The sequence below is a fragment of the Microtus pennsylvanicus genome, chromosome X, assembly GCF_037038515.1.
Source record: "Microtus pennsylvanicus isolate mMicPen1 chromosome X, mMicPen1.hap1, whole genome shotgun sequence".
Taxonomy (NCBI): domain Eukaryota; kingdom Metazoa; phylum Chordata; class Mammalia; order Rodentia; family Cricetidae; genus Microtus; species Microtus pennsylvanicus.
This window is the reverse complement of record NC_134601.1, coordinates 135,315,545-135,387,633: the sequence shown is the minus strand read 5'-3', so window position 1 is coordinate 135,387,633 and position 72,089 is coordinate 135,315,545. Positions and strand designations below refer to the sequence as shown.

General features: G+C 40.3%; 1 pseudogene; it reads left to right on the top strand.

The window, feature by feature from the left end:
* The first annotated feature begins 40,951 nt into the window (after positions 1-40,951).
* Positions 40,952-48,615, top strand: LOC142840551 (preferentially expressed antigen in melanoma-like protein 7 pseudogene; annotated as a pseudogene).
* Positions 48,616-72,089: the final 23,474 nt, after the last annotated feature.

The following is a 72,089-nucleotide window of genomic DNA, read 5'->3' as shown; positions in this document are numbered from 1 at the left end:
ACGTTTGCACCCTGGGATTACAATTTCCCAGCTAATGTATGATAGAGGAAGGTCATTGGTTAAATAAAAAGAAACTGCTTGGCCCTCATTGGTTATAAGATAGGTGGGAGGAGTAAACAGAACAGAACGCTGGGAGGAAGAGGAAGTGAGCTCAGACTCCACAGCTCTCCTCTCGGGAGCAGGTGCCTCAGAGAGACGCCATGCTCCCCTCTCCCGGGAAGATGCACGCAATGAAGCTCTGACCCAGGATGGACGTAGGCTAGAATCTTCCCTGTAAGACCGGTGCTACACAGATGATAAGAAATGGGCTAGTCCACGTACGAGAGTTAGCCTAGAAGAGACTAGATAGAAATGGGCCAAGCAGTGTTTAAATGAATACAGTTTGTGTGTGGTTAGTTCGGCCATAAGCTAGCCAAGCAGGCGGCCGGGGTGCTGGGAATGCAGCCCCGCCGCTCTTATTTCAACAAATGTAAAGAAAGCAAAAACTTTTCTAAAATGCAGTGCAGCAAGACTTGACCTCCAGAGAGTTTCCAGCAATTGTGAGCTGAGAGTACTGTGTCTCTGTGTGCATGCATATGTGTGTGTATGTGTGGCGGGCGCTTCTTTGTGAGCCCCTCTCCAGCCTCAGGATACTCCAGCAATGAAAGGAGCTATGAAAATCAGAACAAAGATACTTTAATGAAGGGGCCCAAGAAGCTTTGGGAGCAGTGTCATCACAATGAATAGTGACTGGATGGGAAACAGGGGTCAGACCTTGTTGCCAGTCCAGGTAGTGCTGAGTACTGACCGTACAGGGACACAGCAAAGACCATGGCAGAAATGGTGACAGTGCTTGTAGTGGTAGAAGGAAGGTAGAGAAATAACTGGAACTGAGCAGCTTTAAGTCATTTTGGGCAAGATGAAGGGGTCTGAAGGCTTCAGAAATCCTGTCAGGTCCCAAAGGCCGAGCATCCAAGGTCCCTGAGTCACTGCAGTGATGGTTAGTCACACTCTCCTGTGTCCATGTCTCTGACTAGTGAAGGTGACCAAGTAAAGAATAACTGATAATGAATAAAATGTGAGATTCACATTTCAGACCAATTAACACAACTGTGGAGACTCAACTAAATCTTCATATTTATAAATTTATGCACACACACATATACATATACATACATATATATGTACACACATTATATATATATATATATTAGTGTTTTGTCTGCATGTATATATGTGTACCATCTGCATGCCCAGAGCCTGAGGTGGTCAGAAGAGGGTGTCAGATCCCCTGGGACCGGAGTTATTGATGGTTATGAGTTATCATGTGGGTGTTAGGTATCAAACCTGGGGCCTCTGCAACAGCCACAAGTGTCCTTAATCTTTAAGCCATCTCTCCAGTCCCTCAGCTATACTTTTGATTAGCCCCAGGAATGAACTCATGAGCTGTCCTTAGCCAGACAGGCACTTGCAAACAGACACAGAAGAGCCTTTCAAGACCCCCAGTCTATGACAGACCCATAGCTCTCTTGCTTCCAGTCCTCCTCTATTTGGTGACAAGTTTTCTTTTTTAATTTAAATACTTATATTATTTATAATACTTGTATTGCTTATATTACTTACATGTAGTACTTATATTATTTTCAAATAATTATATTATTTCCAAAGTCAAAATAATATAATGAGTCATGTTCAGACAAGTTTCACTTCAATTCCTGTTTCCTCCATCCACCTTCATCTCTTTTTCCTATTGTTTGAAATCAGGTTTTCATTTGTTCTCTTTAATTTAGGTTTAGTAAATACAAGGATGGTTGTGTGTCTGCATGCATACTTGATTTATTTAAAATGTTTATTTGTCTTACTATTTCACAGTCTCATACATACACACTAATGATGTACTTTGACCATATTCACCCTTCATTATGCTCTCTTATCCCTTTCCATTCTAGTCAAATCCCTCCTCAATAAGTCTCTCTTTTGTTTTTATGTGTCTTTTGAAGGGACATGCTGCCTTTAATTAGAATTGCCTATATGATAATGGTAGGGGGTAGAATTTACTTGTACAGGAACTAGGAGCCTCAACTTGGGACAACCCCTGCCTTCAAGAGCTGTGCAAATATTACTGCACCTTCAAGAGGAGTGGGATGCTCCAAGCCTTGGCCAGAGAAACTTCTTTTTGCAGTAGGTAGCAGTGAGTGTAAGCACTTGAAACTGATCAAAGGGCAGAGAATATGGAACTGGTGAGTGCTCAGTGCCAAGTGAGACACACAGATAACCCCTCCCGAGGCTCAGGAAACATCACAGAAGATGGTCGGAGACTTGGAAGAGGCAGAAGATGGGGCGGCACATAGTGAAATGCTCTTTTCTGGATATGACATGGCTGCTGCACCTACAAACTCACAGCAGCTGGGGTTATTTGCTCAAGACAGATGTGGGAGTCCCCTCTGTGTGTTGCTTGCATTGGTTAATGAATAAACAAACTGCCTTGGCCTAGTTGATAGGGCAGAAATTAGGTAGGCGGGGAAGACAGAATTGAATGCTGGGAGGATAAAAGGCGGAGTAGGAGAGGAACACCATGGATCTTCTGCCTGAGATGGACATGTTGAATTTTTCCCAGTAAGCCACTGCCACGTGGTGATACACAGATTAATAGAAATGGGTTAAATCAAGATGTGAAAGTTAGCCAATAAGAGACTAGAGCTAATGGGCCAGTGATTTAATTAGTACAATTTCTGTGTGGTTATTTTGGGGCTAGGCTAGCCGGGCTGCCAGGATGAACAAGCAGACCCCCCTCCCCCTTGCAACACAAGACCTGCACAAAACATTGCATAATGGTTGGGGGAAGAACCCGTGAGTTCCTTTTAAACGTGTAAGATACCCTGTTAAATACACAGCTTTGTATTTTTTGTTCTCAGTGATATATCTTCAAAATGTGTTTTGTGAGTGGAAATTATCCTTGTTCATTTTCATGGTGGCATAATGAATCATTATGGGAATATATTCCTTGTCCAAACAATCCTCTGTATTAGATATATGGCTTATTTAAATTGTTTTATTGAGTCCTAATGTGATTTAAAAATATAAGTTTTATAGAAATGTCACCCTCATGTTCCAAAAATCTGTATGTTTTTTAATTGCTTGGAAAAACCCAAGTGCCTTAGGAAGTCTTTTAAAGCCCATCAAGTTTACCTTTTCACACTTGTCCCCTGCTCCCACTACTTGATACCCTCTGTGGGATTCACAGAGGATCTCCTTTGAATGAAAAATAATACATTTATTACTTGTGTGGGGCTGTCGTATACATAAGTGGGTATACATGTGGCATAACATGTGTGTGGAGATTAGAAGATGATGTGGGAGTGTCATATATGAATCTGTTGATTTCATTGGTTAAGCAATAAAGAAACTGCTTGGCTGGCCCTCATAGGTTAAAAAATTAGGTAGGCGGAGTAAACAGAACAGAAGGCTGGGAGAAAGAAGCTGAGTCAGGAGTCGCCATGATTCTCCCACTCCAGGCAGATGCAGGTTAAGATCATTCCTGGTAAGCCAGCTCTTGGGCTACATAGATTATTAGAAATGGGCTAGTTCAGGTGCGAGAGTTGGCTGAGAAAAGGCTAGATATAATGGGCCAAGCGGTGTTTAAAAGAATACAGTTTCCGTGTAATTATTTCGGGTAAAGCTAGCCGTGCGGAGCTGGGTGGGAACGCAGCCCACCGCAGCTCCTTCAACAAGAAGACACTTTCCAAGAGTTAGTAGGTGCTCCTTTCTATTTTGTGGGTCCCAGGAATTGAAGTCCGGTCCTTAGTTTTGTTGGCAAGTGCTTTTACTGGCTGCGCCGTTATCACTGGCTCCACCATTTCTTTACTGAACCTGCCCCGCACATTCCTCATTCAATTACTCCAACAACAATCTTCCCACCTATTCTTGCCATTCTACCTTTAACATCCCTGTTGGTTAAAATCATTCCTCAATCACCACTACAAATACAATCTCTTCCAGGACTTCTTTCTGATTGCCATCTCTACCCATGCCTTCCTCTAAGTCAAACTAACCAGTTTCACCCCAATACTCCAAAAGCACCCTAGTATTTTCAGAGTTCATTTTTCCAATTTACAGCATGCAGGATTTTCTGGGTATTTGTGCATACACCTCCCCCAGCAGATTATGAAGAAGTAATTCCTGTTTAGGGCTTTTACATGACTAAGAGACCAATGCACACGCCTTCAGCTGTTTGTTTATATTAAATGTCTATAAAAATGGAGCACACACAATAACCAGGGCCAACACGCCCTAGGACTTAGGAAAAACAAACGCATGGCACTCAGCCTCAACTTGCTTTCTTTTGCTCTACTTGACAGGAGAAGGCCCAAAGCAATTCCTGAAGAAATAAGGATTCTCTGAACAATTGAAGGTTGTTGTTTTTGTTTCTAACAGCATATTTATGTAGTTTTAAAAATTACCACGCTTTAACATGTCAACCTTCTTCTTAAGAGCTTTCTGTCAACTGAAATAAATTCCAAATTAAGTTAGAATCACTGAGAAATACAGAGTTCAAATGGTTTCTTGATAAAACCAGATTAACAACTCTTTTTAAAAATTAATTAATCTATTTTGTGCATGTGTGTTTGTGTGTATGTGTGTGTTTGTATAAGTTTGTGTGAGTGTGTGTGCATGTGTGTTTTTTGTGTGTATGCTTGTGTGTATGTGTTTGTTCATGTGTGTGCACGTGCACATATGTGTGTGTGTGCACTTTATGTACCAGGGCACACATGTGGAGGTCAAAGGATAGCTTACAAGAATTGATTCTCTGCTTGGGTTCTGGGGATCAGACTTAATCAGGCTGGAGAACAAGCACCTTCACCTGCTGAGTCATCTCCCTGGCCCAAGGCCAATATTTAAGTTCATGACCCAATTCACCAAGATGTATATATATTAAATAGGTACATATTTTGTCTAACACTTACACCTTAAAAAATAAATCTTCTGGGCAGCAGTGGCACATGCCTTTAATCCTAGCCCTCAGAATGCAGAGGCAGGGAAATCTCTGAGTTAAAAGCTAACCTGGTCTACAGAGTGAGTTCCATGACAATCAAGGCTATACAGAAAAACCCTGTCTCAAGAAAACAAAACAGAAAAGAAAAAGAAAAATAGAATATCTACCCTATCAGAAGACCAAAAGAAAAACAGAAAGAGAGAGAGAGAGAGAGAGAGAGAGAGAGAGAGAGAGAGAGAGAGAGAAAGGAAGGAAGGGAGGAAGAAAGAAAAAGAAGAAAGAAAAAAAGAGTTTAAGAGTATGATTATTATTGCCAAATGAAAGTGATCTGGAAGATTCAAGCCATTTTAAGATCTCTGTAACAGATGTACAAATATATTCTGTTAAAATTAAGGCTAGCTGTGGTGGCACACACCTGTAATACAAACAATCAAGAGGCAAAAGCAGATGGATTTCTATGAGTTCCAAGCCAGCTAGGACTACATAGTGAGGCTGTGTCTCAAAAAAAGTAGAAAATCCTTAGAAATGTTTGTTTCTGCTCTAAGACTATAGCAACTTCTGTTAGTTACCTAAGAGAAAAGTGTAAAAGAGTGCTTTTTAGGAAATTTTTAGAGAATTTCTGGGGGCAGTGAGATGGCTCTGTGGGTAAAAGGTGCTTGCTGCTAAGCCTGTGACCTAAATTCAGTCCCTGGAGCCCACATGATAGAAGGAGAGAGTTGACCCCGGCAAGTTCTCCTCTGACCTCAGCACTGCGCATTTCACACATATGCACACACTAAAGAAATGTAAGAAGACTATTTTTGAAAATAATGTTTCTGAGTGTCATGATGTTTTTCCAGGCTTTTGAGACACTCCTCTGGGGTCATATCAATACTGGAAAGTTCTGTCAGGTTCTAATGGGAATAGACTCCTGTGGGTGAGCTAGCAACTGCTAATCACAGTGGCTTCATAGAAGGCTCATGTGCAGGGCATGAAGTTTACTCATTAAAATTAAAGAAAAAATTAAAAACATAAAACTTTTCTGTGGAAGAACTGTCCAAGAATTTGTGATCACCTCAGACTTGATTAAAGAAGAGCAGAGGCCAGGCTAGCCCAGACACAGACTCCTATTTGCAACGTTATTACTACCTCCTGACAAATATGTGTTGAATTTACAAGTAGGTATTAGGGATATTATAAAGGAACAAAGGATGTTGGATTTTGTGGCAACTTGTATTGGGGGCAAAGGAAAGGAGAGAAAGCAACATGCTGGTATTGTGAGCCTAGCCTGCTAATGGGCCTTCTAACAAGACTGCTGCAGGAATTTTAAGGTAGGAATCCCGTCTTTCTGTGGGTAATGAATCAACCTTCAAAACCACAAAGATATCCTCCAGAAACTGCATATTAAAACTGGGAAGTCATGTGTTAAGAGCAAGGAACAGAGGTGAGGATTTGTGGACCAGAATTCCAAGCAATGGTTAAAAAATGTGGTAAATGGCTCCACCCATGGAGGAAATTGTAGCGTTAACAGTTAGCTATTATAATTGTAGCGTTCAACAGTCCCCGAGCAGCACTGTTAATGAACACTATCACAGGGACATTTTTGTTGACCTTATTAGAGTTGTTCTCCCAACAACTCTAATAATAGTAGGAGATGCTCTATAGAGATCAGTTGTAAAGATACCTCAATTCTGGGAACCATTTTAACATCAGAATTCCCCAAGTCATCTGTTACATTTGTGATCAAATGAAATATGGTCAACGCATAATCTAGTCTACGTTTAAAGTTTACGTTTTCTGGAAACATTGATCTGGCTGTCTCTGAGGCAGTCGGAGCAGAAGCTTCTTGTGAATCAGAGCCGCTGTGGCTGAGTTTTATGGAGAGTCTCTTCCTGTCTTGCATTTAAATCCCTCCCTGCCATCCTGCAGCACAAGTTGTAAAGTGCTCTATAACCCTGTGACCGGGGAGAAATGAGAGGCTCTGCTGAGACGGGTCTCCAGCGAGGGCTGCTGAGTGGCGATACATCACACAGCTCTTACCTCTTGGGCTCCCCGTGTCACCTCCATGGTGCTCTCTGCTCCAGCTGCAAGATAGGGGAGCTTCCAACAAACACCAGACTGAGATCCCCCAGGAGGTAGCACACGCAAGTGCATCAGCTTCTGAGCAATAGGCCTAGCCTGCAGCCTAATTATTAACATCAGAGAATCGGCTGCTAGGCAAATTCAGGAATAGCTTCTATGACATTTAAAGATATGGATTTTTTTCTCCGGCTGCTTACTGGACAGACCTATTGCATATTCCTCTCTGGATGTACGGCAGTGTGACTGGAGAAGCCATCTCCACGGTGACTATCATGACTATCGATCACATCAAGGATGAGCATATTCTGCTGAGGATAATCTGTGAAATACATCTTAGGGAAGAAGTCCAAAAATATATTATTATATATAATACCGATAGTGTTAATAATTGCATTTATTTAAGCACTTAGATGTTAGAGTCCGAAAAGCCAAGCATGCATCACTAAAACCTCGTCTATGGATAGTTAGCCACAAGATATTTCGCATTCTGTTTAGATAAGGCACACAGACATATGAGAACTACCTCTCACACATGCAATCAATAGACCATAATGACTCATAAATATAGAGAGTTCACTTAAAAGCCCGATCTTCCAGCCCCTGAAAAATATTTTTGCAGTTCCACAGATCTGCTAGCGTGCATTTGAGAAAATAATTTAGGGTGGCCCTATCACTGAATGCTGAAGAATGTGGTTTACCTTTCCAAACAAGAATTTCTTCCACTCCCTGCCCAATAAATGAACCTCATCTGAACATGGCTCTGGGGAGATGGTGGGGGGAGGGTGACCCTAGCTCCAGATTTGACATTTTCCTGTAGTCCCTGACAGATTCTGAGCTAAGCTCCAGACTGCATGTGGTTGTCACTGTCATGTTCCTCCTTTCTCAAGGGAAGCCAACGAGCAGTGCCTCCACTGAGTGCTCAGCAGATCGTGGGAGGAAAGCGTCCGTTTCAGAGATGTGCCAGGGAACAAAACAGGCTGGAGTCTCTCTTGTGAGCTTGAGAGAGTCCCCTAATCAAGCCCAGGGCCTTGCCTGATCTCTCACTCATTCCTTTGGTACTGTGCTACAAAGGGAATAAGAAACACTGTTCAAAATTATTCACCCCATGACTTTATGTCCTAACCATGTACCTAAAAAAAGCACAATTAAAAAATACCTGAGACAAAATGCTTATAAAAATTAATGAGGACAAATAATTTAAAAAAGAGTGTTTGAACAACAACAACAACAATAATAGTTTATGTACAGAATATTTTAATCTATGAAATGTTCCATGAATTGCTTTTGATAACTACATAGGCTGTTGAAATCACAACACCAACCGACAAGTCATTCTCTTGGTAATTTAATATCGGCACCAACAACCCTCGCACACACGAGAATCGACACTCATAGCTCTCCACATTCGACCTCTCATCCTCTTGAAATAGGAGCGGCGGGGCTGTGTCCCTGGCACCCGGCCGCCCACATGGCTAGCTTAGCTTATGCCCCGAAATAATTACACGGAAACTGGATTCTTTTAAACACCGCTTAGCCTTTTCTCGGCTAACTCTTGCACCTGGACTAGCCCATTTCTAATAATCTATGTAGCCCACGAGCTGGCTTACCAGGAATGATCTTAACCTGTGTCTGCCTGGAATGGGAGAATCATGGCGACTCCTGACTCAGCTTCTTTCTCCCAGCCTTCTGTTCTGTTTACTCCGCCTACCTATGTTTTAACCTATGGGGGCCAAGCAGTTTCTTTATTGCTTAACCAATGAAATCAACAGATTGATATATGACACTCCCACATCATCATCCTACTTACTATTAACCCTAAACTAATCATGGGCCCCACACTATGTTAATATAGTTTTAAAAAAATACCAGACTGTGAATCTGAAGATAGGATATAAATATCCTTATTTACCAAGAAAGCATGCAAGAGCTGCTAACTCATGCCACCGATTTGACGATTAGACGATTTGACCCTAGTTTTAAAGTTGTCTTCATTGTTAATTTCCATAAAAAGCCTTAACATTGTCTAATTATAAGGTTCTACATTCATTGATTTCACTAATTCAACTGCTTTATCTGAGGGCCTCTCCTGAATTGATAAATCCAAACTGCAGTTTTCTAAACTGCTAAGCTCAGGAGAAATCTTGAAGGTGGCCCAGATGGGGATTGCATCTTTGGCACCAACATAGCACCATCTACTGTAGCTTTGCATTATTTAGTTTATTGTCTGTTCCCCTAGATGGTGATGCGATGCTCCGACTCCTTTCCTCTGTGCCTTGGCATGATTCAATGCACCAAAGACATGGATCGGATTCCTGGAAAACCGTGAAAATCAAGCAATTTTGGTGGTAGACTAGAAGGAAGGAGTGCAAACCGCAGGTCACTGATCCGTTTTGCCATCAGGAACTTCCTCAGATCGCTGCTATTGCTGAAGCTCTGCTCTTTACAGAAACCTTTCTAACAGGAATAAAGAATCATGTATAGAAAACCTGGGAAACCTTCACAACTGTTTTGTTCAGGAAGAGTGTGTGTGCACATGATCCTCACAACACAACATTTTATCAAATATCTGCCTTCCTGAAGTAATAGGACATAAAGGGAATAAAATCCATCTTTTTTTTCTACTTGCTTAGCATAGATAGATACTTACCTGGGCTCAGTAGACTTTTTTGAGAGTTCCATGCAATGTTCAAAAATACCTTGACTATGGAAAGGTAAAAACCAAAAGACGGAATGATGGGATAAACATGTAATCACTGTAGCCATTACTAAGGCCCTGACTTTTGTTTGGGGCTATGACTTCTTTGCAGGTGTTCAGGATGTTACTACAACTAACCAAATAAACAGAATGAGGATTTAAAGTAGGTCGTCAGAGCGCCAGTGATAGAGTTCATCGCTGGCTAATTCCTTGCTGCTGTGGTCTAATACTAAACATCAAAGAGGGAAAGAAAACTATTATGTTCACTTGACTGTTGTAAATTGAAGGATTTTCATCTAGGGAGCTTTTGCCAAACGAGGCAACAAAAACCATACACTGAAGACTAGATAAACACTATTTGCTAGTTTTCTGTCACCAAATATATTAATTATTTTTCCTATTATTGTATCAAAATATATGATGAGAAACAACTTCAAGGAGGAAGAATGATTTTGAATCTCAGTTTGAAGGCACAGCCCATCATGGTAGGTAGGATGGGGTGTTGGTAGGAATTTGAGGCAGCTGATCACATGGCTGACAGCAAGCAGAGAGAAATATGAGTGTTGGTACTCATGTCACCTTTTCCTTTCTTCTCTTTTTCATTCATTATAACACCTCAGTCCATGGGATCCTATCTAGGTGTTACAGGGAGCAGCAGCCCCTTGTTTGTCCCAGCCGCTCGGCTAGCTTACACCCGAAATAATCACAGAAACTGTATTCATTTAAATTACTGCTTGGCCATTAGCTCTAGCCTCCTATTGGCAAACTCTCACATCTTGATTTAACCCATTTCTATTAATCTGTATCGCCGCGAGGTCATGGCTTACTGGGAAAGATTTAGCATGTCTCTATGTTATCTCTCCCTGACTGTGCTTTCTTCCTCCCAGAATTCAGTTCTGTCTTCTCTGCCTACCCAAGTTCTGCCCTATCAGGCCAAGCAGTTCCTTTATTGATTAACCAATGAAAGTAACATATAAACAGAAGAACCTCCTACACCATCTAGGTGTGTGTTCCTGGAGGTGATTGCTTTCTTTCTTTCTTTCTTTCTTTCTTTCTTTCTTTCTTTCTTTCTTTCTTTCCTTCTTTCTTTCTTTCTTTCTCTTATATTTATTTGTCTGTGTGTGAGCATGTGTGAGTTTATGTGTCTGTCTATCTGTCTGTCTGTCTGTCTGTGTCTATGCCTATGCCTGTGTGACCTATGCCATGTCTCCAGTCATCTGCGAGAGCAGCAAGCACTCTTAACTGCTGGTGCCATTTCTCCAGCTGTCCACCCCAGGTGATTTTAAATCTAGTTAAGCTGACAATGAAATTTAACTATCACACTGATGAACTTTCTCTGTCCCGAGCCTGGAAGCTCTGCTATCCTTATGTGCAAGTGTGGTTCCGATGACACAAAATTGTAGCAGTCCTCCCAACAAGAGGCCGACAAAAGAAGCTTCAGTTCCTGGGAGGACTATTCACCATAGCCCCAAACTAGAAACACTCCAAACACCTATCCATGCCGGCATGGATCAGTATGATTTATTTGTGTAAAGGAACACTCTATAGCAATGGAAACGGGTCGAGTACAGCTTCCACAACATCATGGACAAAGCTCACAAAACAACATACACAAAATACATACACAATTGTACTTCTACAAAATTTAAAAATCAACAAAACTAAATGATGTTTGAGAAATTCATGTTTCATTATCATAAAGGTCACTGGTGACCTTTGAGAGTATAATACAGGGATTGGGAGAGCACACAAGGAGGGGCTTCTCAGGAGCTGGCAATATTCTCATTTCTAAATGTATTTATGATAATTCCCTTAGCTGAACATTATGATTGGTGCAATTTCCTGAATTTTTGTTCTGTTTCACCATTATAAACCATTATAAAAATAGATTAAAAACAAATAATAAAAACCTCCATTGCTCCCCTGCTTCTCCAGCCTCTGAGTTTGAGATCCCTATATTGACTCTGAGCTATTGATCCTGCCTGGCTCCATCATGTATACTCTGCTCTAAACATACTATAGTCTTCAATAATTTTGCAATTGCAGTTTTGCTTTTGTTCCCAAATGCCCATTTCCTGCTCCCAACGTATTTATACTCATCGTTTAAGGTATAACCAAGCCGGAAAAATGTCCAGAGTCATCTGTGAGCTCTTTGGCCAAACATAAGGCATCTGCTGACTCCGAATTCTCATTTCCATTTGGGCCGCTCTGATACTGTGTTCTTTTTGATCTTGCTATTGTAGTTGTTGTGTGTTGTCCTCTTTCCTCATAAATTATACAGCTTTAAGCATATAGATGCTTTGTAAGAGTAGAGAAAATTTACTCTTCATTGCAAAAATGAGAACTATTCATTTGGCTGTTTGGAATCCAAAGCATATTTGCAAAGGCCTTTCCCCTGGAAGTGGGCTACTATTTGTTACGAGAATCTTGAGAAATATCACAACTAACAAGCACAATTTCATAATACAGTTGGTGATACCATTCTGGGAACTGTCTTATAGCTATCAATTAGATTATACAGATACACACTACTAAGTACATACTATGTACTATAAGTAATGCATTACTGTTTCTGGGATTGAAACCTGATTCAGTTTTGTGGTACATATCTGGAAGGCTTTATAATCTACTACTGACTGATCTGCAGTGCAATTAAAAATACTGTACCTTACCCTGTATGAGCACTTATAGAGAGCAAATTTGAAACCATGACTGGTGGACCTGCATGGGAGATATTCATGTAGTTACGTTGTAAACTTTTCTGCAAATCCACACCTTATGAATGGAAATGTCAATTTTTGGAATTTAGGACATCTGACCCTTCCTCCTCTCTTCAAAGACTGTGAATTAATCTGAGGGAAAAGAACACTGGGAGTTTGATAAAACTCTTAAGGCATCACTAGTAAAACAGGCCTGGCAGGCTCTTGAGGGGATTCCCTGACATCGCCCGCCCGGAGCCATCACTGCTTAGCTATTTGCATATGTAAGGACACTTTAGATTGGTTCATTCCCGAGTCAAGAAACACCTACCTACCTTGTGTGTGTGTGTTCACCTGCATGTGTGTGCATACACGTATGCATCCATACACTCACATGCATGTTTGTGTGGGCATGTTATGACCAGTATTTGGGAAATTCTTCATTAGCATCCCTATTTTTGTTGACTTTACAGAATTTGTTCAAAAATGACTGTAATACTGCCAGATTTTGAAGAAAGTATCATGGCAATACAAATGTTAGACTAGGTGGGACTTAAAGCTAACCAGGGGGAAAGAAATGAATTAATTAGAGAAGATGCTGGAGAAGTTTGCTTGAGTGATCTAGAAAGTCACAAGGCATCTTTCACCACAAAGTTCTCTTAATCTGTTTTGCTCAAGTCAGAACTAACTGTTCCATCTTTAGGAGCTCAACATTAGTGGTTAGCGTGAAAAACCATTAGTAAAGGCATATGATCCCAAATATGTTAGTTTTGCACATGGAATCTAAAATGCATACACACTATTGGGGCTCCAACAATACACATATGCAGTATTAGAGATAAAGTGTAATTAATGACTAACAACTGTTGAAAATTCAAAACAATTCAAATAAAAGGGATATGAAATGAGTCCCGGTTATATTCATTAGGCAAATGACCTCAAACATTTGTGATATTTCCCAAATATTCACTGAATTGTTGGTTTTGATACGTTGTGATTTCACATCTAAAAAAATTACCAAGGAAATTTAGTAGACATCGTTAAAACAATCTCTCACAGAGTGGTATGTGAAGTATACCATCTCAACCTATAAAGACAGATTTTTGAATTAGGACGAGTAGAATGCTCCCTGCGTCTTTTTGTTCAGGATGCAGATGAAGTTCAGGAAATGAAGTCATTTCATTGAAAACTATCATTAACATCCCTCATTATTATGTAATGGTCATTATTTTATTGTTCGGCTAGTTCCTTTATAAGTCCCTTATGCAAAATCTAGACCCAAATGGTGACCTCTTTGAAAACTTTGAAACTGTGAGTTTTTCATACCATGGAGCACAAGATAGCTTGCTGCTTTATTTTTACCCTGAATTTGTTAATTTGAGAGCATTAATCACGGGGGGATCTTAAGAAGTGTGGGGTTTGGATTTTAAATTCCAAGGCTGGTGGCTGGTCTTTCTTCATCATTGTTACTGTGCTATTGGCAGTTTACAGGTATTTTTAGGTTGTGGATGCTGGAAAAATGAAATAAACCATAATAGAAAATAATTTTGTCCAGGTGGTCTATAAATCAGTTGAAGAAATACAGCTCTTTATGGTAAATAAAAAGCACATGCATCACCTAGTAAACTAAAATATTATTATTCATCAAATGAATGTTACACGTGTGTCAAGATTTAGATACATTGGACAGAAGAACATTAGGGCAGAATACCTTAATATTGCATTTTTAGTTTTTGTCTACTATAACATAAATAGAAACAAATGTGTGGGGTTTATATAATATATGAAATCATAATAAATAAAACAATATATAATATTAACCTCATACATATATGGATATATATTAATCAGAGACAAAGATCATTTCAGGTGTTTCCATCATTGGGAAGATTTTCTTTATTCATAATTTATTATGTGTTTACTACTGTGGGTTATTATCATCAGACTCTAACTAGGGAATTCAAAAATTAAAACTACAGTGGAATACCATAACTAAAAAATAACTGATTACTAATGTAATCTGAAATAGGAATGTCTAAACACATGCATGTATATATTTCTACATATGTAGGCATATATATCCAATATATATTTTATTTGACTACAATGACATATAAATTATTTTTCTTACTTGACACAGAAATTTTCATCTGTGCCCTTACCACATTTGTGTGCACAAATTACTCTATTTTTCTTTTAATATTATATTTTACAGTTTTATGATTGTGCTATGTGTTTTGCTTCCCAGTCTAATTATAGCTTAAACATACTTGCAACCTTTCTTCAACTCCCCCTGTAACGGAGGACGTTTAGATAATTAGTGATTTTGAACAAAGGAATGAATTTATTCATGTGTTGTTGTTTACCACCCAGTCTTCTTAGTAGATTAGAGCAAGAGTGTAACGAACTGATACAAGAATGTGGGCAACTTTACAACGCTAATTGTTTGCAGCTTTCCATCAGAGTGATCATTTTTCCCTAGTCCCTCAATTCTCTCAGCGTTTCTAATTTTACACCAACTTTATATCAAAGGTTAGTGCAGCTTTCCTGAAAGTGGGTGGAATTAAGATTTTCTCATTGTGTATGAAATTTACTGAGGAAGAAGGTGTTTCAATTTGAATTTCCAAAGTACTTCCCATCCATTATTTCTGTACTCAAAATATTTCCTGATTTATCTAGATTCCTTATAGTATATTCCAAAGCTTAGCATCTAATAGGGATTTTTTTTAAAGAGGAAATTCAACTCAGAATTTACAAATTATTTGGAATATATTTAATATGAATATCACTCCTTTACAAACTTATTATGTTCATTGCTGAGAAAATAGGATGACTGACTTGAATTGTTTCTTGATTGATTTTAAAATAAACTGTCATAAATTAAGTAAGTCTCTTTAAGTTTCTTCTCACTCCCTACTCCTCTTTTTCCTTCTTATTTTCCTCCTACAAACCACAAAGAAGAGGGCAGAAGTGATAGAAATAAGGTCTAAAAGGATTATGAGCATATGGAAAAACACTGGGGGCTAGATGAGATCTGTGTGAATGAAGTCCTGAGGTGCACCCACACACTGAGACAATGGGGATGTTCTATCGGGAACTCAACAAGGTCTGAAAAAGCCTGGGATAAAACCGGACTCGCTGAACATACCGGACAATGAGGACTACTGAGAACCCAAGAACAATGGCAATGGGTTTTTGATCCTACTGGCTTTGTGGGAGCCTAGGCAGTTTGGATGCTCACCTTACTAGACCTGGATGGAGGTGGGTGGTCCTTGGACTTCCCACAGGGCAGGGAACCCTGATTGCTCTTTGAGCTGACGAGGGAGGGGGACTTGATTGGGGGAGGGGGAGGGAAATGGGAGGCGGTGGAGGGGAAGAGATAGAAATCTTTAATAAATAAATAAATAAATAAGAAAGTTAGGGTCTTCTTTCTCATGAGTGATTTAATATTAATATATGTCATATTTAGCCTGTTGTTACAGGTCAGACCGTGGCTTTAAAATCCATGATTTAAAGCAATTAATGACTATAGAATTAAATGATCACATTCACAAAGACATATTTTGTAGCATCAGAGCTCTTGATTTAAATGTGTCATGATGTGCAGACTGAAGTTTAAGAAACATGTGCCGCATCCAGTTACACCTCCAGGTAAGTATCAAGTGGTCAAGGATTAAATAGAAAGGACGGAATTTGATAAATAGTCTGACTTGAACAGTCACTCAGTAAAAATTTATTTAATTTTGTGTTTTAAAAGACAGAACCAACTGATAATTAGAAGTTTTTGGTTGGATTGATAATCCTGAACCCAGTGTTTGTCTTAGAGTCAAGGAAGAAGGGCTGACTCAGTGAGGTAGTGTTTGGATGTGGCATGTTATTAAATAATTGAGTTTGGTCTAGAGCGCTACAATTCAGGGTCGTCATAAATAGAGCATAATATTGATTTTGGAAGGTATGTTAGGAACTGCTAGTTCACAGTTGTGCGTGTGTGTGTTTGTGTGTGTGTGTGTGTGTGTGTGTGTGAGAGAGAGAGAGAGAGAGAGAGAGAGAGAGAGAGAGAGAGAGAGAGAGAGAAAGAGAGAGGACTGTGTGTGTGTAGCATAGAAAGGGTAACTGTTAAGGTGCCTTCTTTACCTCATTCACCTTGGGACTGGTAAAGGGATGGCGAATACTTTAAAGTTAGAAGCTGAAAGAGCTGATAGCTTCGTGGTGGTTCCGGCCACTAAGGTAATCTGGCATTTTCAATATCTTCTGGTTAATGTAGGAAATGTTATTGTGTAATGTAAGAGGTTTCTGCTATCTTTAGAGGTGATGCTAAAGTTTTGTCAGAATGAGGCAATTTGCAACCATGACTTACTTCTCTATAGTTAATGAATGTTGACTTGAACTTGCCTAATTTCTATTGGTGAGCTTTTATGGTTCTATTATCCATTAATAGATCCAAATTTACCTTTCTACATTCACCTTTTCATCCTGCTCTACTACCCAGGTAAAATGAGTTTCCCGTGTTTACTATTTGTTGCATAAACAGGTTTTTCTTTCTTTTTTTTTAAAATTTATTTATTTATTAAGGATTTCTGCCTCCTCCCCGCAACCGCCTCCCATTTCCCTCCCCCTCCCCCGATCAAGTCACCCTTCCTCATCTGCAATCAGGATTCTCTGACCTGTGGGAAGCCCAAGGACCGCCCACCTCTATCCAGGTCTCCTAAGGTGAGCATCCAAACTGCCTAGGCTCCCCCAAAGCCAGTACGTGCAGTAGGATCAAAAACCCTCTGCGATTGTTCTTGAGTTCTCAGTATTCCTCATTGTCCTCTATGTTCAGCCAGTCCGGATTTATCCCATGCTTTTTCAGACCCAGGCCAGCTGGCCTTGGTGAGTTCCCGATAGAACATCCCCATTGTCTCAGTGTGTGGGTGCACCCCTCGCGGTCCTGAGTTCCTTGCTCGTGCTTTGTCTCCTTCTGCTCGTGATTTGGACCTTGAGATTTCTGTCCCGTGCTCCTCTGTCTCTGTCTCCTTTCATCACCTGATGAAGGTTAATATTCATGAGGATGCCTATGTGTTTGTCTTTGGGTTCACCTTCTTACTTAGCTTCTCTAGGAACATGCATTATAAGCCCAATGTCCCATAAACAGGTTTTTCATGTCTTTAGTTTTTCCTTTTTTTCCTTTTTCTTTTCTTTCTTGAGACAGTGTTTCTCTGTGTAGCTCTGGCTGTCCTGAAACTCTTGTGTAGACTAAACTGGCCTCTGTATCCCGAGTTCTGGGATTAATGGCATGCACCTTTAATTTGGGATTTTTCCTAAAGCTATGCCTTATATGTTTTAGGATGCCCAGTTCGGTTCAGCTCGTGATCATGCTCCTCATAACTCTTCAGGACGTAGAAATATGTCAATCACATATCCTCCATTTTAGGAGAGAATTGTTGTACACATGAATTAAGGTTGTCCTAATAAAGTCCTTCACATTTTTGTCCAAATAAAATATACTGTGCTTTTAAAGAATGAAGTGTTAGATTTTGGGATCTCCCAATTATCTCATTATAGACCAGTTTTGTAGCAAAGACAAAAATTTGGTATGCAACCACTCCCAGCCAGAATCACATATAGACTTTCATAATTCACTTAGATATATCAGTCTAACCCTCAATATGTGATAAAAATTGATTATCCATTTAAACTTCTTTCATGGTCCTTGCATGTGTTTCCACTGGTGTTTTAAGTGGCTTTACACAGAGTGAAGTAACATTACTTAAACAGTAAAGTATAAACATCATATGGCTCATTTATTAAGGTCCCAATGCTGCAGCTGGAAAGCATTCCAAACAGTCTGAATACGTAGACAATGCCAGTGTCCTTGATTTCATAGCAGCTGAGACAATGGAATATGTTCATGTAGTTGATAACCTTTTCTACCTCTTTAGCAGTAGGGGAGAGTCTGTAATTTTCCCATTCCCATCTAGTCCATGATACTTTGAGCCAGTTACATATTATTTTCATGAATCATTTGGCAATAAATATTTCTGCTAAAATTGAATTTCCATGAAAGACTGGATTTGCCATCCTTGTTGATGGTTGTTGTCAAAAGAAACAGTGTGAGTAGTAGGACACTGAAGAAATGAGTAAGTACAATTATTGGGATTGTTGATGAAATCCTCATTAGAATAGCCAAGTCTGGTGTACACTGAGCCTTTGCTGTAGCCAAAGCAATAGGGATATTGTTTTAGCAGGTGCAGTTTTGCCCCACCTCTATCTATGGCCAGTTAGCCAGTTCACCTTCAATTAAGCACACTTAATTGAAGGTGAAAGTCTTTGGACTTCCTCTGATAAACCTGTATGACATTCTATCAATAACATCAAAGACGCAATGATGTAAATTGTCAAATATCTTAGCATACTTGTGAGATGTATTTCTAAGAGAAATAGTTCTCAATAAGCCAGGCGGTGATAGCTCATATCTTTAATCCCAGCACTCAGGAGGCAGAAGCAGGTAGATCTCTGAGAGTTCAAGGCCAGCCTGGTCTACAGAGTAAGTTCCAGGACAGGCTCCAAAGCTACAGAGAAACCCTGACTCGAAAAACCAAGGGGGGGGGTAAGAGGGAGAGACTTTATCTCAACAAACAAACAAACAAACAAAAACAAAAAATACCAGTAGTTCCTAATGAGATTGTGTGTGCTCGGTGCTGAACACCACACTGGTTTTCTTCTCGTCTCAACCTTACCAATCTTCTTGGCATTGCCTCCCTGATATTCCTTGCCCTCACATTCTTGTTTTCAGGACTGCTTCTGGGAGAAGTCAATTTTATATGTTTTTAAAAATATATTCTTTTCCATATGAAGTTGAGTACTGTTCTTTCGAGGTCTATGAAGAATTTTGCTGGGATTTTGAAGGGCATTGCATTGAATTTGTAGATTGCTTTTGGTAAGGTTGCCATTTTTCCTATGTTAATTCTACCTACCCAAGAGCATGGGAGATATTTCCACTTTCTGGTATCTTCTTCAATTTCTTTCTTTAAAGATTTAAAGACACTTAAGGAAATGCTCAACATCCTTAGTCATCAGATAAATGCAAATCAAAACAACTCTGAGATACCATCTTACACCTGTAAGAGTGGCCAAGATCAAAAACACTGATGACAACTTATGCTGGAGAGGTTGTGGGGTAAAGAGAACACTCCTCCATTGCTTGTGGGAGTGCAAACTGGTACAGCCCCTTTGGATATCAGTATGGTGATTTCTCAGAAAATTAGGAAACAGCCGTCCTCAAGACCCAGTAATACCACTTTTGCATATATATCCAAAGGATGCTCAAGCATGCCACAAGGACGTGTGCTCAACTATGTTCATAGCAGCATTGTTTGTCATAGTCAGAACCTGGAAACAACTTAAATGCCCCTCGGCTGAAGAATGGATAAGGAAAATGTGGTACATTTACACAATGGAGTACTACACAGCAGAAAAAAATAATGACATCTTGAAATTTGTAGGTACATGGATAGAGCTAGAAAACATCATATTGAGTGAGGTAACCCATACCCAGAAAGACAATTATCATATATACTCTCTCATATATAATTTTTAAACAGAAAGCAGAGAAAACCAGCCTACAAATCACAATCCCAGAGAAAATAGACAACAATGAGGACCCTAAGAGAGACATACATGGATCTACTCTACATGGGAAGTAGAAAAAGACAAGATCTCCTGGGTAAATTGGCAGCATAGGGACCATGGGAGAGGGATGAGGGGGAGGGGAGAGTAAGGGAGGGGAGCAGAGAAAAATGTATAGCTCAATAAAAAATATATAAAAAGGTTAAACCTATTACTTCAAATAAAATAAAATCAGTTAACCACCAGGACAAAATGTCTCCACCAGAACTCAGCAACCCTACCAAAGAAGGCCTTGAATATTGCAATATAGTTGAACCACAAGAAAAAGACCCTAATACAACATATATATGTTTGTGTCTACACACCCCATATATATATATATGATAGAGGTCCTTAAAGAGGAATTGAATAAATCCCTTATAGAAATTTATAAAAACCCAGTGGAAGGAAATGAATAAAACAGTTCAAAACCTGAAGATGGAAATATAATCAGTAAAGAACACCAAAATTGAAGGAAATCTGGAAATGAAAAACCTAGCAACTTGAACAGGAACCTCAGAGGCAAGCCTCAGCACCAGAATACAAGAGATGGAAGAGAAACTCTCACGCACTGAAGACACAATTAAAGAAATGGGTACTAGAGTCAAAGAAAATGTTAAATAAAAAAATCATGGCACTAATAAAACCATGAAATCTATGACACTAAGAAAAGACCAAATAAATCCAAGAATAATAAAAATAGAGAAAGGAGAGGAAACCCAGGAAGTATTTTCAACAAAATCATTAAAGAAAAATTTCCTGAGATAAAGGATTTGCCTTTAAAAGTACAAGAAACATAGAAAACATCAAATAGGGTCTACCAGAAAATAGAGTCCCCTCCGCACAGAATAATCAAATTATGAAACATACAGAACAAAGAAAAAATAGTAAAGTCTATGAAGGAAAAAGACCAAGTAACATAAAGATAGACCAATTAGAATAACACCTGACTTCTCAATGGAGACTCTAAAAGCCAAAGGAGCCTAGACAGATGTTAAACAGACTCTAAGAGTTCACAGATGCCAGCCTAAACTACCATACCAAGAAAAACTTTCAATCACCATAGAGAAATGAAACATTCCACGAAAAAGTCAAATTTAAGCAATATCTATAATTCCAGATCTACAGAATGCACTAGAAGGAAAACTCCAACTTAAAGATGTAAACCACACCCAAGAAAACACAAAGAATAACTAATTCAATACCAACAAATCTCTAGGGAACACACACATACACAACAACAACAACAAAATAAAAAGAATCAACAATTACTGCTCATTGACATCGCTTGGCATTAATGGTCACAATTTCCTAATAAAAAGACACAAACAAACAGAATGGATGCTGAGACTGGATCTATCCTTCTGCTGTATGTGAGAAACACACCTTAATACCAAGGATAGACATCATCTCCAAAAAAAAAAGATGGAAAAATATATTCCAAGCGAATGAACCTAAGAAGCAAGCTGGTATATCCATTTTAATATTTGAAAAAATAAGCTTCAAACCAAAACTAATCAAAAGAGACAAGGAAGGCACTCCATACTCATCAAAGGAAAATATTCACCAAGAAGGCATTGCAATTCTAACATCTACACCCAAAATATAAGGGCACACAACTTCATAAAAAATACTACAGTTTAAATCACATATTGACCCTCACACACTGAGAGTAGGACATTCGATTCTCCACTCTCACCAATAGACAGGTCATACAGAAAAAAACTAAACAAAGACATGCTGGGGCTAACTCAAGTTATAAACTGAATGGACCTAAGAGATATTTCCAGAACTTTTAAACCAAACAAAAGAATATGTCTTCTTCTTAGCAACTCATTGAACTTTCTCTGAAATTAAGCACAAACTTGACACAAAGCAAGGCTCAAAAGATACAAGAAAATTGAAATAACACCTTGGATCCTATATGACCACCACAGATTAAAACTGGATATCAATATCAACAGAAAGCCTACCAACTCATGGAAACTGAACAAATCACTACTGAATGAGAAATGGGTCAAGTCGGGTTTAATAAAGAAATTAAAAACTTTCTAGAATTGAAATGAATGAAATGAAATAGAATGAGAATGAATACAGAACATACCCAAATTTATGGGACAGAATGAATGTGTTTCTAAGAAACAAATTCATAGTACTAAATGCCTACATTTAAAACAATTAGAGAGATTTCACACTAAAAATTTAACAGCATACCTGAAAACTCTAGAACAATAAGAGAAATATCACTTAAAATGAGGAGACAGAAAGAAATAATCAAATTCAAGGCTAAAAATCAATAAAATAGAAACAACAAAAAAAAACCATCACAAAGAATCAATGAAACAGAGCTGGTTCTTTGAGAAAATCAGCAAGATTGACAAACCTTTATCCAAATTAACTAAAAGACATGGAGATAACATCCAAATGAACAAAATCAGAAATGAAAAGGGTGGCATCACAACAGACACCAAGGTAACCCAGAGAATTATAAGAACAGACTTTAAAACTTGTTCACCATGAAATTGGAAAGTTTAAAAGAATTGGATAATTTTCTTAATACATACCACTGATCAAAGTAAAACCAAGATCAGATAAGCAATTTAAATAGACTTATAACATTTAAGAAAATAGAAACAGCCATTAAAAGTGAGAACAAGGGAGTTGGGGAGAGGGGAGGGCAGAAGGGGAGGAGGAGACAAGGGGACGGTTGGGGAGAATTTGAGAGACCTGGATAGTCAAGATAGCAGAAGGACAGAGATGGACAGCAAGGAAAGAGATACTTTGATTGAGGGAGCCATTATGGGGCTAGCCAGAAACCTCGCACTAGAGAAATTCCCAGGGATCCATAAGGATGACCCCAGCTAAGACCCTAAGCAATGGTGGCAGGGTGCCCAAACTGGCCTTGCCCTGTGATCAGATGATGACTATCTTAAATGTCACCATAGAATCCTCATCCAGCAACTGATAGAAACATAGGCAGAGACCCACAGCAGAGGCTGAGCTCCCAAAGTCCAGTTGAAGAGTGGGAGGTGTGAGAATATGAGCAAAGAGGTCAAGACCATGATGGGGACACCCACTGAAACAGTTTACCTGAGCTAATGGGAGTTCACCAACTCTGGCTGGACAGGGAAGGAACCAGCATAAAACCAAACTAGACCCTCTGAATATGGGTGACAGTTGTATGGCTGGGGCAGACTGAGGGGCCACTGGCTTCTATGTGGCTTTTTGGAACCCATTCTCTTTGGATGGATACCCTGCTCAGCCTAGATATAGTAGGGAGAGCCTTGGACCTTCCCCAAAGCAATGTGCCTTACCCTCTCTGAAGAGTTGATGGAGTGGGGTGGGGAAAAGGGTGGAGGGAATGGGAGGAAAGGAGGGAGTGGGAACTGGGATTGGCATGTAAAATTATAAAAAGATCGTTTTTTTCTCTTTTTTAAAAAACAAAATTTAAAAAATTAAAAAAAAAACCTGCCAACCAAGAATAGCCCAGGATTAGATGGTTTTAGTAAAGAATTCTACCAGACTTTCAAAGAAGAGTTAATGCTAATACTCTTCAAATTATTTCACAAAACAGAAACAGGAATAATATTGACCAATTCATTTTATGAGGCTACTATGATCCTGATAAGCAATCCATATAAAGACTCAACAAAGAAAATTACAGATCAATTTTCATTATCAACATAGAGGTAAAAATTCTCAATAAAATACTTGAAAACCGAATCCAAGCACATATCAAAAAGAATCATGAACCATGATCAAATTCCCTTCATTCTCATTCAATATTGTCCTTGAAATTTTTAATTCCTTTTAAATTTAATTAATTAATTTAGTTTACAGCTTGACCACAGTTTCCCCTCACTCCTCTCCTCTCATTTTCTCACCCCACCTCCCCTCCACCCTTGCCACCCAATCCACTCCTCCTCTGTTTCTGTTCAGAAAGGGACAGGCCTCCATGGGTATCAACAAAGCATTACATATTAAGTTGCAGTAAGACTAAGCACCTCCCAATGTATTAAGGGTAGGCAGGGCAACCCAGTATGAGGAACAGATTCCAAAAGTTAGCCAAAGCTTTAGGGACAGCCCCTACCCCTACTAATAGACCAAGCCACACAACTGTCACATATAAGTAGATGGCTTAGGTAGGTCATCTAGTAGATGGCAGCCTCCCTGGTTGTTGGTTCAGATTCTGTGAGCTTCTAAGAGCCATGTTGTTTCTGTGGGTTTTCATGTAATTTCCTCAAACCCTCTGGCTCCTATAATCCTTCCTCCCTCTCTTCAGCAGGATTCCCTGAGCTCGACCTAATGTTTGGCTGTGGGTCTCTGCATCTGTTTTCTTCAGTTGCTTGATGAAGTCTCTCTGATGACAATTGGGCTAGTCACCAGTCTGATCACAGGAGATGATCAGTTCAGGCTACGTACCCTCTATTGCTAACAGCCTTAGCTGCGGTCATCCTTGTAGATTCTTGAAAGATTCCCATGAATCTAACCTGACCACGAAAAGCCACCCCCCTTTCCAGTCATCTCTTTCAGTCTTCGCCCCCTTCACCTACTCCCCAAACCAATTCCTCAAGTTCCCATCCCCACCTACACCCAGTCCATCCAGAAGATCTCTTCTATTTCCCCTTCCCAGGTAGATTCTTGTGTTCCATCGCCCCTAGGGCCCTCCTTGTTTACTACTGTCTGGGTCTGTGGACTGTAACATGGTTATTCTTTACTTTCAGTTCATATTCGCTTATGAGTGAGTACAGACCATGTTTATCTTTCTGGGCCTGGGTTACCTCACCTAGGATGATATTTTTCTAGTTCCATCCATATGCCTTCAGATTTCCTAATGTCATAATTTCTAACAGCTGAGTTAAAAACTCACTGTGCAAATGAGAACCACATTTTCCTTATCTATTTTTTGGTTGAGGGACATCTAAGTTGTTTTCAGGTTCCGGCTATTAAAATAAAGCTGTTGCAAACATAACTGAACAACTTTCCTCCTTGTGGTATGATTTAGCATCATTTGGGTATATGCCCAAGAGTGGTATGGCTAGGTCTTGAGGTAGACTGATTCCCACTTTTTTGAGAAAACACAATACTAATTTCCAAAGCAGCTGTACAAGTTTGCACTCCCACCAGCAGTAGGGGAGTTTCCCTTATTCCACATCCTCTCTAGCATAAGCTGTCATTTGTGGTTTTGATTTTAGTCATTTTGACAGGTGTAAGATGGAATCTCAGAGTCATTTTTATTTGCATTTCCCTAATGGCTAAGGATGTTAAATAATTCTTTAAGTGTTTCTCTGCCATTTGAGATTCTAGTGTTGAGAATTCTCTGTTTAGAGCTGTACTCCATTTTTTTGAATATTTATTTATTTACTTACTATGTATACAATATTCTGTTTGTGTGTATGCCTGCAGGCCAGAAGAGGGCACCGGATCTCATTGCAGATGGTTGTGAGCCACCATGTGGTTGCTGGGAATTGAACTCAGGACCTTTGGAAGAGCAGGCAATGCTCTTAACCACTGAGCCATCTCTCCAGCCCCCTGTACTCCATTTTTTAATTGTATTATTTGGTTTTTTTGGATGTCTAGTTTTTTGATTTCTTTATATATTTTGGATATTGGCCCTCTGTTGGATGTGAAGCTTGTGAAATCTTTTCTCATTCTGTAGGCTACCATTTTGTCCTAGTGATGGTGACCTTTGCCTTACAGAAGCCTTTCTGTTTCACTCGGTTCCATTTACTGACTGCTGTTCCTAGTGACTGTGTTATTGGTGTTCTGTTCAGAAAGTTGTTTGCTCCAAAAACTGTGTTCAAGGCTATTCCCCACATTCTCTTCTATCAGGTTCAGTATAACGGGATTTATATTGAGGTCTTTGATCCATTGGCCTTGAGTTTTGTGAATGGGGATAGATATGGATCTACTAGCATTCTTCTACTTGTTGACTTCCAGTTAGACCAGTACCATTTGTTGAACATGCTTTCTTTTTTTCCATTGTATAATTGGTTTCTTTGTCAAAAATCAAGTGTCTGTAGGTGTGTGGATTTATACCCGAGTTTTCAATTTGATTCCATTGGTCAATTGATCAATGTGTTTTTTTTTATGCTAATACTATGTTGTTTTTATACTATAGCTCTGTAGTGGAGCTTGAGATCAAGGATGATGATGCCTCTGGAAGTTCTTTTATTATGCAGATTCTTTTAGCTATCCTGTTTTAGCTATATTGTTTTTTCATATGAAGTTGAGTGTTGTACTTTCAAGGTCTGTAAAGAATTGTGTTACAATTTTGATGGAGATTGTGCTGATTCTGTAGATTGCTCTTAGTATGATGGTCATTCTTGTTTTTCTTTCTTTCTTTCTTTCTTTGGATCAGGGTTTTTTTGTATAACAGACCCAGCTTTCCTGGAACTCACTTTGTAAACCAGGCTGGTCTACAAACTCACAGAGATCCACCACCTGCCTCTGCCTTCCAAGTGCTGCGATTAAAAGCATGCACCACCACTGCCTGATCAACAATTGCCATTCTTACCATGTAAATCCTACTGATCTATGAACATGGAAGATCTTTCCATCTTCTGATATCTTCTCCAATTTCTTTAAATACTTGAAGTTCTTGTCATACAGGTCTTTCACTTGCTTGGTTAGAGTAACACCAAGATAGTTTATATTGTTTGTGGCTATTGTGAAGTGTGTACTTGAATTCTTAACTAGAGCACTGAGAAAGCTGAAGGTGATCTAGTGAATCAAAATTGGAAAGGAAGAAATCAAAGTATCTGTATCTGCAGATGATATGATAGTATATATAAGTGACCCTTTCTAAACATTCCACCAGGAAATTCCTACAGTCGATAAAATACTTTCAGCAAAATAGCTGGATACAAAATTAACTCACAAAATCCAGCAGCCTGCCTATATACAAATGATAAACAAACTGAGAGAGAAATCCAGGAAACAATACCTTTTGCGATAGCCTAAAATAATATCAACTATCTTGGGGTAACTCTAAGCAAGCAAGTGAAAGACTTGTATGATAAAAAACTTTCAGACACTGAAGAAAGAAATTGAAGAGGATATCAAAAGAGGGAAAGATCTTCCATGCTCATGGATCGGTAGAGTTACCATAGTAAAAATGAACATCTTACCAAAAAGCAATCTACAGATTCAATACAATCCCCATCAAAATCCCAGCACAATTCTACACAGATATTGAAAGGACAAATTTCAACTTCATATGGAAACCAAACCAAACCAAACAACCCAGCTAAAACAATTTTGAATAATTAAAGAACTGCTGGAGATTTCACCATTCCTGATTTCAAGTTTTATTGTAGAGGTATAGTAATAAAAACAGCACAAAAACAGATACATTGATCAACAAAATCTAACTGAAGACCCAGACATAAGTCTCCATAACTATGGGCACCCAAGTTTTGATAAAGAAGCCAGGAATACACACTTGAGAAAGGACAACATCTTTAACAAATGGTGCTGGTGAAACTGAATGGTTGAGTGTAGAAGAATGCAAACAGATTCATACTTGTCAACCTGAACAAAACTCAGCTCCAAATAGATCAAAGACTTTAACATAAATCCAGATATACTGAACCTGATAGAAGAGAAATGGAGGGATAGCTGGGAACTCATTGGTACCAGAAAAGACTTTCTGAACAGAACAATGTTAGCACAGGCAATAAGATCAACAATTAGTAAATGGCTTCTCATGAAATTGAGAGGCTTCTGTAAGGTAAAGAACACTTCATTCGGACAAAAATACAGTCTAAAAAGCTGGAGAAAGATTTTTACCAACTATATTCATTTAATAGATACTAGTATCCAAAATATATAAAGAACTAAAAAACCCCTAGATATCAAGAACACCAATAATTCAATTAAAAATAGGGTACAGATCTAAACAGAGAATTCCTGATAGAGGAAAGTCAAATGACTGAGAAATATTTAAATATGTTCAACCTCCTTAGTCATCAGGGAAATGCCAATCAAACTACTTTGAGATTTCATCTTAAACCTGTCAGAATGGCTAAGATCAATAACACACATGTGGCAGTTCATCCCAGGGAAGATTTGGAACAAGGAGAACACTCATCCATTGCTGGTGGGAGTGTAAACTTTTGGAACTAATATGGAAATCGGAAAGATGGGAATTTGATGTGGGAAGTCCTTCTGTCTATGTGTTGCTTTTATTGGTTGATAAATAAAGAAACTGCTTTGAGCCTATAGCAGGGCAGAACAAAGCTAGGCAGAGAAAACTAAACTGAATGCTAAGATATAGAATGTGGAGTCAGAGAGAAGTCATGGAGCCACCAGAGGAGAAAGACATGAGTTGCCAGCTGGAACCTTGCCTGTAGGCCACAAGTCTCATGGTAAAATATAAAACAATGAAAATGGGTTAATTCTAGATGTGGGAACTAGCTGTAAATACACTTAATTGATTGGCCAAGCAGTGATTTAAATAATAATAGTTTCTGTGTGATTATTTTGGGAGTCTGGGTAGCCAGGAAACGAACCAGCAGCCTCCTACAACAGGAATTTACCTACATCAAGATCCATTTATTCCACCCTTTGGCATATACCCATATATTGCTTCATCCTACCACAGTGACACTTGCTTAACCATGTTCATTGCTGGTCTATTCATAATAGAAAGAAATTGCAAACAACCTGGATGTCCCTCAAAAGATGAATGGATTAAAAATGTGGTAATTTACACATTGGAGTATTGCCCAGTCATTAAAATAAAGGAAATCATGAAATTCACATGTAAATGGATGGAAGTAGAAAAAAAAATCATCCCAGGAGAGGTACTCCAGACCATAATTACCAAGCCACAATTTCTAGAAGCACAGAGGTATAGAGCAAGGGACTGGAATGGACAGGGGAGGAACAAATAGCTCTCCTTAGGAAAGGGAAATAGAATAAATAGTTATGAATGGGTGTGGATGGGGGCAGAATGGAACAGGAGGGTCAAGTGGAGAGGTAAAGGGAGGAGGGGAATTGAAGGAGGAAATACAGGGAGAGACAAATAAAATATAGAGCCACTTGAGGGGTAATATGGAAACAATATAGAAGAAACTTCCTGAAAAAATGTACATATATATGTATACACACACACACACATATACACACACACGAAGGTGATCTAAATCAAAGTGATAAACAATTGCAGGGACAGAACCCCAACTAGCCATCTCTTATCACTAAATAAAGCTTCTAGTGCTGAGATTGTGTTACATCTAATCGAGTTTTTTTGGCCAAAGATGAACCCCCAAACAATCCAGGCCAAGACTATAGGTTCCTCTCCACAAACTGATGGCAAGGCCCCATTGCTAAACAACACCTTCACAACTCACTTGAACATGGAGAAGTCAATCTGGTGCCTACATAGAGCCTTCATCCCTTATGCTAGTGTCTTTGGCACAGGAAGGTACTCTACAGAGTACTAAAGGGGAAACATAAACACCAACCCGGTCACAATCCCTTTGATCTACAATGGTGTCCTGCCTGCAAGATAAGCTAATTGCAGTGATGACACAATGTTCGTGGGAGTAACCAACCAACATCGGATTTGACAGAGGGCCACTCCAGGAGATGGAATGTTTGCCCACACTGCATAGGGTGACCAAGAACCAGAGACTCTGGACCTAGGGTAAAACCAAATACAGCAAAACAAACTCCCAACAATGAGATGCCTCCTAGTGACTTTCTGCTGCACTCATAGATTGGTGCGTTGGTCAGCCATCATCAGAGAAGCTTCCTGCTGCCGCAGATGGGAACAAATACTGAGACCTATGGCCAGACATTATGCAGAGAACGAGAGACTTTGGAACACTCAGCCCTAAATGCGATATCTCCATCAAATTCCTACCTTTAACACTCAGAGAACAGTGCAGAAGAGGAGGAAACCATGTAAGAGCCAGAGGTAATGAGGATACTAAGAAAACCAGGCCCTTTAAGTCAACATGAGCAAAGATGATATGAACTCACAGGGACTGAGACAGATTGCACAGGGCCTGCATGGATCTGCATCATTTAGGGCCCTCGAGCTGAAACTAGAAGTGGATACATGCCCCATCCCTAAAGGAGAAGCTATCTCCAAGGGAGTGTCACCATGGAAACCAACTCCTCTTTTAAGGGGAGGCTGCATGTCCCGCAGTAGATGGCCAGCAGAAACTGAACTTAGCGGATTCTTTGGAGGTTCTTTGTCTCATAATGTCTCAGGGCTTGTTCCCCACCCTCACCTTTTAAAATTTTATCTTTTAAAAACTTTTTATTAATACATGTTTTTTCTTGTCTCTTTTTACCCTACAGGTTCTTTGTGTATATATTACAACTTCCTTTCTAGTATTTTATGGGATTACTGAATGTAGAAATGAGTGGGTTTCTGTTTCTTGTGCCCTCACGTGGACTCTTTTATTTCTGCTTATTTTGTCCAATTCCTGTGTATTAGTTTTTGTTTTACCTTATTTTATTTCACTATTGTCTCATAGAAGCCTCTTTTTTTCTAATGAGAGACAGAAAAAGAATAGATCCAGATGAGAGAGGAGGTGTGGAAGAGACAGGAAGAGTACAGGAGGGAAACCCTAATCAGGATCTATTATGTAAGAAAAAAATATTTTCAATTAAAAAATGAAAGAAAGAAAGAAAATAAAAGAAAAGAAAAGAAAAGAAAAAAAAGAAAAGAAAAGAAAAAAAAACCAGAAGGCTTTCAACAGGTGAGGAAAGGAGCCCAAAGAGCCCAGACAGTGGAGCCAGCGGGCAGAGCATGGAAGCCCCTGCTAGGGTCTCTTGTTCTCGCTCATGCTCAACCCATCCACGCATCCTGTTCAAACATTTCCCCGTCTCTCCAACAGCTCCAATCCCCCCCCGCTCCATTTGTCTTTCTTTCCTTTTTCTTTTTCTATGTGGATGAACGTTTTGTCTGCATATATGTTTGTGCACCACGTGCATGCCAGGTGCCTATGGCAGTCAGAAGGGGACTTTGGATTCTCTGGAGTTGGAGTTAGGGGTGGTTTTGATCCACCAATGGGGATTGGGAATTGAATCCTGGTCCTCTGCTACAGCAACAAATGCTCTTAAGCCATGAGCTATCCTTCTAGCCCATTTTCCTGTCTTTATTACCATTTATATTCAGGTGTGTTAGTTGGCTGCTCGGTTGCTCTCTCCATCTTCTGAGCTCAGTGCTGGCATGGACAAACCCACGTACACCTTTCTGTCAAATCCTCTCCTCCTGGGCCAGCCCTTTCTTCTGCATCCAGGACCTTATGTTTGCTCTTCGTGACTCGAACGCTTTCCAGACTCTTCCTTGTTGTCCTCAGTCTTCCCACACTGTTGATATTTCCTTCTATTCACTTGCATATTCATATTTCCTCCACCTCTAATGACAAGAGATAATACAGTCTGTTCTACCATCTTTCTCTGAAATGTTGCTAGGCCATCTCCTTTTACATCTCCTGCAGGTTTCCAGAATGCTAAATATATACTTGCCCCTACCCCACTTCAATACCCATTCCCTCTGCTAATTTCTTCTAACCTAATTCCACTCCCTCCTAATCGATCTTTTTCTCACACTGCCTGGCTGACTGCTGTGCTCCACGGCTTGCCAGGGACAATCTATGGGTTTGCACTTCCTGTACCAATTGGCTGTGCAAATGCCTCTAACTTGTCTCGGATTTGTTTTTCTCCCTCCCACAGCAGTAAGGGGCTGCATCCACTCCACCTACTAATCACTCCCTTTGCTGAATGGCCATGCTATGGAGACACAAATAATGTCCATTTCTCTCTTCAAGGCATTTTCCATAGGTACCATTGTATACGCCAATGTGTTACTATCAGAATAAAACCTGTGTCTAGGACTTCTGGGCAGATGAGTAGGAAGTGAGTAATTGAATGTGGGGGTTGATGGGTCTTTAGTGATGACCCTGTTTATGTTTTGTGTAAAATGGTTGCCAGCCATTCAGTGAGTTGAGTCAGCTAGCCTGGTAAAGTAAGAAGGTGGGTGAGATGGCCAGCCCAAGAGGCCATAGAAAATAATGAGAACGAGTGGGCAGAAAGTAGACATGAAGGTCTAGAGAATCGAGTCCCAAAGGAAGGCGACTGCTTCCTTCTCCCTCCTATTCCACACCATCACAAGAGAGGTGGCTATGAAGGAAAGATCTGCTCTGATCACGCTGCTAGCTAGAAACTCCCAGTTGCTCTCAGATTGCCTACAGGAGAAATACAGAGAAAACAATGTCCTGGGCACGAGGCACTGCCAGGCCTAACCCTTCATATCGCTTTATTTCTCAATCCTGCCAGGCAGGCAGCGTAGACTAAGTCAGTTGTTATTGACCTTGAGCTTGGGAAATGCATGGGGGCCTTGTTAACACAGGATGGCAGGGTTCCAGCCTACAAGTTTCTCATTTCCCAGGTTTGCGGTAGAGCGGGAAAAGAAAATAAAACAACAAAAGCAAAAACAAAACAGAACAAAACAAACAAACAAAAAAGAACCAAATTTCTAACAAATTTCCTGGGATGCTGATGCTAGATACTGGGCCCACCATCCACGAAGAGATAGTAGTTTCTTAAATTGGGGTCATGACTCTACATGGGAGTATGTAACTGAATGTGAGGACCATGGAAAAAAATGGCAACATTAGAAGGCTTTTATAATATAATCACTAAAAAATAATTCAAAGTCAAATGTATAATAGTGTGGGGTTTTTCTGCGAGTGTTGCCGTTGTTGGTTGATAATGCAACTTTACTGCAGCCTTGGTTCTAAAGACACCACGATTGCACTTCGCACTGCACATGTCTGCATGTCAGGCAACACCAACGAAAGCTGTTGGAAACACCTCGGCTCGGATTCAAGACTATTATGTTAGGAATTGCCGGGTTTGTGTTGTATATACAAAATTTCCTCCTATTATAGAAACATAATGGTTTAATTATAGAAAACATTTAAAAAATATTTCTGACTGTCATTCCTCAACATATAAGTAGCAAATGAGTATATCTTTGAATTGTATTGTGTTATAATGTTTGAATTTAAAAATTGCTATTTGAGTTGATGACTTAAGTTTCATAAAATATTGTTCGGTGAGTTTTGGTATGTTACCAGGAGAAAATTTTCAACAATGTCTGAAATTGCCTCCAAGCTGTGTCTCTTTGTTCTATGTACTCCTGAGAAACACAGTCCTCAACACGGATGGATATGAAATCAAAATATTGCTCAGCTCTCAAAGATCTATGCCCCGTGGAATGGAATATTCAGCTAAGATTTAATTCTTTATGTGAAAACAAACACCCATCTCATTGGTTTCAAAAATGCTTTCATCTGTAACAAATGGATAAAATACATATATGCTAAGAATTGTTCCAGCAAATTTCTTTCTGATTTATTGTTAGTAAATGTTTGATTGGTGCGCCCATGTGAAGGGTGTTGCACTCAACAGCATGCCCCCTGCCTCTGCCTCTGCTAGCAATACTTCATCTTGTCATTCTTGTCTGGAGAAAACTTCTAGACCACGTCTCCTTAGTGACTACACGCCCTGATTCCAGTCTCCTTCCAGCAGTTATTGGTGGAGCAAGGACTGGGCGAAATTTGATTTGACGAGACAATTCAGGGAACAGTAAAAAAAAAAAATCAGCTCTGACCTCCTGCACGTGGGGCCTTGTATTAATATGCTGGTGTGCGGCCTGCTCTGGGGAGGCCCCTGGGTGGTCTGGAGGCTTGCAGGCAAGGACAATCCAGGGCGGTGGGAACCAGAAGCCCTAATCCCAAGTCTGAAGAGGAAGAATGGTTCAGGAACCGACGGCTGACAGTATTGATGCATTGGTCTTCCCTCCACCTCCGCCACAGATTTCTTAAAGGCCACAGTAGAACTCATTCTCCCGCTTTTGTAAATGCTGAGCAGCCTTCAGCAAATAAGAGATGCTTATTTCTGGATGAACAAAATGAGCACCAGTATGTCCAATTTGTTTTTTTTTCTCCCAAGTTTATTTAAGCAGAAAAGGCCATGACAGATGACATCTGTGCCGTCCACATTTGTCACATTCATGTCACATTTCTGTTAACATGCAGCTTTTGAAAGTACATTTCATAGTTCTCCATTATCTTCTGTTGTCCTCCCGTTTTTATCTGATCAATTAGGAGGTAGCTTTTGACCAGCCAGCCATTAGGCAGAGAGCCCTGTATTTACCTACTTGACAGAGCCTGAACTTCCGCATCTCTAAAGAATGATTTTAAAAACTAAGATATTAACTTTACATAGATATTAATTTTCCTAAAATAAACTTGAAAATTAAAAAGGAAAAAAGAAACCAGAAAACCAGAATAGTAGATTGAGACTAAAAAAAAAAAAAAATCTTCCGCTTGGCTTTTTTCTGTTTACATCACAGTAGCATAGCGCCACGTTGCCATCTAGTGTTGTGGGTCAGTATTGCGTGTGGCAGAAGCAATGAGCACTTTTGTTGTCTGGCTCCTGTGAGTTCACTGGAGCTCGGAAAGACGAGCGCAGTACTTTCCTGTACTTGGAAGACTCCGGATACCATTTGATAAAGTCAGTCTTCCTTCTCATTCTTATCCTCTCAGTGTTGAATAAATAGCCAAGTCCTTCTGAATTAAACCTCACAGTTGGTGGCCTGAGAACAGCACCCTGCCATTTGCTGTTAAAGTGGTGTGAGTTCAAGGCTAGCCTGAACTGCATACACAGTGAGACCTTGCCGCAAAAAAGACCTTGCCTCTTCTTGGATGGAGCTCTGTGGTACATATCCTACTTGCTTAACATGTACAAGGACCCTCATCCCACAACAAGCGCTATGAAAAAACACTCAAGGAAGGTGGGAGAGGTATTCTCTCCCTTAACTTTCATCTGCTCGGAGATGTCCTCTAAGACAGAAGAGGCTGTGGAAGAAAGAGCTGACAGAGCAGTTGAGAAGGATCCTTGTCTCTCAGCTGCAGCTGACACGAACTTAAGCAGGGGCTTTAAGGGAGATTGCGGTTGATGAGGAAAGCCTGCATGAAGGTTACATGTTTACTGAGTGGAGCAATATCATCAGGGGCAAGTCTTTCTTCTGCTCTCTGCTAGCTGTGGGAGCCTGAGCAGGTCACTTGGCCTTTCTGTACTTCAGTTACCTCATCTGTAAGACTGGAACAAAGATGCTGATGCATGTTGCCTACACTGGCTTCAAATTCCTGACCTTAAGTGAGCCCCTTGCATAGCTGGGCTCGAGTCATTTACTACGGTGCTAGTCCAGACAACCATCGCTCTATAGAGTCCTTCACTCATGGCTCAACATTTGAGTCATTTTTAAATAAGTTTCTTAACTTCTTTTAGCCCGAGTCTCAATGTTTGTTTGTTTACAATACCTCATACTTAGCCTGTTGGGCAGTCAGGGTAGATCATTTTAACGCACTCTCCTGCTATAGAACAAAATCTTTTCAGTAATAATCATGAAATGAAAGTAATATAATGACCCGAAAGAAACACAGATTATGAAAATATTTTGTTTTATTGAAAATCCATGTCAGTAAAAAAACAAAAGAAAATAAAAAGCAAGTATTACCATGATAAAGAAAATGAATTGGCTTACTATTTTATTTACATGAATATATGTTTTAAGAAATAGACTACATGAGTTAAAGCATCCCACTGAGTAGACATTGCAGGGTCCCAGGTTTGATTCTTCCTTCTGAAACCATTGTATTCTTGTGATTTCGGAACTACTCTATGAATGCAGCAGGATGTAGAAGCACAGACAGTGGAGGGGCAAACTGCATAAGAAGCGAGCTGAAATTATTATTATTATTATTATTATTATTATTTCAAATAAGCTAAAACTTATTCAAGAATTGAATGTTTGTGGCAGGGTCCACATGGATCAGTGAACTCACTGGAGTCTTTTGCATTGTATCCCACACAGAAAACACTTATTATTAGAGGGTAAGTGATGAAAATGAACCACATGGAGGTACATATAAAATGTATATATGTGTGTGTGTGTGTACATGTAACTTACAGGTCATCAGGAATTTCTGTAACTGTAGAACTTCATCAGGGTAACTGAGGGGCAATGGAAAGAGCATTGTATTACTGATGTTTAAATAATGAGTGTGTGTGGAAAAACAAAACACAGAAGATCAGTTTGTATTTGATTTATCATTCTTTTCGATTTTTCCCGCAAGTCATGCGTTTTCTTATTGCTTGTACCTGGGGCAGAATGAATACTCCCCCGTCCCTGTCCTTGGTACTCAGTGTTTCCAGCTGCCAGGATAATGCATGTCCAATATTATCCCATGAGTCATCTCCTTCTCTGCCGCTCTTCTGCCCACTCACATCCTGTTCCCCATCGTCTAATAAACAGATGAATACATGATTTTGAACCTGACTCAAGTGACCAGTGAATGAATGGGCAGCTAAATGCTTTACATTATTTTAAGACAAATAACCAGCAACTTAGGCCTTAATTCAGAAACGTGGCCCTTCTTTAGAATTCCTCCCAAAATGTCTTTTGATATCAAAAGGAAGGGTTGTTCTTAGCTGTATCAGCGCATGGCTAAGGGGGGGGGGGTCGCCCTGGGAGTTGGTTGGCAAAATTGCCACTTGCTTTTTGGAGCTGTTCTTTGCCCTTAGTATCCTCCACTGTGTGTCACAAAGCACTTGGTTTACCTGTCTTCTGGTAGGTTAGGCCAATGGCGGGCAAACCAAGAGTGGAGGAAAACTGGAAGAAGCCAGACTATCTCTCCACCCTCCCGCTGCCTCAGGCAGCGGCTCCACAGAGACACATTTCCTGAAAAGTTAATGAAGCTGAGGCTCCAGGGCCTCTCACGTGCACAGGCCTCTTCCAGTGTCCTGTGTGCATACTCTTGAGCAGTTTTATTGAAATATAATTTACGTGCCATAAAATCCACCCATTGTGAGTCTATGGTTCAATGGTTTTTACTAAATTTATTGAGTTGTATAACCATCACCGCAATCCAGTTTTAGAACACGTCCATCACCCCCAAAACTCCCCTGTGTCTGTTTTCACTCAATCCTGGCTCCCAACCCCAGGCTCTAGTAACCACTAATTTGCTTTCTGTCTCTATGGATTTGCTTATCCCAAACATTTCCCATCAATGACATTTTAGTATGAGGTCTTTTGTAACTAGTTTCCTTCACCGTGCCAGGCTTTTTTTTTTTTTTTTTTTTGGTTTTTCGAGACAGGGTTTCTCTGTGGTTTTGGAGCCTGTCCTGGAACTAGCTCTTGTAGACCAGGCTGGTCTCGAACTCATAAAGATCCGCCTGCCTCTGCCTCCCAAGTGCTGGGATTAAAGGTGTGCGCCACCACCGCCCAGCTTTGTGCCAGGCATTTTTGAGGTTCATTCATGCAGGAGTGGACATCAGTAATTTACTCTTTTATATTTCCAAATACAGTTTCATTTGCTGGACGTTTCTTATTTTATTACAATATTCACCAATTGAAAGACCTATGTCTTATTTTGCATTTGTAAGTTTGTGTCTCTTCTGAAAAGCATTCCGCAGATTCTATAACCTCCCAGTCTCTGAAGCCCAGAGCTTCCCCCATCTCTGTGTCTCTAGCCCTGTGGCAGGCAGCCTCAAAGAGAGGCTCTGGTGTACCTGCTTCTAGGTATCAGTCCACTGTCCTTCAATATGGGATTGACTTAGGGGTTTCATTCAACCATAGAAAATGGGGCTTAAAATTTGGGATGCCAATTCCAAGAGTGTTGGGCAAAAAGTACTGTGCCTTCTATTTGGCTCTTTTCTGCCACATGCCTTTTCTCTTAAAGCGAAGAATTGATGCTTTTGTCCAGTAAAGGGAGGCTTGCCCTGTCCATGTGATTGAGCCTGGAAGCTTGCTGTCACCTTGTTGAATGTATATGTAACTACAGCCCTAAGAGATACCTTCATGAGAATCCTTGCACCAGAACCACCAGCTAAATAAACAACTCAATTTCCTGACTTCAGGCACTTTAAGGTACTAAGTCCTGTGCCTTTAGCAACTAAGATTTGGTATCATTTGTTAAGCACGATAGACACATACAGTCCTGTCCTAAAGCTAGAACTTTCCACTGCGGTCAGTCTTTGTGGTGCCTTCTAGGTTTCCTTGTTGGTCTTTCCTTCTCCAAGGCACTGTCTAAACTTTTTTTGTTATTAGCCTCCTCTGTTTGAAACACGTAGAACAGTGTCCATGTCTGACTTGGGTGGGGACATCTCTTCTGTGACACAGCCTTCTTGAGCCTTCACAAGGCTGTTTAGAGAAAGAAAAAAAAAGCAGTGTGGGGGAATGAAAATTCTGGAGGCCCTAAAAGCAGTCTTCACAAATAAAATAGGACAAGGCAGAAAGCCACCTGGTGAGCTTGCAGACAGCACAGCAAGAGTTCTGAGAGGTGATGACAGATTGACTGAGCGGACTTCTCACCATTCTTCTCCAGCATGAGAATTATGGCGCAGGGATAGATATGTGAGCAACACTGTGTCCTTGCCAATGGCAGCGTCAGGGTTTGGGATTCCTCTCCGAGGCTGTTGGGACAGGCAATGTTGGCGTCTGTACAGGGCAGGACCTGATCATGATCGTATGGGGCCAAATCTCACTCTGGTAGGGCTCAAGTAGCCTTGCCTCACTGAGGGATTCATGCTACTCATACTCTGACTTGCTTGCTGTGGGAACAGATTTAAGCCCCCATGAGAATGTACCACCAATGTGTACACAATCCTGTAAGACTGTAGAGGTAGGCGAGTATACTGGGAAGTCCAGTGCATCCTTGGCCCTCTGGTTGATAAAGAACCTGATCTTCTCTAGATCAGTAGAGGCAAACAGAAAAGAAGCCCTTGGAATTGGCTTCTTGTCTTCCCATCCCTATTTGGTGGGGAGGAGAGGCTGTTGCCTAGGGGAACCCTTTTCACTGGACACTGTTTTGCTTCCAGCCCTCTGCGCTATTATTGCTTCTGCTGGGTGGAGGCTCAAGAGAAAATTGACCACCAAGAAAGCCCCATGGCATCCTTGATCCCTTTGGGGTTGAGTGGTCCATGCCAGCCGCAATCATTCTTAACGTACACCCTGTGCCTGTGGTCCATTGCTTCTGGAATCTTCTCCCTTTTTCCTGTGTGATTTCATGGACCAGCACCTTCAGCCCCACTCCCCAGCTCTGACAGAGGCATTGGCAGTTTCCTCTGACACAACTGGGCTCCGAAGCTCTCCCTGAGTTGCAGAGGTGATGAATTGCCTTGGAGTTATCATGCCTTTTGCATCACTGCAGACACCCAGCTGACAGAGGGACAGACAGAATGTTGGCAATAGGTGAGTCTGATGTCAGAACCCCTGTACGCAGTTGGTTTCCGAGAGCATAGTCTGAACAGTGAAGAAGGGCATACAAAGCAGGAAATTAGGACTCAAATGGCTGGGAGGATTACAAGATTGATTTCACTCTTGCTGCAACTGTCAGCTGCTTGGGGAATCTGAGCCCAGGCCTCAGCTAGAGCTGGGGAGAAGTTAAAGACAATAGCTAATAAGAAAAATGCTTCCCCTGCCTTCTAAGGACCGGTGCAGTTTTCTCTTGCTGGAATAGATTTCACTAAGCAACTCAGTATTGACCCTCATTTACATCTTCATTAAATATTAATCTGCTCTTCTGTAATTGTTCATTGCTTTTAAATCTGGGCTGGATTGTGTGGCACTGTGCTGAATGTTCACCTCTGCTGTGGGGCCCCCGATCTCATTGGGATGGCATCATCAAACTCCGTCCAATGCAGGGGACAAGCACAAAAGCCCAGAAGTCACTAAGTGCCCACCAGTGTGTCTAATGGTTATTACGGGTGTGATGATGAGATGTCGCACAGCCCTCAAGGGCTCTGCAGGTGAATTACCTATCACTTAGTCCTTTCTCTGTTAGTGTGCCCATAAATGCAACAAAGCTCATACGGGAAAGATTTGGTTAAAAAAGCTTTTGCGGGAGGTGGGTGGAGAGAAGAAGGCTCAGCAGTTAAGAGCACTTGTTGCAGAAAACCCAAGTTGGAGTCCCAGTAACCACAACAGACTGTAACTCCAGTTACAGAGACTCCAATTGTGACGTCAATGGGCTTCTGCATGTATGTAATGTGCATACATACACTCAGGCACACACAAAATAAATAAATATCAGAAAGTTTTCCAGTGTTTTTAATTTGGGGACCACAAATGAGCTAGGTTTCCAGGCATCATAAGCTTAATGAGCTGGAAACCAGAAGGCACCCTTATGTTACGGATGTGGAAGCAGGATCTAAGGGCAAGCAGGGACTAATGTAAACACAGACTTGAAGTTTGGCAAGCAACTTGTTGTGGGGTTTTGACTGTTTTGCCATTGGCTTTTGGGGCAGCAAACCCTAGGGCGTGGTCTTGTCTGTGTCTGTGACTGCGTAAGAGGTGAGGGAGAGGGGTCGTTTAGATTTTACTTCCGTAATGCAGGCCTAATCCTCTGTCAGGACCCTTCATGTGAAATTCCTTAATTAAGCTGGGATAAAGTTTGAATGGCCAACAAGTTCCCAGAAGCTACATGCTCATCCATGTATCTTCACAGTGCCAGCAATGTTTCTTTTAGAAAACAAGAATGCTGTCTCATACCATCTCTCCTATCCATCAGAGTGGTGTTTTCTATTCCAGTGGATGCCTGAAACTGGAAATCATATCAAACCTTACATACACTATGAATTTTTTTGTACATGCAGTCCTATGGTAAAATTTATTTTACAATTTGGCACAGTGAGAGAGTAACAGTAACAATTAGTAATAAAATAGCAGAATTACATTATATCATGTGAAAGGAATATTACAATAGAGTATTATAATACACTGTAATAAAATCAGCAACTCTTCTCTCTCTCAACGTGTAATTTTCCACCGAATATTTTTGGATCATGGCGATCAAAACCGCAAAAACCAAAATTGCGGGTAAGGGGAGTTACTGTAACAATAATAATTGTGTGAGCTGGAGCTCAACATTAAAAGAAAAAAATTGGAAACAGCTATCAACACAGGCTCAAATAATCTAGATTGTTGGCATTCATTTTGTTGTTGTTGTTGTTGCTAGGAGAGCGTCAAGCTAAGCACAAGACTAAATGGGCCCCACTTAATATGCAGAAGAAAATCCACAAACTAGATCTTTATTCTTGTACTTTAAAGCTGGATGAGAAACAAAATTGGCTACAAATACAGGCTCATCACAAGGAATGGCTCGGAAAAAGAAAGACCCAATACTGTTGTGGCCCCCTCATATTAGCTTAGGTTGACCTCATTGGCTACGCGTATTCATTTGAGCCCAGTGAGAATAAATTATCATTCACCTATGTTTTGCATTGGAGTTTCTGTCAACAAGTAATCAAGTCTCTCCAGATGTTTCATTTACTATAACAAAGCCACTGTCATGAACAATAACGCACAGATGTTCCCTTTGAAAAACAGATTAAAAATGTTTTTGTTAATGTTTTCAAATTATCAAATGAATTGGGAAGAATATGGGTACAAAATTGGTTTCAGGACTATCTATTTGAAACTCGATTTTAAAAAAAATTAATTAACTGTAACCTCTTTGGATAAGATTAATCAAACTTCAACAAATAAAGCAGAGAACTAAAGGGCATGGGTTTTGTTGTCAAGTGATACTCTGAAATTCTCTTTCTTACAGAAGTATTTTCCTGCTGTCTGCTTCATTTTGTTCGCACACCCTTTATTTCTCTCACCATGCTTTGACATGGGGTCTATTTGCTATTGTGTTTGAGTCTTTGTTTCTGGAACTTCTCCCCCCCCCCCGACTTCATTTATTTTCTAATTCTTTTCTAAGATCTGAAAGCTCCATTCACAGCCCTTGTTAGCCATAACATTTCAGAATTCTGCCATTACCGATTTAAGCCACACTTTAGAGCTCTCTGGTTTTCTTGTTTTCATTTTAACCTCATTTTGCATTATTACATAATAGATTTCATTTGTCTTATTTTTCTGCTGGGTCTTTGTTAACTGTTGTTACACAGTTTGATTCATTCCCTCTTTTCACAGATGTTTCTGTAAGGGCTTGGATCATGAACACTTTATTGTTCACATTTAAGAGAGATATCTTCTTATGCTTTTAGGATAAGGATCGGGAAGAGGGAACAAGCAAGTGAGGAGTGCTGTTATGGACAGAATGTTTGTGACCTGCCCTCCTCCAATTTATGGCTTGAAATTCTCACTCCAATGTTATGGTATTAGAAGGCAGGGGCTCTGGGAGGTGATTAACTCATGAGGTTGAATCCACTGTGAATGGGATTAGTGCCTTTACACAGAAAACTCACAAATGCAACTCTCCTCAACATAAGAGAAGGATAGAAGGAGTTGGTGGTCTGCAACCTAGAAGGGATTTCTCCTTAGAACCCAACTGTAATACCAGTTTGATCTCAGACTTTCTGGCCTTTAGAATTGTGAGTACTAAGTACCTCTGATTTATAGACTTCCTAGACTAAGCACATGGTATGTGATATGTAGTATAGTACACAGTACCTAGTACCTGGTACTTAGTGCATAATAGAGGGTATATAGTTCACCTATATATAATTCAGCACAAAGAGATTAATGCAGCTGTTTCCATATTCCTCTGTCTGAAGGCTCCTGTCTGCTTTGACTGGGAAGCAGCGCTGGCCTCGTGGGCATATGGCTTTTGCAATCACATGGGGTCCTCCCTGTTTTGTGTTTCATGCTCTGTTGATGCAGTTATGAAATTTTTAATAGAGTTTTGAACAAGGAGCTTTGGATTTTCATTTTGTACCGTGCCCTGTAAATTATGTATCTAGTTCCACTATGGAGTATTTAAAACCATGCTCTTTGCAGGGAGGCCAGTGGTAAGGGAGGAGCTAATACTGTTGCTTAGCTGAATTGATATAGTATCAAACTACTTTTTAAATATGTGTGCTTATACCATAGACAAAGACTACTCTCCATCTTACAGAGAAGCCTCTTCTTGCAGTGAATGGAGGAGAAAGGAGTGACCCACAGTTGCACAGAATACTGAAAACCAAGGATGATGAAAGGCTCAGTCCTAAATAAGACATTTATACCAACCTTTTAAGGCTCAGGGAGCATTGCAGGAAACTGGGAGTGAAGAATGTAAGAGGTGAAAGATATGGAGAAGGGATCTAAAATGCCATCTTTTAAGAATGCCATGGACATGGCAATCATGAAGTTAAAGTAAATGTGCCTACTGGCAGTGTGCCCACACACATTGGGCACTCCTAACAGGTATAGGTGGGGAAAGGTCTCATGGGGCCCTGTCGTTTACTGTTGATCTTTTAGCAACTAACCAGTTCCTGGAGAGAGGAAGTCATAAAATTCAGGTGTGTACTCATTGGTGATCTCCCTGGGCTCTAAGGTGTAGTTCCAAACCTGCCCTCATAAAGAGACAGCCCTAGACAAATGTGGCACACAAAAAAAGGCAGGAAGTCATGAATATTAGGAGGCCTTGTTCAGAAGGGGGGCGGGCAACAGGGGAAGGGAAGTAAGAAAGGGTGTAGGAAAGAGTAATCAGAATGAATCATATTGCAAATAACAGAATTTATTAATAAAACCAAAATATGAAACAAGAACAAACAAACAGAAAACATCCCTGTTCTGTCCATTTCTGCGCATTTTTGACATCTGTGTCCTCAGGTACACTCTTGCCAACAAGTGAACAGTCTCTGTTTCTCACTTTGTCTCTCCCTCTATCTCTGACTATTTTTCTCTCCTCCTCTGTCCTCTCTCTCTCTCTCTCTCTCTCTCTCTCTCTCTCTCTCTCTCTCTCTCTCTCTATTCCACTTTCAAAATGATTTTGTGGATCTGGGGTCTTCTGAATGGGAGGTGGTATTCTGAAGTTTCTTGGTCCTTGTGTGCTTAATCCATTTATTTCTCTTGGAACTTTCCTACAGCCACTTAGAGGATGCTCATGACCCTTTCTGGACTCACCTGCAGGTACAAGCAATGAAGTGACTTCTCATTCAAGATGGCACATTCTTCTTTTGGAAGTTAGTATCCAGTGGCAAGTTCTGTGGCCCAGGTTTGTTGTGGGGGCTCAGACACCTCTTTTCTTTTCACTCCATGAAGTCTGTATAACAGCTAAACCCATGGTGGTGCTAGTACTGCTAAGGTTTGACCACCACCCACATTCTGGAAGTACTCATCATTTATTTATGGAAAGATGCTAGACATTAGACCTTTGCTAATCCAGTTGTTAGGTGGGGATTTGAAAATACTTTAAAAACTGCATTGTCATCATGATCTTGTTGCAACCATAAGCTAAGAATGTTTGGATTTGATTACTATAAAATCACTAACCTTTAACTATGTATGAAACAAAATTCTTTTTTTTATTAAAGATTTCTGCCTCCTCCCCGCCACCCCCTCCCATTTCCCTCCCCCTCCCCTGATCAAGTCTCCTTCCCTCGTCAGCCCGAAGAGCAATCATGGTTCCCTGCCCTGTGGGAAGTCCAAGGACTACCCACCTCCATCCAGGTCTAGTAAGGTGAGCATCCAAACTGCCTAGGCTCCCACAAAGCCAGTACGTGCAGTAGGATCAAAAACCCATTGCCATTGTTCTTGAGTTCTCAGTAGTCCTCATTGTCCGCTATGTTCAGCTAGTCTGGTTTTATCCCAGGCTTTTTCAGACCCAGGCCAGCTGGCCTTGGTGAGTTCCCGATAGAACATCCCCATTGTCTCAGTGTGTGTGTGCACCCCTCGCGGTCCTGAGTTCCTTGCTCGTGCTCTCTCTCCTTCTACAAATGGACGGAAATAGAAAACACTATCCTGAGTGAGGTAAGCCAGACCCAAAAAGAGGAACATGGGATGTACTCACTCATATTTGGTTTCTAGCCATAAATAAAGGACATTGAGCCTATAATTCGTGATCCTAGAGAAGCTAAATAAGAAGGTGAACCCAAAGAAAAACAGATAGGCATCCTCCTGAATATTAACCTTCATCAGGCGATGAAAGGAGACAGAGACAGAGACCCACATTGGAGCACCGGACTGAAATCTCAAGGTCCAAATCAGGATCAGAAGGAGAGAGAGCATGAAACAAAATTCTTGTTTTTTAAACTAATGATATATTTTAAAATTTATTTATTTTTATGTGCACTGGTGTTTTGCCTGCATTTATGTTTGTGTAAGGGTGTTGGACCCACCATGTGGGTGCTGGGAATTGAACCCAGGTCCTCTGGACAAGCAGTCAGTGCTTTTAACTGCTGAACCATCTTTCAGTCATAACTAATCCTATTTTAATAGTCCAATCCCAATTATATTCATTATGGAGTAGAATGTAGTATTTTGAAATATGTAAACAATGAAGAAAGATACATCGGGTTTTCAGATTGCTGTCTGTAAAAAATGCTACCTATAACCAATTGCTTATGTATTACCCACTAGCCAGTAGACCCTGGAAATCAGTGAGTAGTGTTGAGTCAGTCTCATATCTAGCAAATGAAGATAATTGTAGCTATTGCCCTAGATTATCCAGAGATTTGATAAGATAACTTCTTCAAAGAGACTGGGCCAGTGAAAGGATGTAGTTATCAGTCAACATGCATTATCTTTTCCCCTTCTCCTTTCATACTATGCAAGGACCAATATATTCTCCATGACTAAGAATAAATTGAAAATGTAATTGATGTTGAAGGCCATTGGGCATATCTTTTCTTTAATGATTCAGAAGCTACCCTGAGATTCTGCAATGCACAATCATTATATTAACCCAAATAATCTACTTAGATCCTGCAATCATTGTTATAACAATTATAATTAATTTTCTGACTCTATCTGTATGCCTATTTGCTTATCTGTGCATCTGCCTGCTTTCCTACCTAAATATATGTCTATATATCTACATGTTTTAGTAAGTATTTTTGAAATATGTAAACAGGAGATTGGCCAATTTATCTGATGTGGGATTCCCCTCTGTAAGCTATGAATATATTGTATTACCATTGGTTATTAAAGAAGCTTTTTCAGCCAATGGCTTAGTAAAGTAAAGCTACGCAGGAAGTCTGAACAGAGCTATAGAAAGAAAATAGGTGGAGTCAGGGAGACACCATGTAGCTGCTGAAAGAGAAAGACACCAGCCACGAGCCAGAACCTTACTGGTAGGCCACAGCCTCGTGATGATTCACAGGTTAATAGAAATGGGTTAATTTAAGATGTGAGAGTTGCTTAATAAGAATTATGAGCTAATAGGCCAAGCAGTGTTGTAATTAATATAGTTTCTGTGTTATTATTCATGTCTGGGCAGCTGGGAAACAAATAGTCTCTGCCTACAAAATGGCACCAACGTGGGGCAACTACATCCACATAAAGACTGAGAGAGTTTGGAAAGGAACTCTAGACACAAAAGAACAGAGTTAAGCTTCTTAGTAGCTGCATTTTATTCAGACAAATTCTGTTTGCTGGTGGTGAGCAAATGCGTGGCTCCTTTATGAGAAGGCTTCTTAACGCAGCATTAGCAGCAAAAAACTGTGTGGCTTCCTTAAGAAATGGCTTCCTGGTTCATGCTGGCAGAACAACCGCTGGCTCTTTTGGGAGGTCCTGTACTTAAATCGGGTCTGTGAGCAGCATGTTACAAATTGCTTAATGGCCACATAGAGCCACTGTGGACCTGGAGCTGGGGTGGGATTCATGGCTCACAGAGGCAGTGAACATGCTGCCGCCATGTTGGATTTGGCAGAAAAAAACAGGCAGGGCCACCACGCCCATTTAACACTTAAAAAACAAAAGTGCTCCTGGTCAGAAAATGGTTACAGATAGGCAATAATGACAGATTCAGGCAGAAATAAACCTCTGAATGGGTCACAGTGTGTTTAAAAATGTATGTAGGCTCAGGAGAGAGAGGAAAAAGTATAGACAGTTATAGAACAGTAAAAGTAACATAAAAGGGTACAGACAGTCATAGATTAAAGAAGTAAAGAAAAGTAAGCCACATAAAGTTAGAAAATACACAGAGAGTCTAGATTATGTATATTATTGTAAATTTGCTGACTGTGAATGAGCTAAGTACAGGGAGACATTTCATTGTATGGGCTGTTAAGCTAAACTAATATATCTATATTAAAGGTATCTTGACTTCAAAATTTGGGTCTAAGGATATGTTGCTTTGGAAAAGAGGTCCTGCTTTTGTATCTACAGAGGATAGAAAGCTGTAGATTCCTTACCAGATAATATGGTTTGATCAAACAAGACCCCCTGAAGCAATGACCCAAATGGTCCAACATCCATGAAAGCTTCAGGACTGCTGGCTGAGATGGACTTACCATACAGGATGCTCCATGGCAGACCTGATTAACAGCACCCTCAATCCGCAGGTAGTACTCTAAAAAAAAACTAATCCCAAATTCCCAAATATTGTTTATAAATAATTGTTTTCATTTAAACAGAGTTGACTTAAGTGATTAATGGTCACAGTCAATTTCTTTAAAAAAAATAAGGAGGCCCTTCACTCCTTGCCTCTCAGGCCAGGTTTCTGCTGAGGGCTCTACTCTCTTTCTTCCTGTCCACACTTCCCAGAAATCATGGCAGACATTCCTCAAGTCCACTACCCGAAGCTTCTGTCCTCCATTTGAAGGTTGTTGCTGAACTTCAGCTCCCCCAGGATGAACAGCAAGCACAGCTGTTGCAGTGGGCTAAGAAGAGAAGGGGTTCCCTGCAGCTGTGCTGTGTGAAGCTGAAGATTGGGACACTACCATTCTACAGGGTTAGGGGTGTCTTAAAAATTTTACAGCCAGAGTTCATCAAGGATTTGGAACTGAATACAGTGTGCAATCTCTCCACCCTGGCACATTTTGGTCCTTACATCAGCAAGATGAGCCATCTTCACAAAGTCATAGTCATCCGCATCTTCAGAGGAAGGACTACCACTGCCATGGAAGACAAGAGGGTCACCAAGATCATGTCTGTGTTCTCCAAGCTCAGCTGTCTCCAGCATCTTAGCCTGGATGATGTCTATTTTGTCAATGACCACATGAAACTCTTGCTTAGGTGCCTGAAGACACCCTTGGAGTCCCTGTCCATCTCCCTCTGCCAGTTCTCACCGCCAGACTTGGATTCCTTTGCCCAGTGGACTCACTGTCAGCTTAAACATCTGTACTTGAGAGGGGTCATTTTAAGTGATTTGAATTTCTTGCCTCTCAAATTTTTCTTAGAGAGTGTTGCATACACTCTGAAGATTCTGAAACTGAAAGATTGTAAGATGAAGGACCCTGACTTCAGGGTCCTTTTCCCTGCCCTGAGCCAATGTTCCCAATTCACCAGCATAAATTTCTATGATAATGATTTATCAATCGACATCCTGAAAGAACTTCTCCACCACACTGCCAACCTAAGCCAGCTGACCAAGGAGCTATACCCTGTTCCTAAGGAGGTCTACAATCACTTGGGTTATATCATTGTAGAGGAATTTTCCCAGTGTTGTGCTGAGCTGAAGAACACACTTATCACAGAAAGGCAGTTCATGTCTATCTGCTTTGGTAGCAATGCCTGTTATGACGGTGGTAAGCGTTACATCTTTGAACTGGAGACCACACTTTGCAATTGCTGACTGTAAATTCCTTCCTGACTGAGAAATGAGGCATAGGGACAGGCCTCTCATCCAGGGGACACCAGAACACAGCTTTAAACATTACTCCGTGTGATGGAAATAAAATTATGTGCTGCGGGGATACAAAAAAAAATAAGGAGGATATGATATAGAGATTAATACTTTGCATTGGTGTGGAATTTGGTCTAGTGATACAAATATAAGGTTGATTTTGGTACACTGTATGTATGTATTTCTGCTCTTGTTTAAGGTATTGTGTTTGTGCAGCTCATTTAAAAATGTCGTGTATAGTTAAGAAATACAGATTAATAGATAGTCATCTATACTAGTCAAACTTGTAGTCATGTTAGATTTTCTAGATGTATAGAGATATATTTCAAATGGATAGGTATACTTCAAACCCTTAATATTTGCAGAATATTGCATTTAAAATGTTTTAAGAACTTAGAACTTTTCATGATAATGAGACACATCTGCTACTAGCAGGAACAATGTACTTCAAGAGAATGATGGGCATCGAAGAGGTACCTTATGGAGTTGGTTAGGCATTTGGGCAAGAAACTCCTTGCCTGGACTGCTTGATGGTATGCTGTATGAACTGGATATGCAGGACCCACATAAAAATGACTGCTGAACTTACCTAAGGGTGAGACAGTCTTGCAGGGTTCCTGCTTCATGAAAGAGGCTGCCAAACATTCTTCAGGATACAGAAAAGAGTGACGGACAAACTGCCAATAGAGGGGAAACAGTCTTTCAAATTTCCTGCTTCATGGAAAAGTCTGCTAGATACTATGGGACTGTAGGCTGAAGATGGATGCCCCAATGTTGCAGGAGAACTTTGGGTGATTGTCAGGCATCGAGATGTCTCTGTCAGTTCTAAAGTTTTTGAAAGTTGTTTACTGCCAGGCCTCCTTAGCCTTATTCCCCAGGGAAAGGTGAGTGTGTTATCTGCCCTTTCCACAGCCCCATGATGCAGGACAATCAGATACGATAGGAAGTCAAGTCAACGCAGGAACTCGGTTTATTACTGTGAGCATCAGCTTATATAGGTTAAGTGACATCGTGTGATGTGGGGGTATCTCCAGTCAATGAGAAAGAGCCAAGCCCTCCCTCTGGCTGGAGGGGTGTCTACATAGATTTTACTGTCTCATCCTCACTTGGTAGCTTTGAGACTATCTTTCAAATTTGAGCCAGGCTTTTCTCTGTCCTATAGGCCTCGAGGTACAGGCCCTGAAATAATTTTGGCCCAACATCTACCCCCTTTTTTGTTTTATACCCTACCCCTACCCCGGTCACCAAACCAGAATAGCCCACCCAGGAGAGAGTACGGGTCAGGGCTACCCCTATTCAGAGTTTTGGCCTGGATATCCTCAAATTGAAAGTTCATTCGTGGGGTAAGATATATAAAGCCAATCATAATGTACTCGAAGGGCCATGAGTTGTACCTGTTGTAACATTTTTGGAATGCTTGTTTCAGTCTTTGGAGAATGCATGGGCCAAAAAGACAGATCAATAAACAAATAGCCATCGGCCTAATTAGGGAAGAGATGAGTGTGGTAAGCCATGGGGACCAATTAAACCAGGTCTCATAGGGGGTCCTTGACTTAAACAAATCAATATCTTTTCTTAACTCATCTATGGTTCTTGTAACTATCCCAGAATGGTCCGCATAGAAGCAACATTCTTCCCCAAGTGCCCTGAAAATTATTCCCTGTTACATAAGCAGCAAGTCCAAGCCTCTCCTATTTTGTAAGGTTATCCTTACTAAGGAATCCAAAGACTTTTATAAATAAAGTAATGCAGTCTCTGTTTTTTTCTAAGGTGGCTGTCAATTGTGAGTGGATTATTCCCATTTCTTGTTGTGAAATCACCAGGGATGAGGTACCCATGGCAGTCCTGGCCACCCCCCTAACCCTATCAATGTGGTGACGGCCAGGGCCATTAGGGGATCTCTCTTATGGCTTTGGGCCAGGAATTCTTCTTGCATGTTGTAAAGCACATGATGGAAAATTAATGCAAGCAGGCAAGTATCATTATGCTGAATGATCAGTGGGCCAGACAGGCAGGGAGTAACCTCCATCTCTTGGCAGATGCAAAAATATCCATAATCTTTGGGCACCATCCATGGAGCTCTAGACCCATTAGCCATATCACAAGTGAGGTTCAGAAGAGGGTGTCTGGTGTATGAGGCACAAGTTGCATTTGACATCTGCCAAAGGGGGATAGTCAGTCCCAACATCTCTCCCATCTTGGGGTTTTCCCACCTACAAATATCAGCTTTATCTAGTATTTCATAAGAGTCATTTACCCCAAAGGCTTCAAAGTAGAAGGGTAGTGGCTGTAAGCAAAGCCAACAGGCCTCAGTGGCTTCAGAGTGGGTAAGATTTAAAGCCATAAATACCATCTAATGGTCTCCATCAAATAAGGTGAGGCTTCTAATCCCCCTACATCTCTAAGCAGTTTTGTGGAGGATACCTTAGGGGTAGATGATGGAGGTGGAGGTATGTAAAGTTTATGTATGTGAAGTTGAGGTATATACAGACATGTTCCCCATGAGCATTTGCTTGGAAGCAGGTCCCAGCATCTGAGGAGGGTTCTTAGGATGTATCTCCATTCAAAATATGAGTATAAGGCCATGATTATATCCCTTTTGGTATAGCCTTAATCCCCACATTTTCCATAGCCAGGATAGGTCCCTTTTCTTCCTCTGATCTGTGAACATTAATATCAGAGGGTTACATCTAAATCAAGTGCATCTTCCAAATCGAGGCTTCTGGGATAGGGGTACCCGGGAGACCCTGGAGATCATTATATCTCCATGTTGTATTATCCAATGTCCAGTCCCAGTCTGCTCACATCCCCAGGATGAACAATAGTAATCAGGAGCCCCTTCACAGTTTCTAATAGGTGAGGCAGTCCGGTTGCTTCCTGGGCATACATAAAAGGGAGTCTGCAGGAAGGCATGTCTCCTAAGGACATGAGAACACCCAAGCTCATTAGGGTAAGGTGCCTGGGGTAGGGTGCACCCCCAAGAGCCTCCACATTAAGGTCTCCCTTCGATTCCTGGAATCTAGTCTCCCATGTCCCAGCTCCCACATGCCAAATCAGAGAGATCAAACATCAGGTCAGGCCACCACGTCCAGGGTGTTGTTATCTGAGAAGTCTGGTTTAGGATCCCCCAGTGCCAGTGCTTGACAAGATCCACATCACCTTCTGTGGTTGATGGGGGATTGCTGCCTGGACCTTTATCCCCTTGAGAAGAATTAACATGATTACCACCAGGAGGGCCATCTAAAATAGATAAACAGGCAACACTTTCCTCAAGGGTCAGTCTCCCTTGGGCAGTGGTTATTTTTCTTTTCTTGTGTTTGAGTTTAAAGGTTGTCCACCATAATCTCTGCTTTCTTTATTGGTCATCTTGGTCTTCCCCATTGTCCTAAAGTGGGAGGAGAAATTTTAAGTTATGAGCAGGTAGGTGTATAGGCGTTTCCCCTTTGTTTGGGAAGACACATCCATATTCTCTGCCCTGTGTCAACAAGCGATCTGGGCCCCTGCATTGGTTAGTGAGAGGATCCTTCCACCTAACCTTGAGGCAGGGCCTTGTTGGTAGGGATCCCCAATGTTTCTGGAATATATTTTGTTTATCTGATGTTTGAAAATTTTGAAAATTTAAAACATTGATGGTTAATAACGCCTTTTGCAGTTGTAGATGGGGAAGATGTCTCCCCCTTTTGGAAATATTGGTGATATCTTTCCTTCCTTTGGTTAAAAGTGCTGGAAGGCACCCCCTATCTAGTTTAAAGGTTGAGTTGAAATGGGTTTCCCACTTATATCAAATTTGCAGCAGCATTCTGAGCCCCAATGGTACCCCTTGTGGCAGCGAGGGCAGGGAGATGGAGGGGGTCTCTTCCACACCTGGATCTCATTGCTCTTTTGTGGGCAATCCCTCTTAAAATGCCTCAGTTGACTGCATAGGAAATATTTTCCAGGTGTTTGCTTTTGCTGTCCAGATACCAGGGCTTGAGTAATAGAAGAGACTAGAATTTGGCTCTGGGCCTGAAGGGCCGCCACAAAAGTCTGGTTGCTATGTGACTGGGTCCGGACATTTTGCGATGCCACAACCCGTTGATTCATAAACCCCTAAGGCCATCACAAGCCGTCCTAGTATCTTGGTTCATACCTTTCCAGACTAGGAGCTTAGTAATTTGTCTCTAAGCCCACTGGGGGGCAATTTCCTCTCAAGACTGGTCTGCTACCTCCTGAAGGAGGGACATGGCCCAAGTGGAGTTGGGGCCATCCTCAGCCACTGCCTTCCTCAATTCTTTCAGGTCCTTAGATTCCCAAGGATACCAGGCTAGGGGGAAGTTAGGGTCAAGGACAACATTGACCAGGAAGGCTTGGGGTTCATAAACCTTATCTCTATTAGGCCTCTGCATAAGTATCCCCAGGAGGCTCTGCCGCATGTTCCTCTGTGTGAGAGTCCCAACTTTGCAGTTCCTCCCAGATGCTGATATATTTATTTCCTCCTGGCAAAGATAGAGCCCCCTTATTTTTCCCCTTCCCCTCTCCCATTTTATCCTTTCCAGGGTGGCTGGGGGCATAAGGAGGTGGCCAATAGCATCTGAGTCTTTGATAGAGTTGATGAATATATAGTTATAATTATAATTTTCCTTAGTTATGATAAATGATAGAGTAGATATAAATATTGTAACTGTAATTCTTGATACCTGTTTTGTTATATGTAATTTTACTATGTTGAAGTTAAAACCTTCCTTTTTATTTAGAAAGAAAAGGGGAGATGATGTGAGATTCCCCTCTGTATGCTAATAATAGGTTGTTTTACCATTGGTTATTAAAGAAGCTGTTTTGGCCAATAGCTTAGTAGAGTAAATCCTGGTGGGAAATCTGAACAGAGATATATAGAGAAAGTCAACAGAGTCAGGGAGATGGCATGTGGTTGCTGAAGGGAAAGATGCCAGCCACCAATCAGAATATTACTGATAGGTCACAGCCTCATGATGATTCACAGATTAATAAAAATGGGTTAATTTAAGATGTAAGAGTTAGCTAAAATATGCCTAAGCTATTGGCAAAACAATGTTGTAATTAATACAGTTTCTGTGTGATTATTCAGGTCTGAGCAGACAGGAATGAATGATCAGTCTATGCCTACAGTTGTCAGAATAGGATTGCATGTACAATTATGGATCTTTAATCATCATACTATTCCAATGCAGCTTAATGTAGTAGGTTTACAAATGCCAACTTCTTATGTCATTTGACATTATAAGCATCACATTTATGACTTTAACTCTCTATCATATAGAAAGGATCTTTAATCCCAAGCCCTACTGGTCAAGTCAGAATACTATTTAGGAAAAGGAAGAGCTACAACTCTTAAAGAGGAGGCCTAATTGGTAAACTCATCAAATATGCAAGGCAGTAAGCATTGGCTTGAAAAGTATAGAATTTTGGACTGATTTTTGTGTTTTACAAAAAAGGAACAAAGACAACAAAAAAATCTCTACTAAATCAGCAGAGCACCTCAGTAAGTGATAAAGAGATTAGATTCAACTTACTATTAGTTTGTCATCATTTAGTAACAAAGGTTGTCTTATGCTGTCAAGTTCAAAGAAATCAGATCACAGAAATGTTTAACAAAGCAATGAGTTTCTATTTTGACTATTTTCTTATAAGACTATGAAGCTAATAAGAATATTTAAGTAAGTTGAACAGAACCAAGACAGTTTAAAGAAGTCTTATTTTATCAACTATCCTGCATTTCATCTTTGTCACCAAAATCTCACATAGATGCCAAACTGGAATAATTTATTTCTACATCTGTGAAATAAATATTCTTGACAATTAACCACTCTTCTCATAGACAGCTCAGTAAGACAATGAAAATAACAATACATGCACAATGAAGTTGAAGGTGATGACTCCAATGAATAGGTAAATTAGCTTTTTCTAATATTTACAAATATATTTTATCTTTATATAAGCCCTCACTTTTTACTCCATTCTGCCAGATACTTGTATGCGACATGGGAACCTAAACACTTAACAAACACTAAGCCCAATGATAGGTGACAGAAAGCAACATCATTATTTCTGTAGTTGTTTTGTTTAGTAGTGAAGATATTAATCATTTTAGAGACATTTCAAATCAAATACACGTCAATTTTTGTATTTATTCTGAGGTTTTCTGATGAAAATATCCATTTGTATCCATTTAACAATATTTTGAGAGATGTTTGTTGGAACATCATCAAATGTACAGTCCTTCACTAACCAAAATCTTGTAGAGCATGTGAGTGTATAGGCATGCTCTTTAGGTAAAGTTTATTATGTTTGAATCACAATAGCCTTATCAAATTTCCCCTCCTTGACCTATGTTTATGAGAAAGATGTAATAAAATTTGCCACCAACTGTGGCATTTTTAAGTTTTTCTGTGTAATACTGTGGATATTTGCTTTGCATATTTTGAAGATCTATTGTTACATTACTATCAGTTAGTGGCCATTATTTATATTTGTTATTTAATATGATTATTACTGTATTGAATTATGTAATCTCAAATCATGCCCCCTTTTGCCTTGAAGTGTGTTGAATTTGACATAAATGCTGTGGTATCTGATTTCTTTCTGCTCTTCTCTGTGTACCTTATCATTCTTGTTTAGCTTTATCACTACATTTAAGAGCTTTCCTGGATTTAAAATATAAAGTGAGAAACAATTTCATAACATTTGGATTTAAATCATACACAATGCTTTAATTATTAATATTCTTGCTTATTTCCAAAATCTCACTATGTATTTTCAATGTGTCATACCTTTTCTTGGTTTCTGTTCTCTTTAATTGATCTTGGCTTTTGTTTTGTTTGTTTGTTTTTTACTGCTCTTTGGGTGGTTATTCTTGAAAGCAATTCACATATTTGAAAACAGGAGTTAGACTCTCCCGTCTTGAAAACTTTGGCAATCCTTTGACCTCCTACGTTTTTCTTGCTTTACAACTTAACCTTTGTCCTTAACCTCTTATTAACTTACTATATTTGTTATTGGTCTCATAGTGAGCAAATCCCTTTTCAGATTGTTTCTCCACATTGAATAATGCATTAGCTCACATCACTTCTAGTTTTGGCAGTCTGAATTTTGTCTTCTTCTTTTTGAAATATATCCTTTAGATACAGTGAACATCTATAAATGCTCAGTGTTGTTATTCCCTGATTATGTAAAAGAGCATTTATTTTGCTTCAGTCTTGAATGTGAGTCTAGTTGAGACTAGAATTAAAGTTGACAGTTCATAAAGGCACTCTGTTGTCTTCTGGTATCATTGCAGCTGCTAAGTCTGTTTTCACTCGAAGTTTGTTCTTTTTCTCTAAATATGCTGCAAAGTTTTCTTATATTCTCACTTTGCTTCTTCTGCATGAGAACTGATTCTGATACAGTATTTTTAGACCTAATTAACATCTTAATTAAATTATGAAAAAATATTCTCATCACTTCCTCCTTCAAATATTATTTTGCCCCATTCTGACTAATCTTTTCCTCTGAAACTGATTAGATGTAGCTTACAACTTTTCATTTTCACATCTATGTTGTACCAGAGTTTTTCTTTGGGGCCATCAACCAGCTCCCAACTCATAACATAGAGACCTTTATTAGTTTTGAATGCTCAGTCTATCTCAGCTCTTTTCTTGCTAGCACTTACAACTTAACCTGTTTCTTCTACATTTTACCTTGGGGCTTTTTACCTTTTATTAATTTCTTGCTGTCTATGTGTCTGGCTGGCTGATGGCTGCCTGGCTTCTGACCCAGGAACTATCCCTCTTTATCTCTTCCTCTTTCTCCCTCTTATTTTTCTCTTCTATTTATTCTCTCTGCTCCGCATCCCCATCTATCCCTCTGTTGACTAGCTATTGGTCATTCAACTCTTTATTAGACCAATCAGGTGCCTTTTGTAATTAAGGTGAAACAGATGCAACACACATTTACATGATTAAACACACATCAATGCATTGTTAAGCAAATGCAGCATATACAAAGTAAGACAACTTTACCCAGTTAAAGTGATATTTTGTAGCATAAATAAATGTAACAAATCTTTGCCTAGTTAAAATAATATTCTACAATGCTATGTTTCTTAATTTCTGCCATATTTTCTTTTTTCATTTCTCTTTGCTGAATTATAAGTGATTTTTTTCAGGTTCATTAACAACTATATGTAACCTAGCCATGAGTTTTTAGTGTCAATAACTAAACATTGCATGTTCTGTTTTCAAATCATTCTCTTTTCATAATGCCTTTCTCTTTCATTACAGGTTTGGTGGTTTCTTTAGTTTGTAATATCTCATTTTAAATATTCATATTTACATAACAAACATAAAGCAACATATTGTTGCCCCAACCAGTAATTTCATTTATTAGTCTGGTGTAACTTTCCAGTATTTCTTTATGCAAATATAATTTTAATATTTTCTTATTGCTCACCTTTATTGCCTTAAGAGAATGTCAAATGTCATATAAATGGGATTTGTGTTTTACAATTTTTACATAAACTCGTGACCTTATCATATTCCATTGTATTCATGTGCCAGTTAATTTAACCAGCAATTTATTACTCAGCTTGGGTTGTTTCATCTTTTTCTCTTATTAGATAATAGTGTAATGAATACCTTCTATATGTCTCATTTCATGTATATTCAAGTGTGTCTGTAGGACAGTTATAGTTTGAGATTACTGGATCAAGGAATGCTTACATTTGGAGTATTGACTGTTATATTCCAGCTGCTCTTCACAGACAGAACATTGTACTAGTCTCACCAACAGTGCATGAAACTGTACTTGATTCTTCACTACCTTATAAAATGTGTTTTGTTAAACTTTAATTATTTTTAACATATACCATGTAAGGCCTTCCAGATTCTGTCCAATTACCACACTCTACATATAATTCACAGACTCTCCCTTTATTGAGAATCATTTTTCATGTTAATAATTTATGTTAGTGAGCATTCCTTTAATAAGCATTTTAATTCTCCTTGTTGCAGTTATCTTTTGCTTCGTATGAACTCACCCTAAATACAGTGCTTTAGAAGGGCTGTTGCTTATGATACTGTGGATCAGAAAGTCAGGAAATACTTGACTAGCTACAACTTGACTGAGTTCCTTCATGATGTTGTAGTCAGATGTCAGTTGATCCTGTAGCCATCTGAATGCATTAATAGGTTATATGGCCAGTTTGGCTCACTCATAGGGCTGGTATTTGCTCACCTGACACTGTAGGTGGGAGCATGTTCACTCCGACTCTCTAATATGATACTACCAGAATGATGATATTTCTCTACTTGTGTGCTTAGGGATTCTACCCAAGTATTTGGGCAAATAGGGTAGTAGGGCTCAAGACCTTGTAAAAAACCTAACACTAGAAAGCACATGGCATCATTTCGGCTGTGATCTCCTCTGATTTAAATAGAGTATAAATGATCCACTCTCTGGAATATCAGGAATTTGGGCCACTACTTTCCAAACTACAGTTATGATATCCCACGTATCCTGGAATATAGAAAGATCTCTACATGGTATTTCTACCCCCTTTCTCCCTCTTCCTACTCTCTCTGTGTCTCTGACTCTCCCAGGTAGTTCAGAGGTTTTATTTGAAAAAATTCACACACACACACACACACACACACACACACACACACACACACACACCACCTAAAGGCAATTCATATTCCACATCTACTTGTGGTATTAACCTAGGAACTTCACTTTCTTACAGAATGCTTAAAAAAATCTACCTTCATCCAACACTCTCTTCTGGCTTCCAACAAGCACCAGTATGCATGTTTGTAGACACAACATGTACAGACACATGCACACACACACAAAAATAAAAGTAATAATATGTATTAAAACTACCTACAGTTGTGAGGAAAATGTCACTTTACTTTGACCAATGAGTGAAGCTTTTCTAGCTAACCTTTGCCGAGGGAATAGAGCCTCTGGATCCCTGAGTTCTATCAACGTATTAATAAATTCACACTCAGGGCTTTTATGGACTCTAGGTCATATCTTCTTCCATCATCTGAGCATTAAGTCCTAAATTTGGTCATGGAAACTTACATGGAAATCTGATGCTCTAAACCTTTTACTTAGTTTAGGGTTCTTGATTTTGATTACTTCTTCAACTTGTCTTTGAAGGGACAATTTTCTCTTGAACTACACTGTATACTTCTCCAATAAATGTATTTTTTTATTTATTTTACATTCCAGCCACAGTTTCCCCTCCCTCCTCTCCTCCCACTCTCTTCCCACCCTCTAATCCATTCCTCCTTCATTTCTGTTGACATGCCATGATTTGTTGATACTCATGGTTGGCCTACACTTTATATTTAAATGTAATTGTCAGGGCTGAAAATATAGCTCAATAGAAGAACATTACTTAGCACACACAAGACCATATGTTCCATCCTCAGAACTATACAAAGAAAGGATTTTTAATACATGTCATCTAGTATCTCATGTGTTTGTAGCAATAAAATCATTGGTAACTGTGGTAGTTTGAATAGGAATGGCCCCCATAGACTCATGTGTTTGAATGCTTGGCCCATAGGGAGTGGCACCATTAGGAGGTATAGTTTTGTTGGAGGAAGTGTGTCACTATGCAGGCAGATTTTGAGGTCTCAAGCTATGCCCAGGGTGGCTCAGTCTCCTTCTGCTGCCTGAAAATCAAGATGTAGAATTCTCAGCTTTCTCTCCAACGCCATGTCTGTCTGTATACTGCCATTCTTTCTGCCATGATGGCAATAATGGACCAAACCTCTGACCTGTAAGCTAGCCCCAATTGAATATTTTCTTGTATAAGAGTTGCTGTGGTCATGGTGTCTCTTCACAACAACAGAAACCCTAACTTAAACAGTAGCTCAGTCTACTGTAGCCCCAGATTTAGTTCTGAAACAATTTTTCTAGGCTAAAAGAAAGGACTAATTAGTGAATTACTGAATAGACATTATATTTAAGCCATTATTACTGAGAAAGAATGACTGTGTTCCCTCTGTTGGTATGTGGTTCTGTAAAGGCATCTCCTTCATATGTTCTGGTCTAAATCAGTAGACAGATGACATTACAGCTACCCCTGAATGGTGGCTGAAGTATATGTAGTCATTGTCTTTTTGCCTTTCAGCATAGATACTGTTCTTGTTGTATAATTGGCATGCTAATCAATAGGACCCAAATGGCAATAAATTTCATGTGTTTTTTTTTCTTTCTTTCTTTTTTTTTGTTTACTGTCGATTTCAATGCTAACTCTATGGTAGAATAATGAGGAAAATATGATGCCAGTCATTAGCTATGCATGCCACTGCACATCTTTCTAGGTGACTGCACAATATGAAAGAGAGAAAGAGAGGAAGGGGGAGGGGTCAGAGACAGAGGAAGATGTGAAAGTCCCCATGTTGGAGATGGAGAAAAACATGTTAATGAGGTTGTGCAAGGGAAGCTTGAATTACAACACTCCTCTAATCCAGAAAGCCATGGAAAAAACAAATTGGTAGAGTATAGGCTAAAATCAGCCTCGAGGCCACACAGCTGAACAAGATTACAAGGTAAACTATTTTAACAATCATATTTAATAACTTAATCTTAATGAGGAAATCTTGGCTGCATGTACCCTGTAGGAACTGATAAGTCTAATGACTGGTCATTAAGTGGCATTTTCTTGAAGCCAAGAATCCCATGCTAATTACTTATAAAACACTTAAACATTCTCCTACATATGGATACTCACTGGATAACTGATGGGAATATATGTTGTACCTATTAGCTAACTGTTTTTGTTTCTCTAATTTGTGGCTCTAACAAAGCAACACTTGAACTCCCCAGACCTTTCCTATTAACAATGACACAGCTCTTTGACATATAGCACAGCTGTCATAGGAGACGAAGGCTCACAGGAGTTTTAATAAGGAGGCATAATTCACAGTTCAATGACACACAGATTTTATAAGAACAAGCTTTGCTTCGTCCCTGTGTGTGTTTTTGTGTATGTGTGTGTTTGACAAAAATTTCTATAGTATATATTGTAAATTCTTATTTGTATTTTTAGCAAAAGCTGTATATTCACAACTGTGAAAAGTTAAAGTAATAAGAAAAGTGCATTAAGGCATATTTCCATGCAGCACTCCCCCCTTCCTGCCCCCTTTAACTAAAAGACATAATAATTCATTGTTCTTCCTCGAGCAAATGTAAGCAGATATAAGTAATTATTCATGTTTTCCATTTCCCACACCAAAGAAACTATACACTGTATGGCAATGCACTGTTTACTTCATGTAATATGCCATGCAGGGTTTCTCCTTAAAATTGGCAGTTTCAACACAGCATCTTCATGGCACTTTAGCAGCTGCACAGTCTTCCATTGTGTGCACATGACAAACTTTGTCTGATTCTTGTTAAAGAACAACCAGGCTATGTCCAGCCTTTCCTTTCAAAAATCTTTCTTTTTAAATTATGTGTATATGTGTGTGGGTATGCACACATGTGTTCAGGTAGCAGCAGAATTCAGAGGAAAGTGTTAGATCTCCAGAACCTGAAGTTGCATGTGGTTGTTAGCCACCTGATATGGGTGCTGGGAACCAAAATCCAGTCCTCTACCAGGGCAGTATGTGATCTTAACCACTGAACCATTTCTCCACGATGTGTCCAGTTTTTTTGATTTTTAGATAGTGCCACTGAAAATAATCATGTATGTGTGTCACTGCTTGCAGAAGCAGATCTTTCTATAAAATAATTTCAAGAGGCAAATTTACATTTTCAATTCTGAGAGTGTCTATTTGCCCTCAATATGAGTTACGACATTTGCATTTCTACCTGTAATATGGTAGCAGCTGCTGACCCAAACCTTACCAATAGAAAATGTTATGATAGTTTGAATGAAAAGGGCCCCCCACAGGCTCCTAGGCAGTGGCACTATTAGAAGCGTGACCTTGTTGGAATAGGTGTGGCCTTGTTGGACCAGGTGTGGCCTTGTTGGAGAAACTGTATCACTGGATGGTGGGGCTTGAGGTTTCAGAAGCTCAAACCAGGCCCATTGGCTCACCCAGGCTTCCTGTTGCCTTCTGCCACAGATGTAGAACTCTCAGCTACCTTGCCAGCACCATGTCTGCCTGTGTGCTGCCATGTTCTCACCATGATTGATAGTGGACTAAATCTCTGAACTTTAAGCCAGCCCCAATTAAATGTTTCCCTTCCCAAGAGTTGTTGTGGTCGTGGTGTCTCAACACAGAAATAAAACCTTAAGACAGATGTTGATACTAGGGACTGGGCTATTGCTGTGACAGGCCTAATAATGATTTTGTTTTAGAAGAATGTGGACTTTGGCACATTGGATTAGGAAAACAGTTGAATGCTTAAGCAGGTCTTAATGGGCCATAATAGTAGGGACATGGGAGACAGTGGTGTTGAGAGTGATTTGAACTGTGGGAGTCTGTCTCAAGAGGCTTCAGGGTAGAAGAATATTAGTATGTGGCTTAGAGACCATTCTTGTGATATTTTGGTGAAGAATGTGGCTCTTTCTGTGTGAGGCTAAATTGAAGAGTTATGGAGTAATAGATTTGGTGGAGAGATTTCCAGAGAGCCTAGTATTGACTGCACTACTTGGTTATTAATGGCCACACTTATGCAGATTTATAATGGGAAGGGGCAAGCTCAACAAGGAAAAACACAGTTTGAGGAGAAAAGGCGCACCAGGAAAAGTTAAAAAAAAAAGCCTGATCCTCAGGGTAGTTCAGGGCAGTTGTGGTGCCTGCCTTTAATCCCAGCACTCAGAAGACAGAGGCAAATAGATCTCTGAGTTTGAGGCCAGTCTGGACTACAGAATGACTTCCAGGACCTCCAAGGATATACAGAGAAATCCCTTCTTGAAAAACAAAACAAAAAATAAAAAAATGGAGAAAACAGTTATCTCAGGGCAAGATCTCACCCAGCTAAGCTTCCAATTTGTGGAAAGGAATTAAAGAAAAGCTTAGGGGCAGGCATGGCGGTGCAAGCCTTTAACCCTAGAACCTTGCGGGAAGAGGCTGGTGGATCTCTGAGTTCAAGGCCAGCCTGGACTACAGTTCCAGGATAGCCAAGCTTAGGCAGTGAAGGACACCCTCAAAAACAGAAAGCCCATGAAAATGTATTTGAAGAAAGGGGGCATGTTCCAGCCCCAGCAAACAGTAGAACTTGGTAGTTTCATCCGGGTAGTAACATCAATGATACAAGAAAGGGGTTATGGAATCTCCCTCCTTGACCAAGGAAGTGTGCTGAGGCTAGGCATATGTCAGGGGTATCCCTGAATGGAGGTCTAGAGAGACCATTGTGTGAAGTTGTGAAGTTGAAGCCTGGATTGCCTTGGAGATCTTAAGGTGTTGGAAGATGCCAGAGCTGTGGCATACCTGCCGAGGAGAGCTGCTGAAAGGGAGTGGAAAGAGACCAAGAGAAGGGAATGTGTTGCAGTCAACCGAGCTGAACGTAGTTGGAGATCTAAAGAGCTCTTTGATGTCATGCATGGAGATGCAGAGTTTGGAATTTGCCAGGCAGGTTCTACTCTTGCTTTGTTCCAGTATTTCCTCACTATGTTCCCTTCCCTGTGTTTTGGAATGGCAATGTGTGTCCTTTCCCTTTGTATACTGGAAGTGTGTGACCTGCTTTTGTTATTTTGATTTTCTAGGGGTTACAGTGAAGAGATTGCCATGAGTTTCAGAAGAGAATTGGAACTTTGGATTTTTAAACAATGTGAAGACCGTGATAGACTATTGTGAATTTTTTTAAATGTCATTAAGAGATTTTAATTATTCTTTTTTGTTGTTTTTATTTGTTATATATTTTTTTTATTGAAAAAATTTCTGCCTCCTCCCCACCTCCCATTTCCCTCCTCCTCCCCCCACTCTTCTCCCTCTTCCCCCCACTCCACTCTCTTCTACTCCTCCCCCTTCTCTTCTCCCCCTCCCTCTCCAGTCCCAAGAGCAGTCAGGGTGCCCTGCCCTGTGGGAAGTCCAAGATCCTCCCCCCTCCATCCAGGTCTAGGAAGGTGAGCATCCAAACAGGCTAGGCTCTCACACAGCCAGTACATGCAGTAGGATCGAAACCCAGTGCCATTGTCCTTGGCTTCTCATCAGCCCTCATTGTCCGCCATGTTCAGAGAGTCCAGTTTCATCCCATGCTTATTCAGTCCCAGTCCAGCTGGCCTTGGTGAGCTTCCAATAGATCAGCCCCACTGTCTCAGTGGGTGGGTGCACCCCTCACGGTTCTGACTTCCTTGCTCATGTTCTCCCTCCTTCTGCTCCTCATTTGGACCTTGGGAGCTCAGTCCGGTGCTCCAATGTGGGCCTCTGTCTCTATCTCTATCCATCACCAGATGAAGGTTCTATGGTGATATGCAAGATATTCATCAGTATGGTTATAGGATAGGGCCATTTCAGGTTCCCTCTCCTCAGCTGCCAAAGTTGGGTTGAATGTAGTTTTGGATACAAGCCTATGGGGGCCAGAGAGTGAACGTTGGGGGACTTAATGAAAATGGCCTTAATAGGCTCACAGGAAGTGGCAGTATTAGGAGGTGTGGCTTTAATGGAGGAAGTGTGTCACTGAGGGAGAGCTTGTAGGTTTCAGAAGCTCAAGCTAGGTCAATTGGCTCACTGGCTTTTCCTGCTGCCTTCAGATCCAGATGTAGAACTCTCGAATCCTTCTCCAGCACTATCTCTGCCTACATGCTACTTTTCTCCCAGTTATAATGATAATGGACTAACCTCTGAACTGTAAGCCAGCCCCAGCCAAATGTTTTCCTTTATAAGAGTTGCTGTGATCATGATGTCTCTTCACAGCAGTAAAAACCTATAAGACAATGGTCTTACATGTTTGGATTTTGGTCAGTTCAAGAAGTGAGACACACTATCTCATAATTTTTGTTTTTATTTGTAGAATTAGAATTAAAATTATGTATATTTCTTCTATGTTTTAGAAGCTATTTATAAACGTTTTCTTATGAATCATCTTTTACCTTCCTTAACCATTGACCCATTATGTTAATCTATTTTCTATCACAAATAATAGAATATTACAGACTTGTTAAGTTATAACAAAATAAGGTTCTTATGTCCTAAGAACCATTCATAGTTGTGATATCATCATGTGGTAATGGCCTTCTTGCTGACACAGTCCCGAGGAGTACCAAGCACAAATAACAATAGTGCGTGCATATGCGTCTCTTCTGGCCTTGCTTCCTCTTAGAACGTCGCTAGAATTTAGTCATGGGAGTTTTACCTTACTGGACTTATCTAATAACATTCACTTTTGAAAAGCCCTGTATCTAATCAGGATTCTCAGAATATGTTCACAATGCTTTTAATATCTTACAGTGGTGATTAAATTTTAATATAAGAAGACGTGAGAGACGCTCAAACACCATTCGTACCATGGCATACATGTCTCTTGAAAGGTTCTTATGGTTTCCTTTTCTTGGCCTTTTCTTTTCTATTTAACTCTCTAGTGAATTTAATGCTTGCTCTAGTGCATGGTTATACAGTATGAGGTATGGATCTAACGGTACACTATTTTAGATCATACTCTAGTAGACTAAAGTCCTGAGCCTACTGATTAGAATGTCATTTTATCATGTAGTAGCCATTTTCATCATGAAGTAACACGCACATGGTTCAATATCTGAACTTTCTATTCTCTGACCTTGGTTCCCATTATCTTTTCCAGTATTGATATTTATTTTTTAATTTTTGTACTTCTGCTGTCTTTGTGTTGTTTTAATTTTTTCAGAACACCATTGGTTGGTCATTTTTTTTTGTAATGAATGTTACTTATAGCTCTCATTGTGGTCATTTAGCCTTGGGTGTGAAGATATAAAGAAAGAGACACACTTCTAAATATCTTAGGGAACTTCATTTTATAGATGACTTTTCTCCCTTTGTTAAAACAGAAATAAAAACTGAAGCATTATGAACTTGCCTGTATTTAGGTGGAGAGTTTGCTTGTGAGTGCAAAGCTAATTTTACAGTGGGGACCACACTTCAGAAGAAGCAGGTGCTGGAGAATTAAAGTAAAATAGATGATTCCACATCTGAAACGTAATTTCAGAGAAAGGAAACAGTACAAAGGCACAGGTTTAGTGATGCATAGTACATTTGGGAAACGACAAGTGTAGGTGGTTAGGGTGTGTGTGTTGGATAGTTTTATGTCAGCTTGACACATCTAAAGTTGAGGAGAAAAAAACCTCAATTAAGAAAATGTTTCCATAAGATTGGGACATAGGCCCAGTCCACTGTGGGTGGTGCCATCCCTGGGCTGGTGGTGCTGAAAGCAGGTTGCATAAACCATGAGGAGCAAGTCAGTAAGTAGCATCCCTCCATGGCCTCTGTATTAGCTCTTGTCTCTAGGTTTCTGCCTCCAACGTTGAACAGTAATGTTGAATTGTAAGGCAAGTAAATCCTTTCCTCCATGAGCTGCTTTTGGTCATAGTGCTCCATCATAGCAGTAGTAACCCTAACTAAGAAAAGGAATAAGGAAGCCCAGAGGGCCATGAATACATGGATAATCAGATCCTGCAGTCCTCCCTATACCAGCAGAGAATCATATCTAACCCCTTTCTCTAGACTTTAACAAAATCACTAGCCACTGAAGAATTCTTTATTTTGCCTGCTTTGTGCCATTTAAAAATATTTATTCTTTTTTATTTATATGTACATGTCTGTGCTGGCGTGAGCTTATGTACATCGTCTGCAAGAAGGTGCCTGGGGAGGCCAGAGAGCATCGGAGCCCGTGGAACTGGTGTCGCAGGCACTTGTGAGTCATCAGATGTGGGCACTGGGAATTGAACCCTGAACCTTTGGAAGAGCAGCAAATGCTCTTATCCACTGAGCCACATCTCCAGCCCCTTGTTTGTGGCATTAAAAATAATCTTGCTTCCACCCAGTGAAAAGTTAATTCATATCCATATCTTCATCCCCATTCCCTCGCACCACAACATCTTTTGTGCCTTTTCAGAATTCTCTCCCCGGGAATGTATGTGCACTATGGGTACATGTCCTTTTAAAAAGGAAGCTTACTGTGTTGCAGTGTAGCTTGCCATATTTATTTTCTAGTTAATTACTGCTCTTTGCTATAGCTGTTTCTGAAAAGGCTTGCCATTTAGTGGAAGGACTCCTTTGAAAAACTGGTTATGGTGGATTTTTCTCTGCAAAATATGCTAACTATGCATTGACACCGAGCTTTCGGAGCAAGGTATATGTGCTAATTTCCTCACATAATGAAGTCTATTCAGATGTTAGGATGCAGAGGTAATTTGAGGTGTGCACTGGGTGAATGCAGCTGTTTTGTTTTTCATATGTGGGCCAAGCAAGATCCGAGGAATGGCAGCGTCACATCTGCAGTCTGTATAACGTGCTTTGTTTCCGTGTGATCAAACCCACCCGTGTTGAGCTTATACGGTGCCCCCACAACGTTATATGCTACACATTTATTTTCAAGTAGTGTTTCAGGGCAAGATAGGCAAAAGCCCATATTAAGGTGAAGAAATGCTCAGAAAGCAGAATTCACCTTTCAAGGAACTACTAAGTCTCTGCTCCTTGGGGCAACAACAATGAGCTTTATTTTTGTACACACTTGCAAATTGATTTTTATTCCTTATACAAACTTGCTTTCACAGTTCAATTGATTTATTATTCTACTTGCAAACCGTTTTGGGGTATTTGGGGTTGGGTTACAGTGCAATACAATATTCCCCAGTTAAATTAATTTGCTCAGGTTTTCATGAAACAGTTTTTTGCATAGTGGGAAGATTTTCAGCGAGAAGCCCCTGTCTCTAAGGGAAGGTGTAGAAGGCTCTTGAAGGTTGTGCATTCCAAACAAGATCACAAGTTCACTCCCATTTCCACCATTCTGCTCCTAACTTTGCACTGTTCAGTGTGTGTGGCTACCACAGCAACTCTAAGCCCTCACCTCTAATCACAGGAGGTAGATTTCGCTTTCCAAACAGGAAAGGGGGCAGTAGGAATCCGCAACAGAAAGGACAGTGCCAGATATCCGCATACACACATCATAAAGCACTTGTGCAAAATATCTGTAGGGAAAGTTTCTAGAAGTGGAATGGCTAGCTTAAAAAATGCGGACATTTACAATGTAAAAGGCAGTGTTGAATTGTCCTTCCCAGAGGACACACCAGTTTACACTCCCATTAACATCAGACAAGAATCCCTATGCCGTCACCAAGAGTGGATGATCACAAACATTTTCAGATGGGCGAAGCAGCGATTCATCTGCTTTATATGCATTTCCTTAGATGTTAGTGAGGTATAAGGATGGAGGGAAGCATTTTTCATGTGCTGATACCCGTATGCAATTCTTTCACTTAGAAAGGCCTCTTTGTGCCCTTTGCCCATTTTTCCATTAACTCGCTAGCCCTTCTTTTATTGAATTGTAAGACTGAAGGATTTTAAATAAGGGAGAAATTCAATCGCATTTTCTTCTGCTTTATCGCCTCACGTTGATATTGCAGTTTATCATTCACTTGGCTAATGTGCTCATATTTCTGAAGAGTCTGGACAGAGGCTTCTCAGAGCCTCAGTGAAGGAGAAAAGCTACTATGAAATACCAAGTTTATAGATTCTCGTGGGCTAGATAGTGTTTTATTCTGTGACGTTTGAAAGTTACGATAAAAAAAACAGTATCTTGGAGAACTGACAACAGAAAGATCAGAAAACATACACATTCTGAAAAGGAAATAAAAATTTAATAATGAAGACCATTTCAAAAGGAGAAAATGACAGAGATGCCCATTGTCTTAATTTCTCTGAAACAATGCTTTGATTTCTCTTTGAGACGGAGTGATGTTTCTTCTCAGTCCCTTTTGAAGAAGACCCACTCACCTCTACCGGATGAAAATTCACACCGAACTTTCCATTTCCCCGCGTACTGGATCCCAACTCAGCAGGTGAGCATCACTGCTTAGACCCACTTTCCCAGGAGCATTGTGTATTCTCTAGTGGGAAGTGGCTGCCTCATCCACAGTGGATGATGCTGGATTGTCCACCTCTCAGCCTGTGTGCCCTGGCCTTAGTGAATCTGCCTCTTGAGACTCTCAAGGTCATCCGAGTCCTTGAAATCTTTGATACTTTAGTTCGCCCTGAGTCCAGGAGAGCTTGCCCTTCCTCACCATTTGACCTGTCCTTAGGGTTCCACCTAACTTCTTTGAAGAATGTGCTTTTTCCCCACACTGTAGTGTGCGGCTCTTAAGGTCACGAATTCTGTGTTAGACATATTTGTGCCTCTTCTACAGCGGAAGGAGGTCTCACAGTGCTATTTACTCCAGTGTGACAGGAGGACTCCTAAGTGTTCTTCAGTGGCAGTGTGAAGTCCTTTCCAAACCTTTCTACAACAGCCTTACCTTGTTTCTGCACATTTTCTGGATCACCTCCCCCCCACTTTTTTTCTGTGAGAGACCTAAGAGCAAAGCCGAAACCTGTCTGGAGCCATTCATAGGTTTATGTGGCTAAAACAAACACGGATGCTAGACAGTTAATCATCGTAGCTTCCCTGGGGCTGTACCCCTGTAGAAAACTGATTCTTTTTTCCCCAGCATCCATCAATTGCCAATAGCTCCTCAGCAATCCAGGAGTGGAATTTTGTGAGCCCTCCCTCATCCATGCTGGGAGTTCGGCTGGCCTAATCTGTCATAAGCCTTGTGCATGCAGGCATAGCTGCTGTGAGCTCGTGTGTGAAATGATTCTGTCATATTCAGTAGGTACTGTTTCATGGAAGATGTCTGCTACTTCTGGCGTTGATACTCTTTCTACCCTACCTTCTACATGATGACCCTTGAGGGGAGAAGATATGGTACCGATATCCCATCTGGAACCGGGTACACCATATTCTTATTCTCTGCACCTTGACCAGTTGTGGGTCACTTTCATTAATCACGACTCACAGCAAAAAGAAACTTCTCTGATGGGGGGATGCATTAATCTATGGGTATAAAGATAAGAACTTGTGGGCGGTTTATTACTATGCCCATTTGGCAAAATAATAGTGTTAAAGTCTTCTCTAGGGCTTATGCTCTAGCTGCCCACAGGATTTGGCCCTACCAGACATGAGTTCCATCTTGGGATGCTTCAATGCTATCATAACATTCGTCCAGTGACTGCACCAGTGGGCAAGTCTTGCCAGGCTGTCATTGTCTTGTCATCACTCAAATGATTTACAAATGGGTGAGAGATGTTGGCTACTCTCCTTTGCGGTAGTATGCACAGACTCCCAGCTCTATGACAGCTAGCCTACCGAGGCATGATGCTTTTGGATCTGTACTCATTTGATTTCTCCATGTCTTATGACCCAAGTATGTGGGATCTTCAGCAGCAGAGTCTTACTGTCAAGGTATGGAGGGTAATTAAGAGCACAGGCAGTAGTCTGTAATGTCTGGTGGTCTGCGGGACCCCACTGACCATCACTCTAAAAGAGGCAACCCATTGCTAGTACCGGTCTTTTGATTTGATAGACAATGGGGGCTGGGAGAAGAATTGTCTCCACTTTCTTGATATAAGATACTTGCATATAAACTCCTTTTATATATTATAGATTTTAGGAAGCTTCTACAGAAAGTTTCCATATGCCACTTCAAAGGTCTTTAGTGTTAGTTTCCCCTCCTTATACTCCTTCCTGGACTCCGCCTTCTATCCTCCACCATATTTAACCCTTCCTGGTTCAATAATGATACCCCTTTCTCCCCCCATACCACCAGTGTTCCATCCCCGTTCTATTGAAATCCCCATCCTGCCTCATTACCAGTTTTTGTACTCCTATGAGTACTCTAGCTTAAACTCATGTATCTAAAGATTTAAATCTAATACCCACATATGAGAGAGACCATGAAATGTTCTTCTTTCTGGGCCTTGGTTATTGCACTCAGCACAATATTTCCTAGTTTTATCTGTTGACCAGTGAATTTCATTTATCTTTACAATGGAATAATACTCTATTTGTGTAAACGTATCATATTTTCATTATTTATTCATCTAGGCTACTTCTATTTCTTGACTATAGTGAGTGGAACAGCAATAAACATAGATGAGCGGCTATGTCTGTGGTTGTATATGGAAGTGCTTTGGGAGTCTGTCCAGGAGTAGTATAGATATTATAGTAGAACGATTTCTAGTCTTTTTTTTGAGGGCCCATCACACCGATTTTCACAGTGGTTGTATCAATTGGTGCTCCCACCAAAAGCGAATCAGCACTCCCTTTGTCAGCATCTACACTAGCATTTGCTGTCTTTTTTTAAAAAAAGTCTTAATTGTGCTGAGTTGGCTAAGACAAAGAATCTAGGGGCCTGATCTTTCATAACCTTTTCTGCCTAAATATTAGCATGCCACAGAAGAGAAGCGAATTCTATACTTATTAGGCAATGATCATGATATAGGTTTCATGTAGCAATGGACTCTCTTACAAAGCAAGATTCACTTGGATATTACTTCCGCAGTCAGACCAAAAGTCTCCCAATGGTACAGGGAGCTACAAGTGTAAGCCTACAATGATTGGCTTTTTAAAAATGCCAATATTACAATAGGGATGAGGAAGAATATATAGCTGGAGGTGAAGAAAAACAGAAGGTAAGTCAGGATTGTCTGTGCCTTCACATAAAACTGCTGTGACTCCTGGGGAGGTATGTCCTACCAACAGTTATGTAAGCATCCTATCAGGTAGAAGAGATTTGTCAATTGTATATTGACTCCTGGTATTTATTTTCATTTTCTTATGTGCATGTGCACATATGTGTGAGACTTGTATAAGTCTATGCTATTTGTGATGTCAGACTTGTGTGAGTCAATGAGGCATGTATGTGCATGCTTTCTTATGTGTGTGGGTGTAGGTATGCATATGTCAGAGTACATGTGAGGTCACGGGGCACATTTCAGCATCAGACTTTCCACCTTGTTGGAGACAGGGTCTCATTGTTTGTAGCTCCATACGCCAAGGGTAGCTGGTGTGCAAACTTCTGCACATCCTCCTGTCTTTGCTTCCTATATCAGTGAAGCAGTACTAAGAATTGTAGATGTGCTCCATCGTGTCCAAATTTACATGAGTGCGGGAGATTTGAACTAGTGTTTGCACACTAAGCATTTTGCTCACTGAACCATTATCTCCCCAGTTGAATCTTGGTGTTTTACAGAAAAATAAGATACAAAGTCTATTTGAATTCTATGGGGGCAATTACAGCAGTTTGAAGCCACTGGTGACAAATGGATTTGAGTAACCTGGTAGCCAGCTTGTTCATTTCTGCCCCCTAGTGGTTCATTTGGAGTGCTTGATATGTAACTTGAGCTGCTTTGAATGTTTTCTTGGTGTATAGATTTTGGAATTTATGGAGTACATTTTCTTTCTTTGGCTATCATGCCATACTGACTCACTCCTAAAAGCTTAGCTTAACCTAAAAA